Source organism: Topomyia yanbarensis, chromosome 3 (assembly GCF_030247195.1).
Source record: "Topomyia yanbarensis strain Yona2022 chromosome 3, ASM3024719v1, whole genome shotgun sequence".
Taxonomy (NCBI): Eukaryota; Metazoa; Arthropoda; class Insecta; order Diptera; family Culicidae; genus Topomyia; species Topomyia yanbarensis.
Window position 1 is genome coordinate 64,085,534 of NC_080672.1, and position 72,089 is coordinate 64,157,622.

At 38.6% G+C, this 72,089-nt stretch overlaps 4 protein-coding genes and 1 long non-coding RNA gene across 8 annotated transcripts in view; 3 read left to right on the forward strand and 2 right to left on the reverse strand.

Moving 5' to 3' along the window:
* Nucleotides 1–544: 544 nt before the first annotated feature.
* Nucleotides 545–41,562, reverse strand: LOC131688971 (sorting nexin-8-like). 2 transcript variants are annotated; one of them, XM_058973665.1, is made up of 7 exons: nucleotides 40,504–41,561; nucleotides 11,250–11,347; nucleotides 10,864–10,955; nucleotides 1,389–1,931; nucleotides 1,200–1,311; nucleotides 974–1,135; nucleotides 545–906 (listed from the first exon to the last, which is right to left on the reverse strand). In XM_058973665.1, exons 1-7 carry the CDS (start codon nucleotides 40,931–40,933, stop codon nucleotides 853–855), a joined length of 1,491 nt encoding a protein of 496 aa, XP_058829648.1. In that variant the 5' UTR covers nucleotides 40,934–41,561; the 3' UTR covers nucleotides 545–852. The 2 variants fall into 2 exon arrangements, with proteins under 2 accessions (XP_058829648.1, XP_058829647.1); XM_058973664.1 differs by having other exon boundaries at nucleotides 545–1,135; nucleotides 40,504–41,562.
* A 7,292-nt stretch (nucleotides 41,563–48,854) lies between these two features.
* Nucleotides 48,855–49,650, forward strand: LOC131692261 (ER membrane protein complex subunit 4). Its single transcript, XM_058979220.1, has 2 exons — nucleotides 48,855–49,050; nucleotides 49,108–49,650. The coding sequence occupies exons 1-2, from the start codon at nucleotides 48,995–48,997 to the stop codon at nucleotides 49,565–49,567; spliced, it is 516 nt and encodes a 171-aa protein (XP_058835203.1). The 5' UTR covers nucleotides 48,855–48,994; the 3' UTR covers nucleotides 49,568–49,650.
* On the reverse strand, nucleotides 49,574–50,388 carry LOC131692263 (short transmembrane mitochondrial protein 1). The gene is made up of 3 exons (XM_058979221.1): nucleotides 50,245–50,388; nucleotides 49,939–49,992; nucleotides 49,574–49,842 (listed from the first exon to the last, which is right to left on the reverse strand). Exons 1-3 carry the CDS (start codon nucleotides 50,257–50,259, stop codon nucleotides 49,756–49,758), a joined length of 156 nt encoding a protein of 51 aa, XP_058835204.1. The 5' UTR covers nucleotides 50,260–50,388; the 3' UTR covers nucleotides 49,574–49,755.
* A 6,765-nt stretch (nucleotides 50,389–57,153) lies between these two features.
* LOC131693777 (calcium channel flower) overlaps nucleotides 57,154–72,089 on the forward strand; it is a 25,587-nt gene continuing 10,651 nt past the window's right edge. Inside the window, exons 1-5 of one of the 3 annotated variants that reach the window (XR_009306327.1) lie at nucleotides 57,154–57,432; nucleotides 57,589–57,709; nucleotides 70,193–70,400; nucleotides 70,464–70,571; nucleotides 70,825–71,795. Coding sequence is in view for 2 of the 3 variants with exons in the window: in XM_058981900.1 (XP_058837883.1) it covers nucleotides 57,430–57,432; nucleotides 57,589–57,709; nucleotides 70,193–70,400; nucleotides 70,464–70,571; nucleotides 70,825–70,939 (555 nt within the window). In the remaining variant the exon portion in view is untranslated. The remainder of the gene's footprint in view (nucleotides 57,433–57,588; nucleotides 57,710–70,192; nucleotides 70,401–70,463; nucleotides 70,572–70,824; nucleotides 71,796–72,089) is intronic. The other 2 variants (XM_058981900.1, XM_058981899.1) reach the window with 2 other exon arrangements.
* Nucleotides 61,074–64,184, forward strand: LOC131693778 (uncharacterized). Its single transcript, XR_009306328.1, has 3 exons — nucleotides 61,074–61,947; nucleotides 62,007–62,076; nucleotides 62,159–64,184. It is a non-coding gene; the product is annotated as an uncharacterized LOC131693778 (long non-coding RNA).

The window sequence follows — 72,089 nt, forward strand, 5'->3', positions numbered from 1 at the left end:
GATTCAAACCGATACCGCGATGAATGCAAAAAGGTGCTCCTATATATACTTACCAAGTGTAATAAGAAAGAAAGACATTTCCATAATGTTATATTGTACGAACCAGCTATTAAATCATAGTTTGGAGAAATGAGAAAGGCACAATTGCACCTCTAGGTGGATTAAAACAGGTTTTTTAAAGCGATCGCCAAAAAGAAACATTTATCAATTAGATCCCGTTGAAGTGTACTAACGAGTTGAAGAGTACGACAAAAGTAAAACGATTTGAATTGTCAAGTTTCCTGTACGGTATCATCTCGTTACTACCAGGTACTCGTTCAACTCCCCTCTGTTTCAACCCTCCTCGGTCTCTCGCAGTATCTTTCAACGCAGTATAATGATACCGACTCGCTTGTTCATCAACTAGTAGCCCCGTACAATACAATCGATGATTGATGAAGCGAAACAAGATTTCCAGATGTTGCATTGAAACACATACCTACCCTTACCGAAAAGCTCGTTAAAACGTATAAGCGGGAATTCTTTCAATTGAGTAACAGGAACATACGATAACTAAATGTATTATCTTACTGTGCAATTTGCGTGTATAATATCAATATTTCCTTAACGACTAACCTTTTCATGATAGTGGCCATTACGTATTTTATTGTATAAACAAAAATAAAAATCGTTTGATCATATGGAATGTGCGTAATTACTGTAATTATTGATTTGCGTCTTAAATTGTTACTGATTTGGCATCCTGTTATATTAAAAAAAAGTGCTAAACTAGTTTCGAATAAAACTTCAAGAACTTAAAATTCTGAACCCTTCCTGATAACCTAGAAAGTCAACAACCGTAGAAGCTAGACATTAGCATAATTTGGAAGTTTCATTAGCTACTAGCTGATGCCAAATCTTCGACATCTGCAGCGAAAGAGAAATTTATGAAATATTTCCAACGATTGGCGCGAATGTATTCGATGTCGGTTACCTTGCTGTGGTACTGGGACTCCTCATTGGCATACGATATCAGGATCGATGGCAAAGACGACAGATACTTCTCGGTAAGAGACGTTTCGCTACGCACACACTGCAAAGCGAAAGCGCACCTGCGTTCCGAAAGATCCGCTTCCTCGCGATGTGCAGGGTTTGACTGGAAATAAATTAGAAGCCTTAGCTCAACTAGAACTTGGACACGTATTGTAAGTTCAATTTACCGCCGATCCTCGTTCGATGCTTCTTATTTTCATCTTATCGGCAACATGTGATTTCGAGAGAGCTTTCTGATAGTCCGCCAAGATTCCTTTCTCCACACGCTCGCACAGATCACTGTAAACGTCAATCAATTTCAATGTCAGATACTTCATACGTGCTACAAAGCTGTTTAGTCAGAAAATAAAACTTACCTATGTGCAGCGAGCACCTCCATTAGCACGTGGATCCGTTCGTTGACGGCATTCCGCTGCAGCTGGACGTACGTTTCGGAATGTCTTGCAACCTTCTGGGCACTGTGTGAAATCTCCTCAAATGTTTTCTCCTCGAATACATTTCGTACGTCAAGTCCCTGAAGTATCAAATCCACTTCGGCCATATCCCGAGCCTGCTGTTCGGCACGAGATGTCTGCTCGTCGAAAATTTTGCGTAGCCGCATCAACGATTGCAGTACCTTCCGTAAACTGTCTCGACTGGCGGCCAACGGTTTCAGGTCTTCCAGCGGCAGATCTACGTCCTCCCGCAGACGGCTGAACTCGTCCATTTGCTTCTCGTACATGACCCGCATGCGGTACTGGTAGTCCGGGGTTCGGTCACTTAGAAATGTGATCAAAATCGGAGAACTGCCGAGCACGGGATGCATCGTCAGTATTGTGAGCCATGTTTGCAGACCACCTCGGCGTGCTTCGAGTAGCGAATCCGGCAATAGTTGTTTGGGCGGGAGGCTTGGGATAATGCTGGAATGGAAGAAGTAGTGACCGTTTATTTAAAGACAAGAAAATTTCACACACTTGGATCAGTGGAAAGCCCGACGTGTCCTTATTCCAATCCATGTACCGGTCGTCTGCCTAAGCTAACGCTAACCGTATATATCTTGCTCTTACATTGATAAGTATTTGATTATAACACTTTATGATTCTACTTCACCATTTGAAGTACTCTTCAGAAATTGTTAAGTACTATATTAACAGACTGTTCAGATTCACAATGCAAATATACAAAAGTAGACAGCTTTTAGTAGTTATATAATCTTCTATCGTACATTGTAATATTTAGATCAGGGTCGTCTTGAGAACATTCGGGTCCTTGGAAACAGGAGTCTGAACAGGTAAACAGCTGTGTTTCTGCACTTGAAAACGTGATTAAACATCACCCATTTGGTTTGATGTCGCACCAGTCTATTGTACCCATAACAATACCGGTGTTCGATAGCACAAGTAGCTATAAGATAATACATATACATATATGATAGGAACCGTGCCAAACATCACAGTAAAGCCCCGATTACGGAACTTGACTATCTATTTCGACTCACATCAGAAAAGATTCTTAAGTAATAGGACACCAGATGATAATTCTATCAGAAATTCTATTAGCAAGGTAGGCGGATGCATATAGGAACGTTTACACGATTTACACGATACGGAAGGCTCCGTCAACGTCGACGTACCGATCCGCTAAGATTAGGGACCATCCATAAATGACGTAGCATTATATGGGGGAGGGGGGAGTTTTGTATTTTGTGATGATGTGTGACGACGAGGGGGTAGGGGGTCATGTCATGCTACGTAGCTTTTTTAAAGGGGAATAGGGGTTGACCTGCTGTCACGACAATCTTACCCGTTTCATCTAACTAACATCGTTTTTGATTTTTTTTTTGAATTTTTAACGGGGACAACGAGGGGGGTGAGGGTTACCGTCAAGCTACGTAATTATCAGGGGGGTATATGGAATTTTGTGACGAAATGCTACGATGGGGGAGGAAGGTGTTAAAAATCACTCAAAAAATGCTACGTCATTTATGGATCATCCCTTAGTTAAAATAATCACGTTTCGTGCAGTACTCGTTTTGTGTGAACAAGTAGGCATATGAAGGAACGGTATGCAATTTATTTAGTCGATCAGTGGACATACCATGGTGGTGACAGGTGGACTGACTAGTCTTTCTAATAGTATTCTATACTGACAATAGTGTATAAGCTTGTTGATTGTTTGAACAAATAGTCATTATTATGTTTTGCTCCGACAACAATAAGTGAACCAAAGCATTTGTAATTCATTGCGTTGCGGAACACGACCTTCTTTTTCGATAGTCTTTGCAGTTGATTTCTAGGGTACAAGATAATGACAGGGCTAGTGCTACGATCCTACTGACCACTGGGAAATTTTCCTGGCTGTGTCTCGAACATAAGACGAGTGACTTATGAGACCAGCCAGCGCGACAACAATGCGTTTTAATACATTCGTTGAACAGCACGCGCGGTTGTTGTTTGCTAGAAAAGGTGTGTGTTGGAAGGGTGGAATTAAGCTACAAATGATGTAAACCAAATGGAATTGGAATCTCATATAAGGGAGACGTTGCCTAATCTTCCCTAGCCATTCTATTGATTTTATTTTCTGATACCTAACTCATAGGGTTGCCACCCCTCCGGGTTTGACCCGGAGACTCCGGTTTTCGGGAACGATCTCCGGGCCTCCGGGTTTTACATCAATTTCTCCGGGTTTGGTGGGAAGAAGCATAATTTCAATTTTTATTCTTTACAAAATATTTAAAAAGTCTAAGTTAATTATTACTCTGGTTCAGATTTATTTTGCCCGACTAACCCTTCGTTTCAAGAAGGCGAAGATAAGTTTACCAAATATTTCCGATTTCTTTCTCAAAGAAATGAAAATGAAAAACAAATCAAATTTACTACAAATTAAGGAAAGTAATATTTCACTATATGCTGTTGCATCCCATTAAGTCACTCAAAATGGTGTTAAAAAGTTATTTTGCTGCAATTTCACCAAATCAATTCACTGTTAGTGGTGCTTATCACCAGCTGCACCAAGGTATGGTAGATTTGTTCTGATCCAACTGGCTAGGTCAACATCAAACGAGTTCTTCCGGTGTTGTTGTTACTGTTGGCTAGGGAGGTGAGTTTTGGCCCCTTTGTTGCGACCTCTGGTGATGAATAACCGACACCACATAGTGCTTCCTATGTGATGCTGCTGCCCTGCCTCCTTTGCTCATCCTTTTCCTGTTAGTTGTGGAGGAGAGCAATACTCGTTCGTCTTGTCTCCCACAGCGAGAGTAGCAGATGCTTTTGTATTCGTGGCACTTAGTCGGGGAAGTTAAATACTACACCAGATTAAATTATAGTTTTACTTTAACGTAGTAATAAAAAACAATTAAAGTGCTCTAAAATGCCGTGATCACCTTCCATACAAAAGTCGGACAAAACCTCAAAAGTGGCCCGAATTTGAAGAAAACTTCACATCAAGGTAAATTTGTGACGCTGAATTTGATGTTTATTTTTTTGTTTTTTTTTGCCTCAAAATTTTGGCACTTAGGGTGGTTCGAAAATTCAACATTTACGAATATAAAGCGCACTATTTCCGAAAATTCATTTTCAAAAAATTAGGTGAATTTTTTAACAGAATACACATTTTTTCAATTGTTGATAATGATAAGACACATCTATTAATTATATTGCGAACCCTGGGTAGTAGAGTGGGACATGGTTATATGAAAAAAATAAAATTTGGCTCCGAGTAACTTTTTGGGTCCCATTTAGCTCCCAGAACAACTCTGCAAATTTTTAACTCGATCGGTGAAACTATATTTTCGCGCCCACGGTTTAAAGTTTACATGGGATTTCGTATGGGAAAATTGTCTTTTGCAAATTAATTTTTGCAAGAGTCGCCCGTTATCTCCTAAAAATAAACAGATGTCTGATTTTTATAGGAAATTTGTCAAGAAAACAAAGTCTAGAAGACTGCAAAACGATCTGATGCTTGTGGAAAAAGTTACTAAACAAAAACCGATTGATGCCCTGAAGATTGATGAAAATTTCACTTTTCATAGCATCACTGCTTCTGACGGTTTTATTATATACAAAATTTTTAACTTTCTCTTATTATGTACAAAAGAAGCCTCAATTTATCCCTCAAAACCTTGTGAAATGGCCAAATAGTATAGATAAACGATTTAGATACGTACAGAGAATTAAAACAAAATTGCGTATAATTGGACAACCACCAGCAGTGGTGCTAGAAAAAATGAATATTTTATCAATCGCCAGAGCATCAATCGGTTTCTGCTTAATAACTATTTTCGCAAGCATCAGATCGTTTCGTGGTTTTCGAGACTTTTTTTCTTTGTTAAATTTCCTATACAAGCCACATAACGATTTATTTTTAGGAAGTAATGGGCGACTCCTGGAGGAATTATTTTGTAAAAATTAACTTTCCCATACAAAATCCCATGTAAACTTCAAACAGTGGGCGCAAAAATATAGTTTCACCGATCGAGCTAAGAATTTGCACAGTTTTTCTAGGACCCAAATGGTACCTAAAAAGTTACTCGGAGCTGGAATCTATTTTTTGTCCCACCCTACTGGGTAGTCAAAGGCTACTATGCGTCTCCTTCAGACGTATCATGAAAAATCACCTTTTTTCCTACCTCGGGGCAGAAAGGGGCAAAGCAAGATATTCATTTTCGGAAAGCGCACCAATTTTCAAGTAAGATGAACAACAAGCGATCTTTCCGAACTGTTTCAATAAAATACAGCCACTTTGAACATTATAACTTTAAATTATTGCACGAGCGAGAAGAAAGGCTTGCTTCAACTAAATCGAATGGCAGCTATAAGTCCAGCGAATAACCTTTCAAATGAAATCAGTTTCACCCCAATCGGAATCTTAACTAAAAAGATATGGTCGGTGTTAAGTCAGACCGGACTAAGTGACAAAATATTGATTTCGAGAAAAACGGGTTTAAAGTTTGAATCGCAGCATCCTCTACGTTATAATTGGAAATTATTTTTTTGCAATAATTTTTGTTTATGGTTACATATTTCAAATCTGGCAAAAGTCGAATGTAGCTGAAGAAATTCTTTATCCGGTGTTATGGTAACCTAATTTTTGATGTTTTGCGACTTAGTCCAATCTGACTTAACACCGACCATATATCCATTGGAATAACTTAGGTTTGAAAATAGTTTTCCTCAGAATTCATCATCTATTTCACCTTTGAAGTTCTGTAAAAAATCGAACTCTCGTCCTCGGGACTTAATATTTTGAGAAGACTATTCAACCTGTTATAAAAACAGAGAAAAATGTTAAATCATGAAAAATCTAAAAAAAAAATTTGAGGTTTTGTCCAGCTAGCCGATACTGTGAATCATTTTGATTTCAATTTCTGTCTAGTTCCACTGAAAATTCACCACCCCGCAGGTTAGTGAAAATCTCCGGGTCAAAGCCTCTCAAGAGTTGGCAACCCTACTAACTCAATTTTAAACATAAAGAACAACGATACGAGTACATTGAATCAACTATTTTAAAGGTAATTTTTATGAGTTTATAACCTTTCTGTTGTAAGCGTGAATGCTTCTCGTCCCATTGGCTCTGTATACAATCCCAGCCAAGGTTTCGAATTCACAATTTGGGACGAATGTTTGCAGGTAAACTTATATTTTAGAGCCATGATGTCTTCAGGGCAAATAATCATTATCGAATAGGTCTCCTTCAGAGGTAGATGGTATTAGGGAGGCTCTTATTGCTAGAGTTAATTATTTCTGAATGTGAGGAGATAGATTAATGCAGTGTTCAGCAACATTTTAGAAGAACTTATACCAAGCAACTTTGCCGAAGTCATAGGTTTTTATTTATTTTTTTAACTATTTTAATTGAGCAAGCTTCTAACAAAAACTGGGTTTTCAAACAATTTTTTATTTTTTATTTCTCGAGAACGTTGTGTTCAGCCAACTTTCAAAGCTCGTTGAGACAATTTTTTGCATAATGGACGAATTCAGTTATGCCCATTTAAAATATTTATATCTAAAATTGGGGCTAACGAAATTATTTTTTTCTTCTTGCATTTGAAAAAAAAAATAGTTTCAAACACGTTTGGAAAAAAAAAATACGAAGGTGATATTTCTGAAAAATATCTAAATCGAGTTTTAAAATTGAGATTTTTCTACGGAAAATGCCTCATGTAGAGTAAAAATTACTCAAATGGGCCACCCAAATTTCATGATGTCGCAATTTCGATGGAAGGTCCAATTTTTTGGTAGTATGGGGCATTACAAAACCAAATCCAGACGGAATCCGCAAAAAAAAACATTTTGACCGTGATACTGACATTTGAAGTTTTTAGCCCTCTTTTTTTAAAAAGTTACTACGGGTGACTTAAGGTGAAGCGATGCCAAAATCACAACAAAAGTTCGGTTATGTTCGGCTATGTTTGGGTTACGTTTATTCATCAGCTTGTGCTAACATGCCTGCATACAGTGATACAATTTCTAAGCAATCTGAGATAAGACACTCAAGTTACAAAAGGTTTTGTCTTGCGCGCCAATGCAATGTTTTGATTTTGACGATGAAATAAAAAGAAGAAGCAGAAACGACGGCAGCCATTTTAGCTGCCACCTTGTTGCTCTATTCAGCATGTCCTTAATCGACCAAAATAAAATTGTCGTGATTTTTTCGAATTCGGAAAATTTCTATTTTGTATATTTTTACTTTTCTCATATAAAAAGGTTATGCAATCACTCTGAACATGACCAACTTAATCCCGGCCAGGAGGGCTGAGTGTCATATGTGTGTGTATGTGGAAAAAAATTTCACCTCTGTTTCTCAGAGATGGATGCACCGATTTGCACATACCTAGTCTCAAATGAAAGATACAACCTTCCCCTCGGCTGCTATTGAATTTTTTATTGATTGTACAACCGGTTCCGGAATTACAGGTTGAAGAGTGCGGCCACACAGCAAATACCCTTATAAACTTGTACCACCATGATATCAAAATGATGCAAAACCTATTAAAATGGATGCAAAATTACTTGGATTTACCAGTCTAGATCAATAATGACTAACCAAAGTCACTTTGACCACATTGGCCACCTACGACGGTTCTTGATTCCTTATAAGCAGGAACTGAAAAATGCTCTAAGGGGGTGTAAATGAAAATTTCAAAATTAAGTTTGTATTTTTGATACCAAATGTCTTTAAAATGCATGAAACGTTGGGATTTGATATAAACTAGAAAAAAATTTTTTTAGCGAAGATTGATTTTTTTTAACTTTGGCACATTTTTGCCTTTGGTTATGCAATCACTCTGAACATGACCTTTTTAATCCCGGCCCCGGGCTGCCGCTAAGTCCAAGATTGGAAACACTGCTTGTGAACATACTAAACGACTTCTAACTTAGGGACCATTCACAAATTACGTAACGCTTTTAGGGGGGAGGGGTACGACAAGTTTTGACATAGGGGGGAGGGGGTGTTGGCTAGATCGTTACGTAACATGTTTTCACCGAAGAAAAAAAATTTTTCTAGGAATTTGTTACGTAACAGGGGAGGGGGGATGGAGAAATTTGTGACAACTTGTTACATAGGGGGAGGGGGAGTCAATTTTGGGCAATTTTTGCGTTACGTAACTTATGAGTGGTCCCTTACGATGTTCCGTAAGTGAAGAGGTTCTGTTTGCTGATGAGACATACTGCATTGGTCAAGTGCCGTGGTTCTAAAGAGACGAAGTCAAAACGCAATCACCTGGACTAAGTATAGGTAGGTTTGGTGCCATTCATGCATAAAGACGGTTTTAAACCAATTTTCTCCTAAGATAGTAATATATTCTGGTTGCAGTTAAAAATCGAAATAGTGAACTTGCGCCTTTGGATTTTTCTCCTATTTTCAGCGTGCGAAACCAAAGCGCTACTTGTGTAGATGATGCGCAAGTTGATTCTCTAACATGTACACAAGATGCGCTTTAGTTGCACACTCTGCAAATAGGGAAAAAACGAAAGGCGCAAGTCAATTTTTCGAATTTCCACTGCAACCAGAATAGCATTTTGCTTGCATTCACCTGCGTAACTGAAAACAATGTTCGATTTCAATATGTCTGATCAGCAAATATAAACTCTTCACTGCGGGACATCGTAAGTTAGAAGTCGTTTAGTGTGTTCACAAGTAGTGTTTCCAATTTTGGACTCAGCGTCAGCCCGGTGCATTGGTCAACTGCCGTGGTTCTGAAGAGACGAAGTCGAACCGCAAATACCTGGACTAATTATTGAGAGAGATAGGTAAGATCGAGATAGAGAAAGTTAACTGTATATAAAAGAAAAGTGAACTTTTCAAGTGCTGAAACTTCGTTCTTTAACATCACATAGTGAATTTTAAACAACAACAAAAACAATGGCAAACCGGTGCGGCGAATCTGCCTACCCTTGCTGACAGAAGAAGGGCTGAATTTAAACTATTTCCGAACGAAATATGGATTAGTTCAAACTTCTTTAAGCTTAAAGAAACTCCCGATCTCGTTCACAAAGAAATTGTGTGCCGATGAAGAATCTTATTAAAAATAATAACATTAAAGTATTGTATTATCGCTCTTAACCTCAATGGGTCATTCGCCATATTAATAATTCTAGCTCTATCTCAAAACTGATATCAGATCCTATCGAGCTCAATGTAATATAAGGAAATACATATCACAAAACTTTCTTGCAGACATATATTAACATAATGTAGAAAGAACAGCTCTTGTTAAAAAGAAGGGAAATTTTTTACAGAATTAATAACTTGTACCAATGTAAACACAGTTATAAATTAACAGTATTCGATTCAAGACAAAAAAGTCACACTCGCTACTTATAAAATTGTATTTGAATATTTATCTATTATGGTTATTCAATCTCCACACGAATCATTTTTCATTTTCGCAACACAAACCTCGAACGACTGCGAAGTACTTGTTTGGCGTAATACCCCATTGGAACCATATCTTCAATTAGTGCTGGATATGGAGAAGCAAAACATGTGATAAGCTAATCGCTCTAGAAAAGAAGGTTGTATACCGGTTGAAACCAGGTCAAGCAATAAAAATGGCTGACAAGAGCTTCATGACTGGAGAAGAATGCAGACATGAAGGTGTAAAACTGATTAGGAATGCTTTTCTAAATGCCCATCAAAACAATAAAAGTTGAACAGAGAATGCTACGAAAATCGAAAACGAACATTTCCCATCAACGCAATAAATATACAATTTATAATAAACAATAATACTTCAATCAATCAAGCAGAACAAGACGTATTTTCGATTCTTGCCGTTCAATTTAGTTTTTTTTTTCTGGCGTATAGCAATTAGTACTTCTAATAAGTATTGAAATACACTTTCTTCGAATAGAAATCAGATGAAATCATAAGTAATTGTAGTACTTCCATCGTCAAACTAATTTGCTGTAGTAGTGCAACATTGAAAAATCTGTAACATTAACTTTTTTTTAATTGTTCTTTCAAAGATTTATGTTCGAGCATTTTTTGTTTACAACCAAATTTTTACGCTGAATGATCGACGATCGTACATTTTTTCATGTATCATTGATCCCATAAGAAAAGCTTTGCGACGAATTGAGCGCCGAATAGCACTTTGAATTTTGCTGTGACGAAAAATAACCGTCAATCTCTTTTGGAAATGCAGGTATGCTCTTTACTCTATCTATGTTTATAAAAACTATCATCACCATAAATTTATGACATGGGATGATTTTTGAAATTTTCCTACCTCTTTTTAAAAGGCTCATTTTTTAACATACATTCCCGAAGGCAATGCATGTTCAGGCGAAAATTACGCTACAACCGCGTTACAACTACCCTTGCTTAACTAGTTGCCACTTAACTCACCGGTAGGGGTATTTCTCGACCAGGTAACTGAACAGTGCCACAAAGTCCTTGTAGCGTCTTCGTACAACCGTATCGTAGGCTCTCGCTTTTATCTAGAATAGACAAAGGTCATTTACTTCGAAAGTATATGTAAATAGTAATTTTATGGTGAGATATCTGTTCGCATTCGAATGCACTCGTCTATTCGTTCCGCAAGCATTGCGACCTTCTGATATACAACTATTTTTCTAATAGCTGCTTTTGCTGTGTATACTGATAGATGCGCATCGAATGAATGAAACATGATCAGATGTATGATTTAACTTGTAAATTAATTTCAACTTTTCTTACGAGACTTATACAAATTTTACCGACAAATATATGAGAAAAACTGCTTCAATATTTACCTCGTACTCCGAATGTTTCAGAAATATTCCTTTCTTTTCGGGAATGACTGTTACTACAATGATCGGCTCGCACGGGCGCCTTTCGCCCAAATCCTCACCTACGAATAAAAATGGGGAAAACAATGCTCAGTTAGACACGAACGCAAAATGACGACATCTTTTAAACCGTACGTTGTTCATACATGTTCCAATATTTGTCAATTTATATCGGCTATAAACTATGCATCGTTTCAATATCCAGAATCAGCACACGTTTCAATATCCAATTGTAAACAGTAGCCGCTAAACGAAACGCAAATTTGCTATAGATCATCGCCGAAACTGGTTCAGTTATTGAATCTCTCTTCCATCAGCAAAAGAACGTCACCATTGGCGTCTGATCAGATCAATCAGGGATGGTAATACAAACAGGGACAAAGAACAACACAAACAATGTCTATTTTACATCTTGCTTTTGAATTACTTTGCGTGAACCAAGATAACTAAACCTTTTGATTGTATCTGATCCAAGGGAAAAGGTAGTTGGGTAAATAATGGTTTGCTATTAATCTTAAAAATACCCTTTGTGTATCATTAAAGAATCAAGATTTTCTTCAAATATGGAAAAAACATGGGAACCCCGTTCAAAGCAATATGAAATAGTATAGCACACTTAGATTTACATTTAATAATCTTGTAAATTGTACATTTAAAATGACTTGATGCAATATTTTGTGGCGGTTGAAAACCCCCCTGTCATTAGATACCGGTCCGTAAATCGACGTGCGGGGGTTTAATTGGGTTTTGTTTTACTGCAAAAGCACGATGTAAAACTTTGCCACACTTGTTTCATTGCTGTTTTGTTTTTTTTCAGCCAATTGTGCTAGGAATGTGTTTGATGACTGGCAGATATATTTATACCTATAATGATATTCAGATTTGTTCAGAGTTAATTTGTTGCAGAACTCAAGGATGTAAGATAATAACAGTTATAACTCTTCAGCTGTTGATGTGAATTCTGGCAAACTTTTTGTGCTTAACCCCTTCATTCCCTTGTTGTTCATAAACAACAACGTTTTTAAATAGATATAGCAGTTGGTATATGCAAGATTCTCTCTTATGGATGGGTAATGTCCGTGACATAACCGCGGTGTTGACGTGGAACTATGCGTTGGCCTATCATATTATTCAAATTCTGCTTGTATCTCTTTCCAACGGCTAAATTTACACATTAAGTTTGATTCTTGATTGCTGATGGCTATTTTACCTGCCAACAAATAAAAATTTAACTCTTTTCAGTCTGCTTTGGCAGCAGAATGGTATGGATGTTAGGCAACACACCGCCCCGGGCAATGGTCCCGCCGAAGAGTAATTTGTTAGGCTCTTCGTCTGTTCGAATTGCCAGATGCAGTTGATGTGGGATAATCCGGGTCTTTTTGTTTCCACGGGCTGCATTTCCTGCCAGTTCCAATATTTCGGCGGCAAGATATTACATTACGGCCGCAAGCTCCGGTGTAGTAGCCCTTTCTCGGCAGACGGTATATTCGGCTGACAGGAAATTGGAGACCGGCACGAAACGAGCGGGAATGTGTGTGTTTTTAGAGAAAAAAAAACCTTGAGACTGCAGGAAAAACGTGCAAAACCCTAACGTCTTATGTCGTTTTTCATTGAAAAACACCGGAATAGTGGATTGCACTGTGTAAATTGGGGTTTGCCCACTACTCGGGTTCTTGTTTGCCTGGCGGACCCTTCTTTTCAGAGCGGCCTAGGTGCCTTGACCGGAATTTCGGGTTTTCGTAACACAACAACAAAAAACCCGTTTTAATCCACCTACGGGTGCAATTGTGCCTTTCTCATTTATCCAAACTACGATTCCATGGCTGGTTATGTTTAATATAATGGTGGAACTGTCTTTTAGATATTCAGTGCGATTTACACATACGTACAATGAATCGACAGGTACGAACTTGAGTTGCTGTGTGTCGACGCTGAAACACTTGAAACCTGCGGCGAATCCAGGAGGAGGGTTCGGGAGTTTGGACCCCGCCAAAAAATTTCAACTTGTTAAGAAATTTTAAATTAGTCTCTCAACTAAAAATCATTTCAAACCAAATTTTTCACTGGTTTTTCAGACCCACTAGGAAAGTTTATTCTAGAGGAATTAGAAAATTTTATTCGCGTGGTGGGGTACTTGCTGAAGGGCGGTTTGGGGAAGGGTGGTAAGTGATGTGGGGGGTGCCCCTCACCGTATCCCCCTAACTACGACCCTGTTAAAATACAGAAAACCTATGCAAGTCAAAATAAAAATTGGCCCTCCGGGATTAGGTTCACGATGTTCAGAGTGATTGCATAACCTTTCTATAGGAGAAAGGCAAAAATGTAAATTTGCTGTGTGTCCGCACTCTTAAACCCATAACTCCGGAATCGGAACTCGGAATTGAATGAATGAATGATGAATGAAATTCAATAGAAGCCTATGGGAACGTTGTACCTTTCATTTGAGACTAAGTTTGATGAAATCGGTTCAGCTATCTCCGAGTAACCGATGTGCTTATTTTTGGTCACATACATACATACATACATACACATACATACATACGCACACACACAGACATTGGGGAACTCTCCAACTATGTAGACTAGGTCCACCGCCAGGGACCAGTTGAGTAGTACGTGACGTAGCACCGAGTTGGGTCGTCGGGGCGCCTGGGAACCGGACGTCAAGCTACACCGGAATCGCTGAACCGACCTCGACATCCTACCGGGTAGCTCGTGAGTAGACTAGATCCACCGCCGGGGATTAGACCGAGTAGACCGCGTCGCTGAACTAGCAGTGGGTCGCTGGTGAACCGGAAGTTACGCTCCACCCGGAATCGCCGGATAGACCTCAGCACCTATGGCCCGTTGAGTAGGCTAGATCCACCGCAGGGGACTAGATCGAGTAGATCAGGACGACGCGGAGAGCTAAATGGCTCACAAAAACGAACATCGGAATCAGGAGAAATCTACCACTCGGTTGCAGGAGAATAGGCTAGATCCATTGTTGGGGACTAGACTGAGTAGTTCGCGAACAAGTGAGGGCGGGAGCTGAATGGCTCATCGGGAAAGTAGAGCGAAACGGAACGAGATGAATCAAAAGGGCTCAAGAAATTGTGGTGCTAAAACAAAAGATGAATCGGTATCGGGAGAGCCTCCTTCGCCGAGGAATTCTCCGTCGGCGTAAGCTAGATTCACCGCCGGGGACTAGACTGAGTAGACCGCGACAAAATACCACCAGTCGCAGGTCGTCGGGGCATCAGCGAACCGGACGCCCTGCTCCACCGGAATCGCCGAACTGACCTCGACATCTGGTTGGTTGGCTCGGTTTCGGGAGAACTTCTCTCGCCGGGGAATTCTCCGTCGGAGTAGGCTAGGTCCATCGTCGGGGACTAGACCGAGTAGTTCGCGAACAAGTCTGGTGCTCAACGAGTAAACGGCGCTGAATGGTGCTAACTGGCACAAGGGAGCCGAAGGGCTCGGTGAATTAGACAGTCTGAAGTTTGCCGCCCATACTGTATTCGTAGGGGAGGAGCACTAAGTCTCGACTCACAGCCAGCTTTCCGACTGCCATGCAAAATTTGCCAGTCTGTGTGAATGGTGGAGAATTGGTGGTGTGTCGAGGAGTGGGGCTGTAACCCTGCGAAAGAAACGACCTAGTAAGTAGTTGAATTAGAGTGTGTGATATACACATAAAAACCCCTCCCCGAAGTAATGCCGTATGGTAGTGCCGGGGAGGAATCAGATTCTGGGCAAGAGCAGTGGTTTTTTAGCGGGTCGGGTGATGGCAGCCCAAACCCGTTCCCTGAGACATTGGGGTTTTGTACATTTTCCCTCAGGCCTAGGGTTTTCCTGAAAAGTTTTTTACTGCTCTCTAAAAAAAGACACACACGGACATTTGCCGAATTCGACGAACTGAGTCGAATGGTATATAACCGCCCGCCCCCCCGCCCCGGGATTAGGTTGACGATGTTCAGAGTGATTGCATAACCTTTCTATAGGAGAAAGGCAAAAATGTGAATTTGCTGTGTGTCCACATTCTTAAACCTGTAACTCCGGAATCGGAACTCGGAATTTAATGAAATTCAATAGCAGCCTATGGGAACGTAGTACCTTTCATTTGAGACTAAGTTTGACGAAATCGGTTCAGCCATCTGCGAGTAACCGATGTGTTTATTTTTGGTCACATACATACACAAACATATATACGCACACACACACATAGACATTTGCCGAATTCGACGAACTGAGTCGAATGGTATATGACAGACGGCCCCTGGGCCGGGATTAGGTTGACGATGTTCAGAGTGATTGCATAACCTTTCTATAGGAGAAGGGCAAAATTTGTTTTAATCCACCTAGTGGTTCAATTGTGCCTTTCTCATTTATCCAAACCATGATTTAATGGCTGGTCATGTTCAATATAATATTGTGGAAATGTCTATTTCATTCTTATTACACTTGATGAGCACGACTGTCACGAACCTGATAAGCAACATGTCGATACTGACACACTTGAAACAAACAAAAATATAATATTTATATAGCTTAATCAGCGTGAGTTCAGTGTTGTCTTCATGTTACCTTCATGGTGGAGAAGGGACGGGATATAATTAGTAGGAGGGGAGGACGTGTCGGGAATCATCTAACTTATTTTAGTATACGGGGTGGATGAAGGGGATGCATGTGGGAGGTTGGTCTGAGAGGATGGGGGGGTGAGACAGGGGAGGGTGAGTTGAGAGGTGGAGGGGTAGATGGAGGGTTCAACACCGAACTTCATATTGTACCTTCCATTCGAGAATAGGTTAGCGAAATTTGGTTCAGTCGTCACCAAAGTGGCTTTAGATCTGAATTTGCCCGGAACCCCGGGACTTCCGGAATTATCGATAGTGGACAATACATTCCAATAATTTTTGATTCACTATCAGTAATCTAGGCATGCGAATCGAAGTAATTTGATGTTCATTTCAATAGATTTTAAACTTACTGAGGTATTACGATTGTACCGGTTTATATGAGAAATTCCTATCAGACCGCAATAACCAACCTGTAACTCCGGAACCAAAAGTCAGAACTGAATGAAATTCAATAGCAGTCAATGGGAGTATTATATTTTTGATTTGAAATCAAGTTTGTAAACATCGGTTAAGGGTTTGCTGGAAAATAGGTGTGACATTAGCCCGGGAACTTAGCGAGTTCCCAGGGGGCATCAAGATCCGTCATAGGTGACCAATGTGGACAAAACTACTTTAATTGGTCATTAATGATCAAGACCCGTAAATCCACGTAATCTTGAACGTATTTGAATATGTATTACATCATTCGGACATCATAAGGTTACCAGTGCATATGGGAATTTGCTGTATGCCCACACTCTTCAACCCGTAACTCCGGAACCGGAAGTCCGATCAACTAAAATATCAATAGCGTCTTATGGGACCGTTATACCGTTCATTTAAAACTGAGTTTGTGCAAATCGGTTCAGCCATCTGAGAAAATTGAGTGACATTATTTGACACACACACATACATACACACAGACATTTTGCGATCTCGACGAACACTCGAGCCTCCGGGCCTCGGTTGGAAAATCGATTTTTGGATTGATTGCATAGCCTTTCTTTATATGAGAAAGACAAAAGATGCAAGATTGGCAGTCCCAAAAAGTCGATTAAAAATAAAATCGAGATAGCTTAAAATCTCGACGTTTCATGCATTTTAAAGATGTTTGGCATCAAAAATACGAATTCGATTTCTGAAATTTCATAGAGTCCCCCCTTTGAAAAAAAATCTCGAGTTTCGGCTTATATGGGAATTTCATATGTGACCGGACGGTTTAGTCTATATTTCCGGAACCATAAAAGCGATCCGTACGAAATTTTATAGACATCTGGGATAATATGGCTATCATTTGGGACTAAGTTTGTGAAAATCGGCCCGACCATTTCCAGGAAACTGATGTAAGTTCGTTAATTTTAAAAGATGGCCGCTTTTCCCGCGAACTTCCGAAACCGTCTGTGGTGGTCAATGTAGTCAACGGAAGTTCGGTTGGCCGCCAGTGACCTAGAACTGCAAATGTAAGTTGATTGAGAGACATTTTAGCGAAATGCTTACCTTAGCTGCCCTTTTATGCAATTGTGACGTTAGCGCCAATAGGAATATCTTTCAGGAAACCAATTTTTGTGTTTTGTGATGTTTTCAGAAGCACGAATAATGTTTCAACTATCTGTTCTGTACAAAATGTGTACAATTCATCGTGGATAATAGCCAATTGCTTATATTTTCACTTTTTTGCAAAATCCTTGTAAATTTTAGCTAACGTCACTTCTGCAAAAAAATTTTGTTTTGCAAAAGTGACAATTCTGACGTACATATACAAACCAATAGTTCTGAGTAAAACGATTCGTGTATTATCAACCGTTTCAATTGAACTATCTGAAAATGGTTATGAATTCCTTCAAGATTCCGAAGCTATATCGTCGCTGTTGTGCTATCTTATGACAAGCGCCATTTAGCACATTTCGAGAAAAACGATTTTTAAAGTTTCAAACTTATAAATGATAGAAACACTTCATAGAAGACAATTGATGCTTCTATCTATTCTGTATTAATCTCTCAAATATTACGAAGATCGGTTGACTATGTTGCGAGTTGTTACTGAAAATGTAAACAAAAGTCGCACTCACACGTGTCATAGGTGTGTATTGATGACAAAATTTGTATGGCGTGTCATAATCGTGCATGGAAAATTTTCCATAGAAAAAAATCATCAATTCTTAACTTTTATTCATATCTTTGGCTTCATTTGGTCTATGAACAATCGGTAAGATGCATTTTGAAGGAAATGAGTCAGGGAATCTAGAAAAAATAGTTATTTAAGGTTACAGTGTTGCCAAATATGCTATATTTTCAGTTGTAAAGTTAAACTGCATCTTTTTCACAAATCGTGTGTTTTGGTTTTGAAAATGATTATGCCATTCTGTTTCTCAGACAGTTTTACATAGAAAAACATCCTATACATCAAGATAGCTTGCGCCAAACCCCAATTACAGTCATTTTAAACAAAAATCATAGAATTTCTCAGTACATTTCTCACTATATCTTAGTACCCAAGCAGAATGTCAAAATTCTGAAAACGCCACTTTGTAGAGATTTTTCAGAGAAGTAATGTTGCATATCTAACTCAGTTTACCCCAAAATGGCGTTTGTCATAAGATAGCACAACAGCGACGATATGTGGTGGTCTGGTCAGATGGTCGGATTTGGATCTATACGGATGTTCCGTGGGTTATGTCCGAGGACCATTCAGTACATTTTCATCAATTTTCCGAAGTTTAGCTGCAAGTCAGGCATTATGTGTCGTATATTTTATCCTACATTTGAACACTATGGCACTATGACACTGTGGCCTTTTTCAAGCAACGTAGAAGCAGTTTTGGGCTGGAAGACCTAGTGAATACGGAATGCGCTACCCATGTTTGTGAAACATTTATACTTGAAGATACCAGCCATGCGGTACATTAACGATGATCTATAAGCAATGCAAACATGTAAAGTCATCCAGACACACGGGGAAACTTTATAATCAATTCGGTGATTCCGGATTCCTTTTCAACGGACGAAATTTTAAGTGAATATTCCTGTCACGCGGCGCATCAAGGTACACCAGCTCGGTTTTCTACGAATAATGCTATCACATGTAAAGTCACCCGGGATGAAACATTTTTGTTAAACATTTCTTTCATGCGACATATCAAATAATATCAACCCTATAATGTGTGGACAATGCAAATTCAATGTCAAATATGTGTCGAATAACAGGTGTATTCAGGTACAAACGTTTTAAAGGTATGGGTTACTCATTATGAATCCACAACGTCTCTCAAATGGTTTCAAAATTAACTTAGAGCCTTTATGTATATAATTTTTAAATGTTCATGTTATATTACTACCAGTATGTATAATATGAAATATACTTTGAAAAATTAATGAAACTGGCTTAAAATTGCCTCGGACATTACATGACCCCATGAAATTTTCATATAAATTTAGAGCCGGATACAGTTCAACTCACGGTTTATGAAACTTGAATAAATTCCAGATCATTTGCAGGTGTTTTTGTTGGAATTGGTTTTGAAATTAATTGGTTGGGTACCAATTATGCACCAAATGATGAGATATAGAACAACAGCGCGCTGTTTTGAACAAAAGTTTTCACCAAGATACGTTCGTATATTATTGTGGTATCAAAAATCCACGTTGAAAATGGGCTAAGCACGCCGCTTTAAAGAAGCATTCTAACTTGCACAGGAGACTTCTTTATAAAAAAAAAATGGTTCCAAAAAAATTTATCGTACTAAAAAGCTAATTTGAACACCACCCTAGCCTAATTATAATACCACCCTAGCCATTTACATCATACAATGGCGCTTATCTAGCTCCCAGATTCCTTATGATACAACAGCTTAAGAATAAATTGCTTTAACTTGTTAAATTCACATTCAATACTATATTGCACCGTCACTTTGGTAAAAAATGGCGTCTGCGTCACTTTGTTTTTCTAGTTTTAAAAGGTCATTTTGCATAATTTTTTAAAGACAATTACACTGAAAGACGTGGATTTTTGTGGAGAACTCAAAAATATGAAAAAAAAATGAAATTTGACCAAAGATGCGCTTACGTCACTTTTGCATATAAGGGCAGTTTATTGCTTTCATCGCAGTATAGCTTTGAATCGGAATTTGCTTTGTGACCTCACGCCACAACACATAACTCTGGAACCAGAAGTCGGATTGAGATGAAAATTAATAACCATTTACGGGGATACAGCACCTTTCATTTGAGACTAAAAATCGGCGAAGCCATCTTTGAGAAACCGATGTGACTGCTATTCTGAATTTGGATACTTCCGCCGGGCTTTCCGGAACCGATGATGGTGACCAATGTGGCCAAAAAGACTTTGAATGGCTGTTAGTGACCTAGTACTACAAACCCAAGCAGATGTGGTCATATTTTGGAAAAATTTTCACCTTTATACATTCATTGCAGAAATTGTTAAAATCGACATTTTCTGTGTGATCGTACTCATCACCCTGTAATTCCGGAACCGGAAGTCGGATCCATTAGAAATTCAATAGCAGCCTATGGAAACGTTGCACCTTTCATTCGAGACTAAATCGGTTCAGCCATCTCTGAGAAAAGTGAGTGAGATTGTCTTCGCGTACACACACATATACACACACAGATATTTGCCGAACTCGACGAACTGAATCGAATGGTATATGTCACTCGGCCCTCCGGGCCTCCGTTGAAAGTCGGTTTTCAAAGCAATTACAATAGCTTAGAAAGGTAAAAATGTACAATGTAGTTTCATATTAGATTTTAAATGTAGTTAGTGTAAAAACACTGGATTTTAATCATTTTTTCTTTTTGAGAATGTTTTGATATTCAAGTTGCAAGGCAAACAATATTTTTCTTTCCATCTAAAACCATTTTCTCGTTTTTTCGCATTATTGATTTCATTTTTTCTTCCTATATTAATAGGATGAAGCAGTTTAAAAGATATTTTTAAGTTGTCAGTTTTATAATCAGAGCCTTTAGTTGGTCATGATATAAAATTCGAAAACTACCATAGCAAGCTCCATATTCTGTTTAATTTAATCGAAGTGCTCTATTACATTGTATGTTTCTAGTATTGAAGGCGTGTTAATCGTTCCATTCATCATTTAAACCACCCTCACATTGGTGCACTACCTCCATACGTGGCATTGATTTACCATCAGCTGTCTTAGTAAACCGCAACCCCGGGTACGCTAATAACGTTCGGTACTCAACAACATCATATACCTATAATATAATTATTTTCTAAATTAACTCGCCAATTTATTTTCCCGAGTCTGACAGTATCGCATTGAAAAGCTCGTCCAATGCCATAATTCATTATCTAGTCGCACGTGGATGCAGAGTGAAGAGGTAGCAACATTCAAGTTTCAAACCTTCGAAGCAAGTTGTAATCTTTTGAATACTATCCGTAGGGGAGATGTGCGTAAGTCAGATAGCTAAAGCTGAAAATGCAATTTTTGATTATTGTTAAATTTAATAAAAAATAGGACTGAGTGTTATAGATATTTATGCATCTTAATAGAGAGGAATCTTCAGTTGAGTTGAATAATCAAATGGAACCAGAACAAGTTAAACTCCAGACTTTATGGGGCGTTCAACATTAATTACTATTAATTTACATGAAAACATAAAAATACCATGAGAAAACAAACTGTCGCCTTTTCATTAAGCAATTTAATCGTTGAATAGACTCCCATTTACTTGCATTTAACAAGCAAACGCTAGAGTAATGAGAAACAAATTTCAAGTCAAGGCCTTTTTCCGAGGACTCTCTCACTGAGCTGGTGCAACTGGTACAGGGCTTGGCTACCAAAATGTTCAAACATAGGGATTTGAGCATATATAAATTTGGATATTGAATGTAAGCAATTGAAAAACGTTGACAGCAAATAAACAACACTAAATATTAGCTATGGAACTTGCATTTCGATTTCATCTCATCAGAATCCGACACTAACCTAGTGACAGGACTAAGCTAGTGCGGGATTGACGCTAACTCCAAAAACGGAGAGCAAATCCCTAGTCAAGCGTAACATCACGCAAGAAAAGGAGTCCATTTTAAGCTGATGAGAAACAATTGAAATCGAAACATTGGGTTTGGCTTAGTGCTAGTATCGGTTTCTGATGACACGAAATCGAGAAAGCAGGAGCAGAATAATCACAGGTTTTGTGCGTGAAGGAACGTTCCCGTTCACCAAATACTTTAATAATCCGGACAAAAAAATCAAGGAAACTTATTGCTCGGAAACATTGTCAAGCAAAACCACAATATAAAAACTCCCATTTCATCGATGTTCAAATTTGGTGGCTCGGAATGCAAGTTTCAGTCTGACTCGTTTCGACATTCACATTTATTGAGTCTGTTACTGCATCTCTGGTGTGAACAATTTAGGCCTACTTCCCCTACGAGCATACAAAGTTGCTTCTATCTATTGCTATCGCTGGATATTGAAGCGTTTTACGCATGAACCTCCGGATACCACAGCCAGGTGACTTTACAAGGCTTGTTTTTGTTATGCCGAACCACCAGCTACCGACAGATTGTTTTGCTCGTATAACGGCAGCTAATTGAAGCAATATCGGTGAAACAGGTATCTTCGTACAACGGTTGGTCACGCAAAAAGGTTACCTTGGCAACTAGAATGCTGCCGACAGAAATGAAAAGTGCAATATAAACAAGTACAGACAGACCATTAATATTATTGAATAAAGTAAGCGTAAGCGCAATGTTTTAAATGTCATCCAAAATTATCTAAGCCTTGTTGCATGTTCATTAAATCAAATCAAATGAGAGAGCCTTGTATAGATCTAATTTATTCCTAATACTATAAAGTATTCAAATTATCGTTTACGAAAAAAATTATAGAAAGAACTGCAAAGTTCCATTCAAATTTGAAGGGGATTGTAAACAAACTGTAACAAAAACAGATTTTGACTAACCTAAGATAAAGCCCATTGACAAAATACATTTTGTGAAAACATCCGGTCCATTTGTCATTGGCCATGTACGGATCAAAACAGTAAACACAAGAGAAAGCTTTTCTCCTTTGTTTCCTATTAGCAAACCCATCATAGTAAATTTTGACAGTTGTGACTCTTAAGATACTCCCGCGATGTGCAAGATTTTTGTATAAAAACATGCACGTCTCAATTTTCGAGTGAACACTGCGTGACTCACACGCTCTTTGACACTTGGAAAGAGTCGCGTGCGCGTTTGAAAGTTTGTCAGTTACAGACAAAGTAGCCGCCTTCGCTCGCTGCTGCAATGTTTGAAGTGGCTAGCTTAGGAACTAATTATTAACCTGGCGAGTGATTGTGAAAGACTGGTTGGAATCGAAGCTACCAGCGGAAACCAGTAAATGGCGGTTTAAACCAGCACCCCTGGTAAGGGTGCCGACGCGCGCTCATTAGATTACCTGAAAGATGTTCTTCAGCAATTGCAACCGGTTGCCCAAATGTAGAATGTGGTAATGAGCGTCAAGTTTTACCTATTAGGATCAGCTGTGTCACTAAGCGATTCGTACTGTATACAAAACTGGCAGATCGAATTGAATGCTTTCGGAATATTTTAGCAGCTGGTGTTTGACCAATAAGGTATTGTTAAGATAATTCAGCACGCCATTAACACATTTCTTCTTAAGACGTTAATAGTGCTAACCCACGGAATGTCTAGGTAGTGCGACAAAGTGTAAGATTGTCTGAAGGGGTCAAAAATTTGCAATACCTGAACACTTTTCAGCGTTAGGTTAGTTTATTGTAAATCCTATTTTATGTAATTGGTTCTGTAATGATTGAGACACACATTGGTTCATATTTAAATCGAATATACCAAAATAAAATCTTTCACGTTACTTCAACAATTATTATTCTATTTGTCCTATGCAGTATAGAATTCCGAGGCTAGTTGGCGGTTGGGGCAAGTTGTCAGAGTACTTTTTTCACTGCTTCTTTTAAACATATAGCGCTGTCTCTTGTGCACCTCTAGTAGGGCATTGCAATTTTTTTTGAATCTTTAACGCCCCCCCCCCCCCTCTCATATTGTGACAAATATCAAGGTCTGCTCAGATTCCCAATTTCACGTCATTTGAACAATTCTAGACTGAAATTTTTGAAATTGGTATTATGGGAAAATATGTAGGAAAAATATATTAAATGCTGTAACTTTTTAACTAGCAATTGGAAAATTACAATGTATACCTCTATTTAAAGGAAATAACCTTAGTATTTGAATGGAGATACTTTCGTTTCTAGAAAAATACGGTAAAGTGGGGTATTGGGTCATTTTGGCCACAAAATCTCCTATTTTTAATAATTTTTCTGCTCCGTGATGCAAATTATGCATATTTTGCAGCTTTTCGTTACCGGTAAAATTCAGAAACATCAAATTATATGACATATAGTCTCGATTTCGCATTTGTATCATAAAATCGCACATATTAACTCCATTTAACACCACAATTCTTATTAAATTTACTACTATTAGTGTAAATTACGCTTGGAAATCACATGAGAAAAATAGGGAAAGTAGAGGTATTGAGACATTTAATAAAAAAAGTGATTTGTAGAGTTAATGTCAAAAAATTTGATGTTTCTGAATTTCACCGGTAACGAATCTATTTTTGCTGTTTTCCTAAGAATTTTCCACGTTCAACAAGGTACATTTCGTGAGAATTGGTTTAAGAATCATACAGATATATGCACGAGAAAATGATAAAATTTAACATGAATGGCAAAAGGCCCTATAACCCCAATTTCTTGTTTTCGGACAAAGGTGAAAAAGGTTCCGTTCGATTTCTGACATTTTTTCACATCAGAAAAACTGAAAAATAAGTATGATTTGCATCACGGAGCAGAAAAATTATTAAAAATAGGGGATTTTGGGGCTAAAATGACCCAGTACCCCACTTTTCCGTATTTTTTAGAAATAGGAATTCTCCATTCAAATACTAAGGTTATTTCCTTTAAAAGAGGTATAAATTGTAATTTTCTAATTGCTACTTCAAAAGTTATCGCATTTAATATATTTTTCCTCCATATTTTCCCATAGCACCAATTTCAAAAATTTCAAGCGAAGTGGGCGGGAGTCTAGAATTGTCCAAATGATGTGAAATTTGGCATCTGAGCATACTTTGATATTAAAAAAAAATTTTTGCAGTGCCCTAACCTCTAGTAGTGTGAAATATGTTATCCAATGTGTTTATGTTGCATAACTTTTTGTTTTGTCGAAAATGTCGGCAACATTGTGTTTTCGATCGCAATTAGTAAATTTTCTTAATTTTAGGTATTTGATGTTATTTGTGATGAGTATTAATTTGTTCTACGAATGATTTTATATTTCGATGGTGCCTAAAATGAGCTTTCTGTATCCGTATTGTATCACACCTGACCATAATACTTTTTTAGAAAATTTGTGGTTGGGATAGGTTGATGGTGACGCACGCAGGGCAAGTTGGCGGTACCGGTCAAAGTGCAAAACAGTCATCAACTATTTGTGTTTTTGGAATAACCTCCAAAGCAAGAAAAAATTCCTTGTGTATCTCATCAATGTATGGCGATATTTATTTCGAACAATCACCTTAATAATTTCTAAAATTGGCTTTTGAACAAGAAGTACATGTCGAAGTCAAAGTGCCAAATAATTCCCTATGAAATACAAAGTTATATAATGAATGATAATATCATAATATGATTGTGTTCACAAATGTAATGGGGTAAAGTTTACGCTTTTTATGATTATTACACTTAATGAAAGCGTAATATTTAAGGCGTTAAATTCGGTTGAATAAACCTATCACAGTTGTAGGTTGATAGCTCAGCTTTGTCTCTTTGAATCATTCTAAGAAACCACAATGATAATGATTACAAGTAGTGCAGCGAAATACGAGTATATGTTGTAGAGTGATAGTGGAATCCAAGAACAGTCAAACATGAATAGAAATTTTGACGGGTTGGATGGGCTCATATTTTCAATTCATAAGAAGCGTCATAAACTCGAGTGTAATAACAATCGAGGCATGATGATACTCAATGCCGCCTATAAGGTACTCTCCCATGTTCTGTTTAGCGAACTGCGCCCGTTGGCTGAAACCTTCATCGGCGAATACCAAAGCGGATTTCAAGAAAGAAGATCAATGACGGCAAACGACGGACCAGATTGGTACGAGAATATCATTTGCGAACTGACCATCTTTTTGTGGATTTTAAAGCGACGTACGATTCAATGAAACAAAATGAACCGTGGGAGATAATGCTTGAACATCGCCTTTCACCAAACCGCTGATTCGTGAGACGATGGATAGAGCGTCTTTGAATAATTTAGATCGTCTAGCTTGTTGTTCAACACAGCGCTCGAAGGCTGCAAGAAAACGGAATAATTATTACAAGATCCAACATGCTTCTTCGCATCGCGGACTCCATCGACATCATTGGCGTTGGTCGCAGAGCAGTGGAAGAGCCATTTCTGCCTTTTAAAGGGACGGCTGCGAGAATCTAACTCATTATAGCAAAACAAAGTACATAATAGTTGGTAAAAAGCGAAACCGTACAAACAATGTTGTTTCCGAGGTGGAAATGGAAGTACGAAGTCATCGATAAATTCCTATCACCCTTATTTTTGTTTACGGCAAGTGCGTGAATCGTTCGAAAGCGATTCGAACAAATAGTAAGCCCATTTGATTTTCCTATCGTAAACGAGAATGCAAACCACTTTTGAACGAATCTCACCTTTGACGTAAACAAGAGTAAGGGAGTAAGTTACAAGTGATAACGATATTACTGGGAGTGGTAAAAAGACGTGTTACGGCTACGAATCGAACTTTCTATGGTTTGCGTAATAGCATAGCATAACATAGCATATGCGATTGTCCAAATCGTGGGTGGCTGTACAATGATCAGCTAATATTTAACAAGATATCCACCATAGCGTGTCGCAAGAAAAAAACATTTGGGATTAACGCTTTTACTTTATAGTGAAACAAGCATCACAGTGTACACCTGGCCACGTCCTTACAATCACCGAGGAAGGGAAGGAATGTTAGTTCAACATCTACTAGCGAAAGTGCAGGGAACCCATACTACTTTCATAGATGTTTTTGGAATAGAAGTTTGTGTTAGTAGGGCAGGTTAATTATGAGGAGCTCATTCAACAACATTTCGTAGGGAATACAGTGCAAAGTGAATGTAGCCTGCCTAGTGTATTGATATGTACGTTAGAACATACCCATAGAGAACTTACCAATTTTTCAGTTTTCTTTTCTTATCTCCTACTTACGGAAGGAATTCATTAAATTCGCCTAACCATATTTCCTATTTAGTGAAAAGACGTAGAGAAAAAAGAAAGCAATCGCGGCATCCTAATCGCCGTCGTTCCTCCGATGCATTATCCGGTAGTGGCTCTCGAAGTAAAATTTCTTGACACCATCCACTGCTTCAATTGAAGCTAGCAAGCATTCCGAAAACGGTGAAGCCATCGAACGAACCTTACACATTTACACGTATACCATACTATGAAGTCGACTCCGACATCAAATTACGTAAAGTTAACCCACTTTACAAAATGCACATGAAAGAAGCGTCGTGATTCACATAAATTTTGTTAAAAATCGGAACAATACGACGCACAGTGACGGGTCTTCAAACAAAAGTCGGACAAAACCTCAAATGTTACCTAATTTGGCTGAAAATCACAATTTAAGCTAATTTTGAGGTGCTGAGCTCATTTTTGATGTCAAAAGTTACTGTTCACCAATGTCAGCAATATCATAAAAAATGAAGAACACCCCGACCAGAAGGAAATAACACAATTATAACTCATGCTGATATTTTGTTACGAAAAATTTCCTATCAAAGTTTGTTATAAAGTAGAATCCGTTAGGTGTTAAAATAACAAAAATTCTAACAAAAAATTCTCTACTGATATCAAATTTATAACAAACGTTGATAGCAAAATAACACGATCATAACAACTTGAGATAGCTTAAATGACCCCAACATAGCTTGTATTACTTGTTGTATAATATCAACGATTTTAGCGTGCACGTCTAAAAATAGAATACGAGAAAAATAAAGCATACATTAGGGCGCTTTTTGCTTTGGAGCAAAAAGCTTCATGCAGCAAAAGCTTTTATAGCATTGCAAAATGATTGCATACCTGCTGGCTGATTGTTATTGTGAATATATTGACACGCAGATTATTATTTGTCGATATTGCCGCTTTGAACCTGGGTATTCTGAGTTTGATGGGGAAGTTTCCTGCATGAACCAACGACGTTGTTTTTGACTGATGTTTAATGTTAGCATAATATTCCACGCATCCGTCTAGGGCAAAACGATTATAAATGCAGAAGACGTTTCCAGAACGCACACATTGAACTTTGCCCAAGCCTACGTGCTGTTTGTTTTCCTGGTGTCATACGCTTTGTTTTTATTCAGTTTTACTCACTAATACAGCTGCCTATATGACGATAGACTGAATAGCTTTATAATATCTTTTCAGATTAGGAAAGAGGGGCTATTTTTAGATTCCAAATAGTGTGCTTTGGCGCTTCTCCTGTACGTTAATGTGTTTTACACGGTTTTTAAAAATATTGTTGATCCGACATGGTAACATTGAGCGGATATTTTACGTACATTATTTTACGGCGAATACGACAAATCTTATCCAGGATTCCTCGTAAATTCAAAGCCGCATATGAGTTTTGAGGTTTCATTATTTTGTCTCTTTTTGGCATTTTTGATGTGGGAAAGACTAAACAAACCAGTACAATTATCTCGCACCTAATAAATTGCTAGAAATGCAAAATCTTTCACATATATCTATCAACTGCGAATATAACAGATGTATGAGAAAATTCGAGAAATTGTTGATGTTTCTTTGATGGGACGGATTCTTGAATATTTCATGTTTTTTCTGTTGCACATTTTTTTTTCCAAATTTGATTAAATTTTAAGGAGGAAATTAACAATGTTTTTGAATTAAAGTTTTTAGATATTTCAAGGATTATCTAAAACGCATTCAAATCACTTGTCAGTTCAACCATTAAATATCAAATTTATCTTACGGGGCATGAAGAGTTATAATACTCAAGTAAACTCAAACATTTTTTATGCGGAGGATAAAATAAAAAAGTCGCGATAGTTTAAAAATTCAAAAAACGCACAACCTAGAAACCCACAAACTGGATAAGGTTTGAGTGTTCAAAAAAACCCGCATAAATTGGAGAAATCGCACTGAAAGTCTTATCAATATCCTCAAAATACGCTACGAAAATTTTGGAGATCAGAATAATATATATTTGGAGATCAGTATATATCAAATAGTTTTTGTGACCTGAAAATTCGTTTTCGCAATATGCAGTTTAGATTAGAGGAAAATTAATTATATACTCATTTGACTAAGCCATAAAAACTAAATGCTTTTTGATTTCAATTCGCGTTTCTTCATTTCATGTGGACTGTTTCATACTACCTCCTACTCGACGTAATGTGTCAGACGAGTGTCTCAGAAAATAGGCAAGTGTCATCTCTTAATCCAACTGCAACCAAGTAAGTTCATCAAACACCTCACTGACAAGTTCTCCGACCACTTGCATATAAAACATGTCTATACTCAAAACGCGGAATTTTGAAAATCCAAATAAAAAAATCAAAAACTTCGAAAATTCGCTTTAAAAAGTTGAATTTAGACGCATAAAAAGAGACTTCAGTGTATAAGCAAATAGACTGTCATTTGTGTAACCGTTAGCATTCAAAGATGATTGTGAAAGAATATATAACTTACTGTAACATCATCGTTGTATGCGTACATTAATATCATATTATTAATCCAATGATAGCACCAGAAGATATAATCGTGATATAAGTTTTCTTGCATTCCTGCTCGGTATATCATAAAGATAACACAGAGAGTAATAAATATCTACATGAGATATAAATTTGATAGCTTTCTGTTATGATGTTCTGATCGGGACTACTTTAAATCCATTGTATAACGTATTGGTTTACTGTAGATTGTCTAACTATTTTACACAAAACACCATGTGCCTCCATATCAGCAACAAAGCTTCAAAATCTCCTTAAATCTTTTTGCGCACCTAGGCGCAGAACGAGACCATTATATTCGAAAAGTAGAGGTTATTTACCATAGAATGTATGCTATGTGACCGTTCCGAAATGATTCCGAAATTTGTAGAATACATTAGTGAAAAAAGTATTTTTTATCTGACCACCTCAAACCTATTTAAACTAAAAAGTCATAGTTCCAAGCAAATTTACCAAATGTATTTCATTTCCTAACCAAGTTATTTCGTTCCTCTACACAATGAAACTAGTTGTGCTAAAATCGGACCAAAATCAAAAGACCAACATGCATTTGAAGTGAACAGAGCAATGGTGGTTTCGGAAATGAAAATCATTAAAAAGTCCGGACTTTGCTACGTTTAAACTCATGTTAAAAATCGTGTTCTTAGCCAGGGATCATAAAATTTTGAATATACATCATTCAATACATGAGAAATTCAGAAAAAATATAAAATATCAATATTTCAAAAATAAATTTTTGAGGTTTTGGCCAGCCTTCAGCCACTGTGCGACGTGGTGTTTGTTTATGTCAAGTGTATCACTCATTTTTACTGCAAGTGCAGAGCTTTCATTCCGCCTTGATAGAATGCGGGAAACACTTTCTGCTACTCGCCTGCAAATGGCGAACTAAGCACGATGTATGTGATATTTCATTGACGAATTGCGCATATGTCGAAAACTATAAACCAACTTTTCACGAGACACAATTTATCGAGTTTTGTCACCGCACAACCGAAAATCATCAAGGCACGCGTTAGTTAAGATTCGTGATTATCACACAGTCTGAGGGACAAGCAATATTCTGTCCAAAACACCGAATTTGCAATAAATATCAATTCAAAACTAAGAGCACAAAGAACAAACTGAGTTACAACAGTGTTGCCACTTCCTCTCCAACTTTCTATGGTTTGCGTAATCTGCTAAAATCCCCTAGCCTACAAACGCGCACAAATTTTGCTATACATAAATCACTAATACTCCCTGTTGCTCTTTGGGACCATGCAGTGCGGGTGTTTAAGGAAGCAGACTGTCGAGTACTCGTTGTGTTTGAAAAAAGGCTAGGAAAATACGTTGAACGAATTTCGCGGTGGAATCCTTTGAAGTAGAATACGTATAATATTGCAAATTATACATAAACAAAATGAAGCTGTATGGCATACGAAAGCAAAACGATACTGTTGACTAACAATGACTAATCCTGCACATTAAAAATTATTTTTATAGGGAATTAGCACATCGGCGAAATTCTATTTTCGGTGGCACTTTATTTACCTTGGTGGAATTGGTGTATTAACAGACAGATGAAATGACAAGCTATTCACACTGGTTAGGGACGATCCATAAATGACGTAGCATTTTTTGAGTGATTTTTAACACCCCCCTCCCCCATCGTAGCATTTCGTCACAAACCTCCAAATACCCTCCTGGTAATTACGTAGCTTGACGGTAATTCTGCCCCCCCCCCTTGTCCCCCTAAAATTAAAAAAAAACTATGTTAGTTATTCCCCTTCAAAAAAGCTACGTAGCATGACATGACCCCCCGGTCGTCACACATCATCACAAAATACAAAACTCCCCCCTCCCCCATAAAATGCCACGTCATTTATGGATGATCCCTTATCAACCGATCGGCCAGTGAAGTGTGCATTAGAGTGGTGCATTTTCACAGTTTCGGCGAAATAACAATGTTTTATTTCGATAAAAAATATATAGAAAACAAGAATGTTTTTCTTGTTGAGTTTGTAATAATCCGCTCAATTTTCAGTTTTTTTCTCCGGCAATTTTCAATTTTTTCTCCACATTTTCTTTAATTAAGCAGCCTTTATTTTGCATTTTTTTTTTGTATTTCACATCAGTATTCATCGATATGCATCATAAATGCTCGTATTGGGGGCTAGATTTTTTCAATGATGGATCTTTAATACACTCTAAAATAGTCATTTTCAACAAATCGTTTTTTTTTTCAATTTCATATTCTCGCTGTTGCATTTATAAACATAATTTAATGAAAAAGATGGGTGGGTAATGTCTAGGACATAACCGGAGTGTCGTGACTACTCGTTTGACTTGTAAGTCAAATCGAATGATTTGTTGTTGGCGTCTGCGTTGATAGGGGATGCGCTGGATTCTAGGCTCGTTGAGACATTCATTCATGAAATGAACAAATTTCATATTTTCTTGCTTTGAAATATCAATGTAAAAATCTCTCGAAACGACGATCGGAATCTTTTTCCTAGCGTACAGAAATGAACACGCTTAGCGAAAAACTATGAGCGGGTAATGTCCGGGATATAACCACGATGATCATATTCTTAAAATTCTGCTTGTATCTCTTTCAAATGGCTAAATTTTACGCATTAAGTTCGATTCACCGGGCTCAGCGAAATTTTCCTGGGGATCCCGTTCGTTAGTATATTCAGCAAAACAATTTTATTACCGAGTTCTCCGCATTGAATACAGGTCAATAATTTCATATAATGATTTCAACAAGCAGACAATGTACATATATAACAGGTGGGAGTGTTCTGAAGTGTTTTAGTGGAGGTAACAACATAAAATCGTGTATTGGACATTTTACAATGATTCTCCTTAACCCTGCAAAACCACGGGGTTGGCAGCAGAGGGTTAAGTTGTTTGGAAGAGATGACAGTTAATATATGATAACTAAAAATATAAAATTGTTCTATAAATTGCAAAGTTATTGCCGCGTTGACCTGAAAATTTGTCATTTCATTCATATAGGAACAATCATTGAAATTATGTCAATTTATGCTTTGCAAGATTTGAAATAACTTCGAAGTGTGGTCACGACACCCCTGTTATGTCATATACATTACCAACCCATCTTTTTCCATTTTTCATTCATCCTAATAAGGACGGTTTGTAGATAACTATGCTGATACAAGACGAGAATCTTTTGAAACAATTCAAACCTTGCCGACGATTGTTTTTACTGCGTACACACATATGATCATTCCCCTTTCGCAGCTCATGAGCACGCTTTGCATCAAGGCGTTCCTATTTATTGACTTTTCAATGTAGATGGAAGGCCATCCTTTTGGGCGATAAATGAAAATATTTTCATCATTCGTTTTGGTGTAGCTTTCGCTTAGTGGCAGAGTTGCCACATTCACTGATTTTCTTGGAAGGAATTGCAAAAACCTTCGGGTTTGTAGATTAGAAAAACATTTTCTTATGATTCACTGGTAAAAGTACAGAATTAACAAGCGCAAACTTAATACTAGTTAATAAATGAAACTTTCTAATTAAATTATTTTTCCATTTTGCATTCGTCCTAATAAGGACGGTTTGTAGATAACTATGTTGATACAAGACGAGAATCTTTTGAAACAATTCAAACCTTGCCGACGATTATTTTAGCTGCGTACATACATACGATCTTTCCCCTTTCGCAGCTCACACCGAATGAGCACGCTTTGCATCAAGGCGTTCCTATTTATTGACTTTCAATGCAGATGGAAGGCCATCCTTTTGTGCGATAAATGAAAATATTTTCATCATTCGTTTTGGTGTAGCTTTCGCTTAGTGGCAGAGTTGCCACATTCACTGATTTTCTTGGAAGGATTTGCAAAAACCTTCGAGTTTGTAGATTAATTTGAAAAATATTTTCTTATATAATTATTTTTAATTATACAAATTAATAAAAGGAACCTCCTAATAAAATTATTTTTCCATTATATATTCATCCTAAGGACGGTTAGTTGTATGCAAACCGTCCTTAGGATGACACAAATCCATCTACAATTAACTGCGCTAACGGAAAATAAGCACCACTAATTCTTTACAAGTATCTTGTTAGTCCTGAAAAGGCAACATTAGAGACGCGTGAGTTTACTTATCTTCTTCGGGCAGCTTTCTTGGCAGGTTTGGCGGCCTTCTTTGGCTTGTTCGCTGCAGCCTTCGATGTTTTGGTGGCATTTTTAGTGGTAGTTACTACCGCCTTTTCAGTGACTGCGTTTCTTAGCCTTTGGCTTTTTGGCCTTCTCACCGTCACCACCTCCACCAACGTTTTTCTTCTCTCCGGTGGTAGCCGATTTGATTGGTCGTCCGATGCAGATTTTCACGACCACGCACGTCTGTTATGCACTGTGTCTTACACACGTTTTGCTTTGAGAAAAGCTGCGACACCCCTATTTATAGGTTTTATCATTAATGTTAATTCTCATTTAAAGTAGTTTTTGAACTATTTAAACAAATTTTATATAGCAAACAACGTATCGGTAGCAAGCGTTGCACGTTTTCCTTCCGATTTATGAAACAAGATTGACAATCCGTTTAGTAGAAGAAAAGTTATTAAGGTTCAAAATGTACGTAACGCTTTCGCTAATATGCACTACTATCGCTTTCTCGCTCGTTCTCGTGGCGTGCATGAGCCTTTCCTTTCCGTCCGGCTTCTGATGGTATAACCAAAACTAATATGCCGGTTTTCCCCCACCAACTGGTCTCGTCAAGCACCCAATACGAATAATCATAGGAACAAACATGTAGTGGACCTATATATAAACTTTGCATTATCTATTCATTCATATAAACACTTTATTGACGGCTCTGTGCGGGATGGGCTGAAAATGTTCACTTTTCCGAGGTGTTTTCGAAAGATTTTTCAAAACACTATTTTTCCGTTGATAATGAATATCCTACATATTCCAAAATTTAATACAACATTGGTACAAATATTTTCGACAAAATGCCGAAGAAATTGATTAAATCCATTCAGTACAACAAAAGATATAAGAGTTCAAAATCTTACATCATTTTTCTTCCGAAATTTTGAAAAGGGGCCCCTATATTGAAAGGTAAATCGTTAGTCACGACAAAAGATGGGTGGGTAATGTCAGAGACATAACCGGAGTGAAGTAGAATACACTTAGGATTATTTATATGAATATATAGGTTATCAACGGGATTTTTCGGAAAAAGGAATGACTCCTAACTAATTTTTCATTAAAATAATGGTGGTCCTGAAAAGGACCGTTTTTGTTCGCTTTGGCGAATGATGCGCTGGATTCGATTCTCGTTGGATGCTGCTGACTTCTGCTCTCTATTTCCGGATTGAACTGTTGTCCATGGGTGCGATACTGACATGATTGGTGTAGCTGTAGCGTTATAAACCGTCTATGATTTCTTTCTGCATCGTATATTGAAAATGTTAAATTGCTGGAACAATTAAAGAAAGTATTGGCCTGTGATATGAAAAGTACGAAGTATATCTTCGGCTTTCTACATTGCAATTTTTGACAAACACTAGATCAATGCATGCATCTCCAAGTATAGTAGTTTGTGAAGGATCAGTAATAAGGCTTGAAGCTTGAGGCATTCATTTGTGAAATGAACAAATTTCATGTTTTCCTGCTTTGAAATGTCTAAAATCTCTCGAAACAACCATCGGGATATTTTTTCCGAGCGTAAGAAAATAAATTACGAGTAACGAAAAATTGCTTTTCTTTGAATATTGTATCTGGCGAAATGTGTATAGCAACCAGCAACGTTTTAATACCTTTTAGCATAACTTCTGTTGCACAAATATCACCGTTATTATCCACCAGAGATAAATTTGCGTCATGCTCTTCACTGATTTGTTCAATTTCATACACAATAGCCATATTAGATGCAGTGGTCCTTTGATAAATTGATTACTGCTTAAACTGGAATTTTTAAACAATATCCTCAACATGATGCCTCTGATTGTCATGTCAGTGGGTTTACGAGTTTAACGTATTTCGATCATTACCCCATTCCAATTGAAATGATTGACTGATTTTCAGGACGAGTAAATATCAACATGCTGCATTGTACAACATGTAATCCGCACCTCTGAGTTTCTATTTCTAGAACAATATATACCATAGGAAAGATTTCAATTTTTTTCTTTATCACAAATATGTGGTCGTCCTGAAAAGGTACAAGGGTTGGTTTAATGCTCGATTTAGGCCTTCTTTTCGGTGCCGCCAGATAGACGAGTATTCCCACTCCAACACATTCGGCGTAGTTTCCTATCTTCAGCAGAATATGAATTCGGCCCACAGGAAACTGAAGACCGGCACGATTCGAGTGGGACGCACTTTTTCGGAATTTGTTGACAGATATTTATATTTCATGCGAACACAAACAGAATTTTGATACGCCAACGAGAATTCGAAGCAGATAATTCCAACCCAATATGCTCACTAAAGAGAAACATCTTATGGAACAGAAAACGCAAACTAATTCCTCTAATAGATTTGTGGCCCTGAAAAGGGCCTTTTTGATATTGATCCAAAAGCAATTTAGCTTTTAATCTCCCAATCTGTACAAAGTGCGTCGTTTCAGCATATACATATGCCATCTTTTCTTTTTTTCTCATCACGAAGCCCACCTACAAAAGTTTTTTCAAGCCAAAAAAATAGGCGCTAGAGGGTTAAATTTTGTAATGCCGTATCAATAGCTTTATTTTATAAATCATAATCATGATAAAAATTATTCCCAATATAAGTTTTGTACCTTTCCCAATTCGCTTTGTGATATTTAAACACTGAGCTAATGGGATTGGAAACAGCTTCTTGGGGAAGTGAAAAAAATACTGGAAGGTGATCAGAATCAAAGTTAGCAAGTGGAATCAATTCGCTACAAATGTGACTTTGGTCTGTCAAACCCAAATCAACCCCATTCCTTACAGACGAATAATACGTAGGTCCATTCGGGAACAAAATTGAATAATAACCAGCAGATCAATCATTAAAAAGTAGTGTACCATTGGAATTGCTTTGAGCATTATTCCAGGATCGGTGTTTGGCGTTAAAATCACCGATTATAGAGGATTGCGATCGATTTCTTGTAAGTCTCCAAACTCTCGATCACCTTGGTGTCAAGAGATGGCAAGACGCGATGTTTGATTCTGCGATTAACCGCTATTGCGATTCCTCCGCCGAAACCAACAATTCGATAAATTCGATGAATAACAAAATTAAAGTTACTCTTCAATATGATATTTGGTTCAAAAAAATTTTTTTTGTGCTGTGCCCAAATCCCTGACATCTACAACACTGGGTCAGATTTTGAATTCTGCCCCCATTCTATAATATTGTGTTTAATATACCCACTTTGTTCAAATGTGGAACATAAACCGTGCTTTTTCTAACACTTTCAAATTCTTAACCTCATTACGGTTAAAATTAATTAAGTAAAGCTCTTGAATAATTCCAGAGCGTTGTGGTGCGTTGGAGCTGTTAGCTTTTCTCTTCATAAGAACAACTTGTTAAGGAGAAAAGTATTTTTTTCAATTCGTTAGATATTTAGTCCAACCTTTGACATTGCGGTAACCCTTTTCAGACAGCCTTGAATGGTCTATCTGTCTTGAAAGCATATGAATAAAATTTATATAACTTCACCGTAAGATGCAGAAGTCGTTTGTGGCCAATCAAGCCATCCGCTGTAAGTCGACATTCTCCTCTTCGGCCAATCTGAAAAGAGGCTTTCGCGTTTGGAATAAACATCGAAAACTCAGTTTATAGCAGAGTTAAAAATATTCAAATTCATTGAATGAAAATTGACCATATTCAGCCGCATTCATTTTCAATATTCAGTGACGCAGCTGAAAACGTCAAACGAACAAACCGCCCATTCATCCATGAAGATTTTCATTCGTGTCCGATTATTACACGAAGCGACCGTGCAGCAACGAATCAAACGCATCAAAGTAGGCCCTGACACAATGTAAGCGATGATGATTGTTGTTCCATATGCTTTACCGGCATTTGAAAACATATTCCTAGATAATTAGTGAAATGAATATATTGTATCAAGAGTGCTGATTCAAATGGTCATTAGTGACAAATGTAAACAAACTGAGTTATTTGCAGCACAGCATGTGAATACAACATAGCTAACGAATACCGAAAACCAGGATTCATTATACCCAGTATTTATCAAAATAATAAGCATTATATAAAAAGTCGCAAAGTTTTCATGATCATATTTTGAAATTTTGCACTTGAGACCTTTTAAAATGAAAGGACCTATGCGCGAAATATTTCAAAACCTGTGCAACTGTTCATAGGCGCCATGCAAAAACGACGCATGATTCATTTCATTCTATGTTTTTCCCACTGCACATAGGTACCTAGTAAAAACGTCCTAAGCATCAAAATAAAAGAAATTATTTTCTTCTGTTCATGCGACTTTTTTTCGAAGTTAAATTTAGAAAGTATAATCAATTAAATGATAATTAGAAAGCTTAGTTATTCTAAAGTAACATGCCATTCGTTGGTTTTAACCACTTCCAGCCAATGATTTGTTAATATAAACTAAAGTTTCCCGCAATTTTTTTCTGCAAGACTTCTGTTAAATCCAGTGCAACTATTTATCATAGTAATGAAGAACATTCGTATTCCGGTGCTCATTTTGTCGAAAACTTTGAAGAAATTCAATATTCGTCGCAAGAGCTACCTTTGCTGAAAAAAGCCGTATGTGCAGCGTCGTATGATTCTTGGGCCCGAAAAAAAGACCTATGTGTAAGGTCCTATAATTTTCAAAAGGACGCATCATTGTAAAGCGCTTAAAAACTACATTAGCACTAAACATTTCATGTTTTTAGTATTATTTACCTAAAGAGCATAGTCCTTAGACTATATTAGCATAATTGTTCCATCAAAATGCATATTTGTTCTCTAATAGGGATTTGTTTTAGGTCCATGAAACTTCAGCCTCGTTTTTCTCAGTTCGAGCTCAATGTCACTTAGGACCTTTTGAATAAGTACTCTTGGTATGATATTCAACTGAATGAATAACATGGATATTTGAATGAATATTTTTTCTATACACCGCAAGTCGCATCAGGTTTGTTTTCAGTCGTCAAAAGAGAGCTTCGATTATTTTTAACTCTGGTTCGTAGTTCAGTTCAGTAGGCTATGAAGCCGGAGTTCATCGCTGTTATCGGCGGAGGATATTGTTGTTGTTTCTTCTCATTGGCACTACGCACAATGCGAGGAAATTTACAAATTTCTTCTGCTTCACATTCGGATAAAACGTCGAATGAATTGCTGCAATCAATTAGATTTTCGGGTGGAGAAGTTACCCTTCTTAATGCTGAATTGTCCTTGAAAAACGTTTTAGTCTTCAAATAGACTGATTGAATAGAAAATGTAGATAGTGTTGAGAAAGACTGTTTCTCTTGAAAACCTCTACGTAAACCAGGAGCTATCAAGATTTGTGACAGGATCGAACGAACGGTTTGCTGTTTAAACCGGTAATACCAGTACTGAGGGGTAGAGTACTGAGACGAACTAGTACCGTACCATAATTTGACCGTCGTAAACTTTACTTCTGAAACGTTGGCGCCGGTGGTTGAGTGGTAAGCGTGACTGCCACTCATTCCACTTGGTATGGGTTCAATCCCAACCGAAGTTGTTGAGATTTTTCTGAGGTGAAAAAATCTGTGGTCACGTCTTCCTTCTGAAGAGAAAAGTAAAGCCGTTGGTCCCCGGTCCATGAGTTGATGGATCGATATCTAGTCCAGACAGTGGAGTCACCTCTCTGGTGTCGATAATGAAGACGTAGAATCCAACTTCTATACTTAGTAACAAATATTCTCTTCCATAATCTCATTCTTGGGGGATATTATTACCAGTATTAAGTTTCGTATAACATATTCCGTAGTTTTTACATTTAAAACATAGTGGAAATAGTGGGTCGAAAATATTAGTTTTTCCAAAACTTTGTCTATACCAGCAAACCAAATGTAAATGAAATTATAAGGTAAATTTGTATTCTCTTTAACTGACAATGAAACGTGTCATTTTATTCACATATTCTTCAATAATCCACATAAATTTATCAATCAACAATAGTATAAAAAGTATAATATAATTCATACCTGTATCTTATCGAAAAATACCGAATTAGAAAGAATAACCACAATCAAATGCCCCCTGCTTAACATGTCTCGGAAACCCTGGGAAGTGAATAAACCGCACGCTTAACAATTTTTTATATACTATTTACATGATCATACAGCGTCTGCCCCGATAAGATAAGGGCTCAGTTCTATTGGGGCTTTTATGGCCCTGACCCACGACAATTGCAAGTCTATGAACGTCGTTGCACACCTCAATCTTATCAGTACGGAATCGAGAAATTTCCTTTCTCTATATAGGTTAATGAATAGTTCGAAGATCTAAAAGTAACTGTGATGGAAAGCTTCTGTTTAAAGTGTTACAAACTACTTTGAATTTGATGCACACCTTTAAAGTGTTCAGACAGTTGAAATAATGTGGTATGAGTAAGCTTTGCTCATTTGAATCAAGCTTGCTAGTACAAGATAACATTGATTTCTTATTTAGCGACAATGGCCATTATCTCCAAGCTAGCTCATAGCTCTTATCAATGTGCCGATAAGCAATTAACCTCTTAGGTAAAACATAACAACCCAAAATCCCAATCAATCATTTACTGAACAAGTGAGATATAGTAGATTGAGCACCTGTGCACTTCTTAGTACTTGTGTATTTTTATTCTTTCGTGAAATCAGCAGTCTAAACACTCACCCATTGATCCCATCGACAGTGAGATGGACGACGATCCCGACGGCCCCTCGCCTGGTGACATCGCACGTAACCCTCCCACGCCATTCTCCATCGGCAATGAAGGCACGTGATCGAACGCTGTCGCCGAATTGTGATTAGTGTTTAGCGATGGTGAACGCGCAGCCAACCCAGCAGCGTCTAGTTGTATCTCTTCATCGCCACTGCATTCCGAATCCGAAGACGACAGAGGTCCATCGGTAGCTGCTGACATGAATGTATCTCCACATGACGGCGAACGGGACAGGTCAAGGCCACTGACTGGACTGAGGTTGCTATCGAAACGACTGTCGCTGATCCGGACCATATCTTCCGGATGCTGCTGGTCGTTAGTCAGTGTACTACACGAAATTGTCACCATAGCAACAGGAGATGATTCGACCATTACCGACATTATTTCGATTAGTTGATATTATTTCGTCACACGGTACAAGGAGATACACTTTTTTCAACCCCACAGACTATGATACACACAAGCATCAACACAGGAAGCGATCGATATTTTTCCGCACTTATTTTATCCCGTTCATGCCTTCAGCAGATTTTGTGGTTTCGTTCTACTTCGCTAGGCTCTACAGTGCACCACAGTAATTATTATTCAAGGCGCATTAAGGGCTTCCTGCAACTCACAATTCTACTGTGCTGTATAAACGAAGCTGCTTCCATCTCAAACCAATAACTTGTCAAGATTAAAGATTACTCTTTTCACTGATAGCCAATAAATGATAGCGTGGGTATCTAATCGTTGCATAAATTGCGATTGCGTTAGGAACAAAAGAAAAATTAAACAACTCAATGTTGGGCACAAAACTTCATCACATCACCTATAAGCAGATGTAACGATTCAAAACATTCTCACAAGATAACCGAACTAGATATCCTTTATAAATTAACAAAAATCTATCACAATACAGCCCAATCAAGAAAAAAAAACAATCGACAACACGATTATAAAGTAATACGCCTGAAGATGAAACACGCCTCACAACACGCGGTATACATACGCGAATGGTGCGATATCAGCAAGCACTCACGCTTTTTGTGATCGAGAAAATCAAATCGAAATCGAACTAAAGAGTGAGAGCGAGAGCAAGTGTGGGAGTTGAGAACCTTCACCCCTATCGCTCTGGCGCGATTTATAAGCAATCCGTGCATGATGTAAACAAACAAGGCAACTCAAGCTTCACTTTTGAAATAACCCTATGCGCAAAATATAGAAACGAAGAGTGACAGGGCTCCTTCTGATTGATTTTTGATCTCTTATAGTGTAATACTGGTTTAGCAATTTAACCGGATTCCATCGTATAAGTAACTATAGTTTAATACAGTAAGATTACGTTTTTGGCACACTTCGATTTTGACAAAAAATGGGTTCCGTTTTTGGCAACATTATTGTTGTTCATAATAAATCTTTAAAAAATGTGCCATAGATATTTTGTTTGTATCAATTGATATCCACATTTGACTTTATTTCCAAACATGGGAGTCATACGAACCCTCAAAAGCGCGAATCATTTTTTTTAAATTTTGTGAAAATTGTCTAATAGTTTCAATACATTTCTGTGATAGTCTTGAGATATTTCGCAACGTTATGCATTTAAGGGTTAACAATATTTTACACTATACGTGTTGTATTTAATGATAACAATAAGTATAGAAATGTATTATTTATGTAGAATATAATTGATAACAGTGTTACTAGTGTCTGACGGAATCAATTTTTATAGTAAGACCCAGAGTCTGTGCACTTTAAGAATCAAGTACAGAGGAATGCGCTACACTGCATGCTAAGACTAGTTCTGGAAAAAAATTTCAATAGAGCCTTAGTAACATTGCGAGCCTCTTTCTTTTTCGATTATTACGACGTCACTACTAAACTTGGCACTAAATTTTCAGTACATATCGAAAGCTGACCATAGCGCATCTCAAATCCGTATTTAGAAATACAAAACTGATGTCCTCCAAATAGTTCGTTTTAGCTTTATGATGTCTTTGGTAAATTTGTTAGTTTCTTTGGCGATATTTTCAAATGAATATTAGGGTGGTCCTCGTGGTTAGGTTGTTCAAAGTATCGACTGTTTAGATGTGTGAAGTTTACCCGTGCAATGCGCTACAGTATAATAACACAAATAAATTGAAGCAAGTTTTCAGAATAAACAAAGCTATCTATAATGGTTAATTTGTTTTTTTTAAGATTAAAGATTTGAAAAAGGATGGCTCTTGAAAAATCGGATTGCTTATATTATCTTTTGATGTGTTAATTTCTCGCAAATGCATTGTGCGAGAGATTTTTGGAACTTTCATTCCTTCTCATTTTTACCGTAGCACTGATGTTTCAATCCTTTTTGTTTGGACAGTTGCAAGTGATTTTTACAACATAAATGATTTTCTTCAAATCTAAATATCTTTAATCATTGCAATTCGATTTTCAATCTATCAATTCCATTTAAAAGATCAACGATTGGTTAGTTATGTAGAAATAATAAATTTATTTATTTTTTGAATGGCCTGTGTTTTTTTAAACAAAATTGTTCATTAATTTTCAGAAAGAAAATATTGCAGCCCCAGCCGGGAAATCAACACTACCATACATATATGATTAAAAATCTTTGAAATATTTTTGAAACTGTAAATTGAAAATCAAAACTTTAAGGTTCATTTCTGGCACGGTTCCAGTTTTGGCAACTGAAAAAAGTAAAATCGGAACGGATTCCTACTGTATTTGAATTAAAAAAAAGGGGCAAAAAGGTTGGCCTTGTATACAGATTAGAGTTCTCAAAAAAACTTTTCGGTGCGATACTGCCCCAACCGGGTTTAAAAAATATAAGTGAAAACCATAAATTTAAGCTGTGTCTTCCATTAAAATTCCACCCGGAATCACAGGCGCAAGTCACTTGAAAATATTAACGTTTTCACTGTTGCACTATTTATTACAATTAATCACAAAAGTTGCATTTGTTGTTTATTGTACTGAGTTTTATTTATTCAAGCTCTGTATATGCCAACCCTTCAAATCATCAATCGTATATCAATATAGACTCGTAAAAATGTCTACAGAGTCAAAATCGTTATAACAGTTAATTTTAGTTCGAAGAAATTAAATTGTAATCGCATATTACTAGAAACATGACTTAAATACGACCTTTGATTCCAAATCGTATTAATATTTTAATTATATCCTATTCAATCGGAGTTGGTCGTAAAATACTGACAACATATATTCACATAGCTACAAACATTCAAATCATTCGTAATCGCATTTTTGGTAACATTTGATTGTATTTTACGTCGATCAATGCCGGATGAACAACTTAATCAAGTCATTGTGGTACGTTTTAAAGTCGTTCTTATGTACGACTTCGATATAGATCACAAAGTCTTCAAAAAGTTAGATACGACCTGTCACATGTCATAACATATAAGAAAGCCGATTTCGCGAACATACTTACGTACGACTTATCTTATATGTTTGAAATGAGAGTGCTGCATATATGGTGAATGTTTACCGGATTAGCTTTTCTCTATTTGAAAATCAGATAAGATTACTAAATAATGCCACGTCAGCTATGATTTAAATAGTTCTGTGTAGTTGTCCAATCCAAATATCGCAAGTTCGAATGCTACTCTAATGTCGTTTTCGATTGAGAACCTAGAAACTAACCCAGGTTAGTTGCTTCAAACGAACGTTTTTAATGAAACTGAGTTGGGTTCTCGCCAAACAGCGGTGGTGTGAGCGAATCCGAAATATATTTCAGGTTGGAACCCAACCCGGTTTTCAGTTCAGTGGCGCATAACCTAGGTTGGAAACTGGCTTCAAACAAACGGTTTGACAGCAGTTAGGTCCGAAACTGAGTTAGTTTCTGCTTCAAGCGAAAACGACATAAGATTATGAAATATTAATGGTTAATAACTGTTCCGAGTTTTTGATCTTCTTTACCGACGAAACGCAGTTTATCATATATAACGTTCCGGAATCGTACACGAGTTATGGATATCGTATATAATGTGAGATTGTGTCGCTTATGCAATCGTAATTATATTCTCTAGAATCGCTTTAATACTAATAATTATCGCTTAACGTGTATATTATTGTCAGAAATCGCCAATTTTTATAGCTCTGTGTGTATACCATCTCCAGTTTGGTTCGCATATGCCGTTTTTGTGCATTTACAGCGACTTTTTGGTGGCATATAAACACGTAATATTCGGTTGAAGCTTCAATATACCACCCAAAAGGCTGCCTGGGTATACCACACAGATTTATAAAATTGCACAGATTCCCAGTTTTCTGTTTTAATGCACAGACTAGCACCGATTTCTCAATTTTCGACTTCACGCTCAATTTTTGCCCTGGTGGGAATAGAAATTGACTCAGGGGTGGCTCGATAGAAGTCCTTTTATTGTCAATCTAATGCATATATTCTGGCTTCGATTGCCAACTTGCCAATAACTATAGTGATAATCTACGTCTACAAACAAAAATAAAAAAAAATAAACTCACTACGATAACAAAGGTCGAATTGTAGCTAACCTTATTTAGTAACTGATTCTGTATACAACGAAAGTACATATCAATCCCTCTAATTTCATGTGATCTGTATGAATACGTTTATCAACGCTTAAAGGAAAAGTATGTTCACAGTAGGTAATGAACTCTGAACGAGTAAAAAATTGACACAAGAAAATAAAACAATATCACCATTAAAGACATACACACTCAATTCAGTTCAGTAATATCCTCACAGCTGAACAGTCAGTAAAATTTTTCAACTGATAGCTCAGCAAAATGGCGTTAATTTACTGATTTTCAGCGATATATTTACCGAGTTTATTCAAAACAAACGTCACAACTAATGAGATCTCGGTAAAAGCTTTGTTAGCTGAGTACTCGGCTGTGCAAAACTCGGTAAAAGTAGCGAAAAAAGCTGGGATTCGGTAGAACAAGATTAAGTGTGTATTTCGAACCTTTTAAATTCAGACATTAAGCCTAATCGTTCGCTATCTTCTCTACATCGTCAGGGGGCCTTTGAACATCCAAAGTGTTTCAGAAAAGGTTTGCTTATCTGTACAGGATTCTTGCAACATGAACTAAAGTAGTCAAAAGTTCGAATTCGGAATCTAAATCAAAATTTAGTTTACTCTATTAAATCCCCATTATTTTCTGCCTGACGTTTATCACATCGTTCACTCACGTTTTTGCTTTTCCCAGAAAACCATCAAGCACTAAAGTAAGCAGTATATTGAGTATATAACAGCTTTCCAATATTTATAAGCTTTATATGGACTTCACAAATGTTTACAAGCTTTACATCAGCTTTGTAAATGTTTATAAGTTTTATATAAGCGTTGCGAATGCTTATAAGCGTTACGAACATTAAGCATTAAAATAGACTGTATATGGGTATATGGAGCTATACTTTAGAGCCTAAAAACCCTGTAGTTTTAAGCAGTAAGCAATAGTCACCGATGCCGTTATAATGCCGTTGCTGGTTGGCATTTCTCTTAATCTCAACAATGAATTCCAAATCATAACAAATATGATATGGGGCACATTGTAAGCACAAGAAAAGCTTATCGACTTCGGAGATTTGTCACAAACAAATTGAAGGGACCAAATCTTTGAGCCATAAAATGATACGGAACATTGCGATAAATAATTTTTTGGTTTAGTGTAGAAAGGGAATTTGAAAAATAAAATATTCCTTAAACCATGCTTCAGTTCGTCAGTGAGTGCAATCAATTTCCAATCAAAAGAAAAATCGTTCGATTTAAGATAGACAACTATCATTCATACGACCAAATGCCCAAATGAATCAAACAGAACTGAAACAAATTAATCTCCATATCTTCCAAAGGCAAAAGTTCGAGCCTGGATCGTGCGCTGCATTGAAAAAAAATAAAACACATATGACAGAAAGAACATGAAAGATAGAAAGAGAGAAAAACCAGTGGGTTCTACCCACTACACAAAGTATTTTGACATTCCTTCACCAAAACTAGCTTTTGAGCAGCACTATACGGGGCTGTAGAACGAATTGATACCATTTCTATAGCTTGATGGTTACTTGGGTTGTCTTCTCGCCTAGAAACTCTACCACTCGACTTGTCCCCAGCGTAGCCAACCTATGAAGCTACCACATTCGATCCCCTCTTGACTTTACTATCCTACAGAACTTTTTGCGTATTAGATGATATTAGATAAATGGGCTTTCGGTGGATGCGTGTTGGACGGTCCCGCAAAGTATCCGGTAGCCTTCTAGCTTGATAGTCTCGGCTGATGCTGCAGGAAACTCCCTATATGCGCCATTTCCAGGTCAACACTTCAACATGTTTCTGTTTAGATGAAATTAACAACGCTAATAATATTGTTTACAATTTAGAAACCACAACTGTTAAATGTTAGCTTATGTCAAAAGATGATCATGTACTACCAGTAATTATTTTCGGTTTCTTTAGCGCGACAGGGCAATCTTCTGTGTTTCGAGATTATTCGATAGAAAAGAAGCTAGAATGTCGTCCTTTGTCCCACTTGAATGGTAAGAGCATATTATTTGTATCTCTTACAACAGATCGAGTATACAATAGCAAACTTTACTGTTTGATACATGTTTGTTGCCAATTAAGCGTTTAAAATAACTGTCTGGAGAGCATATTAAAAGATTAACCTACAACTAGAATATGAAAATGCTCTTTAAACAGAACAGTACCAGGAGGTCGTCTTTACTTTTACTTACTATGCACAACTGGATTTTTCTATAGCATTTTTATTAGACCGATTGTATGGAAAAGATAGTCGTCTGCACTGTAAATTAATAGGTTTTATCTGTTTTTGATAATATTTTAAGACAACAAAGATATAGTATGATTCTCGACAAGCATATGAAAAGGGCGTAAAAGCCAACTATCAAAATTATCTTAATGAACCGATTTTCTATATTCGTTGACCAAATGAACTGCGCTAAACAAACGAAGTACAAGCGAGAACACGTTTTTAAGCATAATCCAAACATGAACCGCAATGCTAGAGAAACGTGAAAAACAACCATTTCAGCCACCAAAAAAAAATTGTCGAAGTATAGAAAGTGCCTTTAAATCGCATTCACTAATTGCATTTGTTCATAGGGGCAATTAGCAGAGACGAGTAGAGTAAAGGAGGTACTTCCCATACTGATGCACACACATTTACATTAAGCTTCCTATACTTTCATATAATAGAGGTGCTGTAGCCTCTGTCGCTTCTCGTTTGTATAGGGGAAGGAAAGAGGTATCAGTCGTCTTAATATGTAGTCTTGGATTTCACCCAGCGTCTTATTCGAAAAATACCCATCTTTTGACAGCTGGGAATTGAACAAGAAACTGAGTGCTTCTGGTTCTCATTATTCGATACTTTATTTTGTAGCAAAGAGTAGCGTAGATAGCAAGTGTGAAAAACTGATTTATAACGTTTATCAATTTAATAGTTTACAATAGTTTTAAGAAAACTTTATTCTAGCCTAAATATCTGTTATCTGTCGTGTCTCTTTTGATGAATGTACAATATTTACCTTCTTCAAATGACATATGAGTAATGTTTATATACTTTGCACTATTCTCATCAATAAGGTATTATTGTCCGTACTTTTCCAAAGGAGACGCGACAACTATTTTTCGTCGCAGCAAGATTCGTAGCGCTGCGCATGATTCGTCGCAATGTATTTCTTATAGGATGAATGACGCTTTTTTTGTGTAAAAACCTTATTGTAAATAAAACATACGAAAACCTGAAACTTTAGAAGCACAGTTTCCAGTCAGTTTTATTGACAAATTCAGTTAAAGCAAACAATTCTTGAGCGTTTTTTCAAAACGTCATATCTGCAATGAGTTACTCTCTTTGTTTACTTTCTCTTCTGTTAATAATTCGGTCACTTTAACATTTATCCCTCATCTTTTTGCATAATATGCTAGTTAAAACCACCGCCTTTCGATCTGTACTGTAAAATAAGTGAAAAGTGTTATAGTGACGCCGTAAAAATCGAAAGAGAAAGTAAACAAAGAGAGTAACTCATTGCAGATATGACGTTTTGAAAAAACGCTCAAGAATTAGCCTACATTAAACTTGGGTAATACATATTTTTCGACGTTATTACCAATTGCGCCATTTCAATTCGTCGCCCCAAAATGATTGAACGACGCATTTAAAATGAAACGTACAACATTGGTTTCACACTATTCGTCTCTCCTTAATATACTCTCTATATTATCCAAACAAAAATAAATTTTGTTTTTGTACTTAAGCTCTTTTGAAAAATTCCACGGCATTTGACAGATAGCTTTTTTCACTTTAATCGTCAATTGACGGGTCGACTGGTCGCTGTGTGAATTAATATAAAATTTGTTAAAATTAATTTTAACTCGTAACTTTCAACATTTCATAGACTTTTCAACGTTTCATTACTAAGTTTGTCTTGTATCAGCTATGACCACCAAAGTCCCTGCGAAAAAGTTCAAATGGCAACTTGATTTTGCTACAAGGTGAGGAAAGTGCTTGATAACACCTAGGACACTAGATAACACAATTTCCCCGGACAGATCCCGCAGCAGCTCGGACATTGCTTCGCCCCCTGGTTTCAACACATCCGCTGGCCAAGTTCACAGTGAGGTGGCTCGCGACAATGACCAAAGCCATTTGATTCTGAAGAAATCCTGGGACATTGCGCTTGGTCCAATAAAACAGTTCCCTATGAATCTGCTGATAATGTACATGTCCGGGAATTCGATCAGCATCTTCCCCATCATGATGGTGGTAATGATGTTCATTCGGCCAATCAAGGCTGTTCTGTCGACCGGAGCCACGTTTAAAGTAATCGAGGGAGTTCAAGCAACTGGCCAAAAGTTTGTATATTTTCTAGGAAATTTGGTTAATATTGGTCTGGCGCTGTACAAATGCCACAGCATGGGGCTCCTGCCGACGCATGCCTCCGATTGGTTAGCGTTTGTGGAACCACAGGCTCGTCTGGAATACTCGGGAGGTGGAATGTCACTTTTTTAAAAATGATTTGTTGTTTTAAAGAAAACAATATATTTCTCTGATCATGACGATGAGAAATACAATTTGAGTCGAATAAAATCATACGCTTTGGTGAAGTACATTGAAAGAACGCCTTTGTATACGAATTATTCCCCGAGTGAATACTTTTTGCAAGATGTCACTCCAAACTTGCGATGACAAACATTTATTCAAGGTTTCTTATGATCATCTAAAAATTCTTTCACTTTTTCGGAAGTCTTCTCCCATAGTTTTGCTGGTTCATCAACACGAGGAACCTAAAAATAACTAATATTAAAACTTAGAAAAAGTCTACAAAAACAGATCTCAACCAACTTTACGGTATTTCGCAATCGAGATTAGATATTACTTACATCGAAGTTTTGCGTGACATATATACCAGTGTACACACCGGCCCCGAATGTTAACTGTAATAGATGGAAAAATATAAAATTTAGATGTTTCGATCACTCGTAATATCCAATATTTTTAATAAAAAAGATATAAATTGGGAATGATATGGCGTTTACTGTAGGAACGCCAATTTCGTCTAAAAATAGCCAGACTACTTGGCACACTCATTGATCTACATTATATAATTGATCCATAGTATCCCTTTTATAGATACTACAATGATGAACATTAAAAAATAATGGACTATTGCAAAATTTAAAACTTACCAGAAATTTGAGCATGTCCGAAATCCCAAACAGATCCACTTTGACAGATTTTGTTGAACTGGAACAAACGAAAAGGAAGTGTCAAAGGCCGCCTGCTCTGCCTTTGCTTTTGTTATGGAAAAGTGAAATTCTCACGATAGTGTATGTGTTTTTCTCACCTTCACTGCTCATTTGCTTTTATTTTTGTGTACAAGGGTGGTTCTATTCAAGTATTTTGTGTGAGTGGGATTTTCAGATAACTAATAGGCTCAAATTTAATTTATCGCCGTACACATCTTTATTTTGCAATACTAATATTGATAATATAGAGAACATACTTTTAGAAAAAATCTCATTTTCATTTGAGAATAAAAAAACGAAGAGTTTGCATGATTTCTATTGCCGTCACTTGTATTACAGTGATCGTGATTCGCTGGTTGGGCACCTTTTAACTGGACCGCTTTTTAGTTGGACCTTCACTAGTTGGACCATTGTCCAACTAAAAAGCATATAAACGCCAAAATCTCATGTCAAATTCACTTTGACAATGTATTTAACAATCTTTTACGCTACTAACGTCTTTTTTGGAGAGTTTTTGACATTTGTCAGTCGATCCAACTAGTGAATCAAATTCGTTAAGGCTAGTTTACAGTTTGGGAAATGGATCACGGGATTTCGCACGGGATTTGCGTCGGGATTTGATCAGGGAAAATTTCCCGCCGAGATCTCTCCAAACTGTCAAACCAAAAACTCTGCTGCTTCTTAAAAATACAAACAGTATCCAACTTGCAGTAAATCGCAAACCTTCTAAAAATACTATTTTCCCCGTCGGAAACAATTTGTGTTGAATTGTTCCCGGCCGGATTTCTGTGTGGAGAGTTTTAAAATCCCGTGATGTTTCCCGCGGTTGGGTTTACACTTCAGGAAAACTGTCATTTTTGTGTAGACTCATTTCCCGTCACGGGATTTGAAATCCCGAGCTCCATTTAAAATACACAGGGACCCAAATCCCGTGACACGTTTTCCGAACTGTAAACTAGCCTTTAGTTGGACAGAGGTTGTGGTTATAGACACTCATAGTAATAGACCAGCGAAGGTACTTTTATCGAGCCAAACGAACTGTCAAAATCCGAAGCCAAACGAGCATGACGTCATTCAATGCAAACAAGCAGAACAAGTATTGCGATTTTATTTAAAAAAAATATATTTTGTTATTCACAGTAGGCTTCACTTTTCGTGTTCGTATTGGTATTTCACAATGTTATTTAGAAATATATTTATTGTGTTCAATATAACTACACAAAAAACATTTTACTTATGCTCTTTTTCATCAACTTTGTGTTTCTGAAGAAATTGGATTTTTTTCTTAATTTCTTGTTGCTCAGTATCAAACATATCGATCATGAATCGACCAAAGGGCCGTAGTCGCAATGATATCGAATCGAGAAAAATAGCTTTGAAAATTCGGTTCAGAAAATTAAATCGTATTTTAACAGTGTTTGCATACTGCGCCTTCAAATGTATTGAAACACTTTGAAACAATACTAGTTTTCGGAAGCATAACTAAAATGTTTTATATAATAACGTTTTCGTTGATAAAATTGAAAACAGATTATTTCGCCGAGTGTTGTTATGAAATGTTGATTAGGCCATTTTTGAGTCGCCCTCTTGTTTTGACGACTCTCAATTTCGCCCTGCAGTGTCGCCAAAAAACAAAAATCAAATGTGGCTTTCGCCGTGCTCGCTGGAGGGGAAAATTTGTTATTCCCCCTGGGCGTAACAAGCACTTGGTTTTTGTTTAGGGCGAGTCTGTTTACGGACCTTGTAAACAATGGTGCTGTCAATTTCGCCTGTATACACTCCTTAGAAATGCAGAGGCGTAACCCGCCTGGCTTTTTGTTTACAGTCGAAAGTCGGATCCGCCGTTTTGTTTTTTATTGATTTTCATGAAGTGTGAAATATTTATAAATGAGTTTTTATATTTTTTATAAAGTATTTTTACTCCTCTTTCAGATATTAATCAAATCTCTGTTTGTGTACATTTGTTAGTTTCGCCCATTTGTCGGATCACGATCGATATAACTTCTCTTTTGATTCATATATTGAACCACTTGAAAACTTATTTCGACGTCAACATTTCATAAGGCATTATATACAATATGCTCATGTTGAGAAAATGGCGTCTGAAAAATTACCTCGTACTTTATATTCCCATTTATGAACAGGAGCTTGATTTAAGGACCAAACAACTCAATGCCATGTTAAATTAACCATTTTTTCCGAATAGTACACCAGATTTTATTAAAAAATTGTATTTTGAACGATTTTTGCAGATAAATTTTTTGGTCCCTTTTGAAATATCGTACTGGTTTTGTGCCCTCTCTTATAATCCCTTTTCGGCGAGACGATAGCTTATAGTGCGTGCGGGTGAGCCCTTTTGTTTACAGCAAATGATTATGTGACGTTTATTTTGATCCCTTTCTTGGTGTTGCGATGTTTTTGTTCCATTTTCAAGTATAGTCTTTTTCATTAAGAAAAGGGCCCATAAGCAAATTTTCCCGTTTTGTTGTTTGGTGTATATGAACCGTTAATTTTTGAGGGGAAGTGAAAGGGAACATAATCAAAACAAGTTATTTTGCTTATGTGCCTTTTCGATAATCTATTATTTCGCCAACAGCCAGGCTTCAGAACCGGCTTATTTAAGGTGTGTTTAAAGCTTTGTTAGTGTCTATTTGAAGTAAGTATTAACCGGAATTGTTTACGTTTTGTTTATCGGCCCATTTGAAATGTTCTCGTCGATTTTGATAAAAACAGATGATCGAATACAGTCGAGCTTGCACATTTTTGGGTGATGCCAGTTTAACATGCTTGTTTTTCTAGTTGCCAGTTTTGCGGTTTTTACATCCGCGAGTCTAATACTATGAGTGTTTATAGTTGTGGTCCAAACAGCGAATCACGACTGTAGTTATCGACTTCGTCTCATCAAAATACGACACATTTCTTTCCATCAAAATAAAAATTCGTAATGCATTTTGCGTTGCGTGAAATGTATTTTGCGTTGCGTGCAAGAGGGTGAATGTTTTGAGGTTTCTTTGAAAAATGAGTGAAGCCAACATAAGCTGGCTTTCTGGCTCGGCTAGTTGTCAAAAATGACAGCGAACGCGCTTTAAGCAACGTTCACATTGCTACGAGCCAATGTTGTTAACTCGACCTGAAACTTTTCGAATGCAAACAAACTTCATTTTGATGTGCTTAACTGGTACTCAGGTTATAAAAGCGTTCGGATTTTGTGGAGAAGAAGCGATGCAAGAGAAAGCGTGAATTCTCATATATTGTTATTAATTTCCTTTTTGGATTCCAACTTTTAAACAGTGTTATACAGTTCATGTGAACAGACCTTGAACATTTGAAACGTAGCTAACGCTATTGGCATTTGGTGGCAGCTTCAGGCAACAAACAGTTTTCACGGGGCTGGCTGCGTGTAAGATTTCAAAACTCTACAAAAAAAATCAGCCCTACATTCAACAGGTTGCAGTTGAAAACTGGAAAATCCAACCAGCGACAATCGTATTTTTCTGGTTCCAAACAATGGAATAACGTCGGAAGCAGTGTGCTGTAGTCGTACAATCATGCATTATACAGCGCACTACTTCCGACATCATGGATTAGCACTAAACAAGAGAAAAAAAAACAATTGTCGCTGGTTGGATTTTTCAGGTTTCAACTGTAATGATAATATCGAACAAAGTGGATCAGCGTAGGACGATTGTTAAATAATCTTTTCTGCGAGGGAGTGCAAAGTTGATGCAAAAATGGAAATTAAATGCATTTTTTCTAATTTGATGCAAATTTGTTATACATTCCTAGAGTGATCTGCCCCTAGGATCGATATCTAGTCCAGATAATGGAGTCAGCTCTCTGGCATCGGTAATGAATAAGTAGAATCCAACTTCTATACATACTAACAAATATCCTCCTCCCGTGATACTTGAGGATTGCGCAGTAGTATATACGGCCTCTAGCAAAAGCAAGTACACTCAGGTTTTTACGCGATTTTTTGACGTTTTTTCTACGCGGATTTTTGAATTTACGCGGTTTTTGAAATTTACTCGGATTTCATTTACGCAGATTTTGAAATTCACGCGGATTTTTGAATTTACGCGGTATTCATTAATGAGATTTCCATCAACGCGGATTCTTAAATTTACGCGGTTTTTATTTACGCGGATTTTGACATTTATGCGGCCTGTATCCCCCGCGTAAAAAACCTAAGTGTATCGAGCTAACATTAGGTTCGTTCCAGTACACGGAAGACACTCCCTGTTGCTCCGGAGCAAAAAATTCTTGCTCCTTTTCACTCCGATTTGCTACCAGAAGATGAAAAAGAAAAGAAGATAATACAGGAACGATTTTCTCCCTGTTTGCTCCGGAGTACTTCCAGTTTCTCCTGGTACTGGAACAAACCTATTTCTTCGCTTTCCTTCAGCGATCTACGTACGGGCCAGGCCGGCGCCGGTATTGATCAATAAAAACAATTTACGATTACCAAGATATGCACATTGAAAGATGTTTCGCTACTCCTAAGCATAATTATCTGATTCCCTGTGCAACTTCAGCTAGTTGTCGATAGCATATTTTTCTATCTGCCTCTTATTTCTTCTGCTATAAATTTTATGTATTAAACATATTCTATACATCTTTTCATTGAATGATTACTGAAAGTAAATGCAAGAAAACAATAGATAAAAACTACTAGCACTAGCAGTTATATTTTCACTATTTGTTTCGTTCTCGTAGAGTGCCCATTAATCTGAAAATTATGATTACTAGAAGTATATGCAAGAAAACAGTAGATAAAGAGCACAACCACTAGTAGTACCATTTTCTTTATCTGTTTCGTTCTCGTAAAGTTCCCATTAATCTGATGGCAATTATATATCATGATAGAGTCGTAGTTCGCTGGTTGGACCACATCCTCTGCCCAACTAACGAATTAGATTCGCTAGTTAGGCCGACTGACAGGCGTCAAAAACTCCCCAAAGGATTCGCTAGCGTAACCGCATCTGTCCCCATCTCTAATATCGTTTTCGATCGAGAACCTAGAAACTAACCCAGGTTAGTTGCTTCAAACAAACGTTTTTAATGAAACTGAGTTGGGTTCTCGCAAAACAGCAGTGGTGTGAGTGTACCCGAAATATATTTCAGGTTAGAACCCAACCCGGTTTTCAGTTCAGGGGCACATAACCTAGATTCGAAACTGGCTTCAAACAAACAGTTTGACAACAGTTAGGTCCGAAACTAAGTTAATTTCTGCCTCAAGCAAAAACGACATAATTATTGTCAGTTTGATTGTCAAAGTGAATTTGCCACAAGGGGCAGACCACTCTAGAAATGTATAACAAATTTGCATCAAATTAGAAAAAATGCATTTAATTTCCATTTTTGCATCAACTTTGCACTCCCTCGCAGAAAAGTTTGTTTAACAAACGACCTACGCTGATTCACTTTGTTCGACGTTTTGTTGAATGTAGGGCTAATTTTTTGTAGGGTTTTGACGTCTTACACGCAACGCAAAATATATTGCGCGCAACGCAAAATGCATTATGAATTTCTATTTTGATGGAAAGAAATGCATTTAATTTAGCTGATTTTTATTGTACAGTTCCCACCAAATCGATCTGCACAGTATGAAAGTGTGATGAATCAAAAGTGTGATAACAAGTGCAACTCTATTGACCTGACAGATTATTGCCATTGAAAAGTGTCAAAAACAAACTTCTTACTTTTACCCATTTAAACTCATTCCAGAATCGGTGTTGCATTTGATTTGGAATCCATATTGACTCCATTCAGGATTCCGAATCAAATTCCGAATGGTTTGACCGGGTACCCAGTTAAGCGCGATTCAGACGATACATCAGCTTCCGTCAACGTCAACGGAACGTCACCGTTCCGTCAGGATAAGTTAAATACTTTTCTCTTGCGTCCGTTCACACATGCCGTACGTCAAAACGTTCCGTGCCGTTGATGTTGTGTGTGAATGCCTCCATTTAACTGCATGTAACTTATCCTGACGGAACGGTGACGTTCCGTTGACGGAAGCTGATGTATCGTCTGAATCGTCCTTTAAACTCATTCCGGGACCGGTTCGGATTTCTGAATGGAGTCATTATGGATTCCAAATCAAATGCAACAACCGATTCCGACTCAGAATCGGTTGTTGCATTTGATTTGGAATCCATACTGACTCCATTCAGGATTCCGAATCAAATTCCGAATAGTTTGACCGGGTATACCCAAGATGGAAAGAAAGGTGGGAACATTTGACACTTTTGAGTGTATTAGTATTATACTTGCAAAATTAAGCATGGCGGCCGGGGCCCTTGAAGTAAACATCAACATCCAAACGAGCATCCTGATTCTTTGGCGCACGATGAAAAGTGAGAAAAGGCCGAGCTTCACTTCGGATCTATCGATTAGAACACTTATGGACACTTTTTACCTCGAAAAAAACCGATTATATTAACTATGACCGAACCGAAACAAAACTTATGGCAATAGAAGGGCCCGCTACGTCAACTGTTTGTGCTTTTCTTTCTAATTTCCTCTTGTTTTTTGGGCTTAATCAAAGAAAAATGACAAACGCACTCACACACAGTAAAAAAATGTGCACACCTGTATCCGTCTCGGGGTATACCGATATCCCTCTAAGAACGGTTGGTTTCAAAATCGTCCAATGAAGGACGTTCGTTGGACCAATTTGGACATCGTCCAAATAACCGTTCAACGAACGTCCATCGTTGGACCCGTGTTGAACGATTTTGAAACAATTTTTTGGACTTCTCAGTGGGATTAATGAATTCTATCTGGCAGCCCTGGCTGTTTGTCACAAAGCTGTCAAAGTATCAATCGATTTTTGCTGCCAACGTAACAGCGATAAAACTAAAATCTCCGTTCTGCGAGATATCATCGTCGTAGCATAATATTCGCAGAACCTGTAAACTACGAGATTGCAGTTTTTTGCCATCTGTGTAGCTGGTCATCGCTATCCGCTTTCTGCAGATTGTTTTTCTTCTTTCCGGTATATAAATGGTTTAAAGTTCGTACGCGAAAGTGAAGTGTTTTCCGGTGATTACGAGTTGATATCTTCCAACAGGCACTACTGCCAGTGTATTAGATTTAATTTTCATATCAGCGCTAGGAGAAATGGTAAGAGCCTATCGATTTCTGTTTCCACTAAATTTTCTCCGAGAGGCGGAGGGATGGGTTGGTTGTACGGCTGTTGGCTTGAAGGTGTAAATTTGCCTAACAAGGAGAATTTTACTAACATCAGTTTTTTTTTTCATTTTTCGATGCTTTTTACAGTCATTTGCCGAACGACTAGCCGGGCTGATGGTCCGTCCCGGCCAGGACAACGTACCCCGCGATGATGTCCCGTGGCATCTGAAGTACGGCGGACGCGCCGTGGGGATTGTGGGTGGATTCTGTAAGTGTTTCATCGCTTCTTATGTCACTATTTTCTTTTTTTGTTCCGGTAACGGAAAGGGTCGGTCGGTCGCGAAACATAACATGGAAATTGATTAGAACGAAATTGGGGCTTCACGAAGCACTATTTCTACCAGACGTGTAATGCCAAACGATCGGTACTCGCAAGTGTGTATATGTGGCAACGAAGAAGAAAACAGAGTGGATAATGCCGCGTTGAGATGAATTTTGGACAGTGGTAGTTTTGGGGTCAGAATTCTTTGATAAAGTGAATGATGCCGTGAAGGAGCCGGCATTTTAATCATTTTAATAAGTTACAGTTTCCTAAACGATTGTGAAAGGATTCCGACAATAATGCGGGTTTATGTACAGCGTGCGAAGCTAAACGGGTCATTGTCAAAACGAGCGATAAGAAAAATAGACGGATGCTGTACAGCTACTAGCAACTTTTGATCTTCTGCACAGAGGCAAACATAATTTCTTCTACTTATGTATTGTTGAAAAAATCATTTAATGAAGATCCGTTTTTTTATCAATTGCAGTTTGCCAAATTAAAGCTAATATAGCTCTGTCAAAAAGAAATCGACGCAGCATGTAGCAACATTTTAAGCTTTTGTATGCTTTATTATCTATTCAACTCTATCCCCACATCCATGTGGGTGGATATTGAGAAGAATGATTATGTAATGCAAACTAAATTGAGTACGAGATTGGGTCAGGTCGTTGGGAAATAATACCACGCGTCATGTCAGAATAAAGTCGGAAAAAATCGATTTTTTAAAGAGACGTAATTAAATCTTTGTCGCTACCGTGATGCAGGTTGTGCCAATAATAAAGATCTATAAAAGCATGTCGGAAATATTTGAAAATACGATAATCAACTCTCTTATTATCATTATACACACATTTTTGGCAATATTCAAAATGCTTTGTTTTAACAAATTCGAACCCTTTTTCTTATTGTGTGTTGTTTATAATGTGTTATTGTAGACCGATGCTCAGTCTAAAATGGATTTCTGTTCTTTCATGGTGATGATAAGATAAGACTATAATAACATGTATGAAATTCTCTCGCAATGAAATGTGATTCATTCAGTTTCGCGGGTTTACTCACTGAAATAAGAAAAATTGTTCAATTCACAGGAGAGGAAATTTCAAATTTGGTTCAAAGGTTTGGGATTTTAATAAGAGACATTGAGTAATGCAAATAACTGCTACTTGAACCTGAAAGGGAGTGTATGATTAAACTGGAAAATTTGACCATCTTTGGTTCGACCCAATAGTTGAGCTGCAGGAAATTAATTATCCAGTAGAAGTTTATAAATACTGTCTTTTTCCAAACAGCGCGAATTAAGATACCGTATGGCATCCGGCGGTTGAAAAATTGGAATATAACTTCTTCATAACTTGCGTGTTCCAAATTTTTGTCTGCAGCATATGCTTGTATTGGTCAGAACATAATTTATTTATGCTAAGAGTTAAGGGGCAAACGTAAAAGCGGACGCCAAGTTATTGACGGAAGGGAAAGTAAACAAAGAGAGACTCATTTGCATTTAGGCTCTTTTCACATGAGAGCGGGCCATTTGGCATAATGGACGTTAAGCATAACAGACAATTGGCATTTCTTTTAAGTTTCATTTTTGAAATTCGCGTGTTTGCTCATATTCGCAAGACAAAGCCGTAGCTTGCGGTTGGCCAGGTTTGCCATCGCCAAAGGCGCCAGCCTCAGAGGGGCGCTGAAATCATTATCACTGAAAAAGAAGAGAATGCAAAAAGGATTGCAAAACTTGCGGTTTTTGCTCGAGGAGAAACTGACTCAGGTTCTAATTCCAACTGCAATTTCAACTGACTGATCCCCCATGTGGGGGTCATCACAGTGATACTCTTCCAAAAGAGCTTAATGATTTGTCGTAGTGAGTGGCGTAGCTTTTTTTGGTTTTTCTATAAGAGTGCATAGATCGTCTTTAACAGAACGCTTCGGATTCCTAGGACCCTAGATTAAATGGGCTCTCTATTATTAGGTATACCTATTTTTCAGCATTTTCAGTGCAAGAGTCATCCTCACGATTCTCGGTACAACAGCCGAACAGGCAGACGATTCTTGTCGAAGAAGATGTAATTAAACACCAAAGTTCACCTGATACGAGTTTGAAGGTACACACAATTTTGTCCCATCCAGTGCGATTTCCATTCAAACAGCTTCGCTCAATGAAGCAAAGGGACCTTGAAACATCCAACCCCGTGCTTCTGTAGATCCACGCATCATTTCGAATCGGTGACTCTACCGTCGACCTCAACTCTGTAAGCCGGCATTCAGACGCGGTAGTCCTTCATATAAGCCTTGTCGCTACTAACGTCATTAGCTTGCTTTAGACAGACTGTCATAATTCTGAAATTATGTGGACGACCTTTCGGGATACCCATCACTGTTGAATATGTCTTCACTAGTTCTTTCAAAATCTTTACAATACTTAGCAGATTATCTTTGGTTCGTGTAACCGTTGGTTACATTCTTCATATGTGCCTCCAGCACATATCCCGAAATTCCCACATTTACTGCATTCACCCTATGGGCATTTTAAAATGAGATCTCGTATTTACCAAACCACATCCAATCCTAGGCAGCCGATAAAAACAGCCCGTCGTGAGTGACATTCGTCTGGTATACACGATCCAGATACAGGGTTGCCAAAATTAAATCTGTATTTTTATCCTAAAAATCTTTTCATCTGTGTTTACTCTTCGAAAAATCTGTGTCGATATCTGTATCGAATCAGTTGAGTCGTTTAGCCTTTTGCTGGATTATCTATCGAAGATATTAATTCCTGTTGTTTAAATCAGTCAAGCAAGGACCTGTTTACATTTTCGTAAAAAACACTACAAATCGTTCTGATATTTTACATCCAGAAACTTGAACTTTACCGATGTGCAAAATGGAAATATAATTTTCTTCTTCATTTAATGACTATTGTTGATATATAATGTTATATACATTAAGTCAACCAATGTAGCTGTCATATTTTCGGACAAAGAATTAAGACTTAACAAAGTCACAGAGCGTTTCTGGAAGTAGGCTTCAGCCAGTCGTTTGCTGGGTGCTAACCTGAGTGTACTACAAACCTTTACCTTTCAGAATGAGCGACCACTCTCGAATGTGTAGATATATTTTGATTAGGCTGTGCACGCAGACGAAGTAGACATAAATAATGACTTACTATGAGCCGTGTGAAGCAATGTTTGTAAACACGGCTCACAGTAAGTCATTTTTAAGTCGACTTCGTCAGCGTGCATAGCCTAATATAGAGGGCTAAGCTAAGAGAGACAAAGAGGAAGTATTACTGAAACTGTAAAAAATATTTCTAAAAATAGTTTTTGTAACATCATTTCTCAAAATTCTGTATATCTGTACATACACGCAAAAATCTGTATATCTGCACATACAGATTCTTGGTCTGAAAATGGCTGAAAAATCTGTATAAATACAGATTATTCTGTATTTTTGGTAACCCTGTCCAGATATATACACTCAAGCTCGTATGCATAGAACCACCTAGTTGGCGTGTTTGAATTTGATGGGTGAGCTTAGCCCATAAATTTCCCTAATTTGACATCTACATCCAGCGATGCCAGATTTACAGACATGTCTGTATTTTACAGACTTTTGATGTCTCCTACAGACGTAGCCAGAGATCTACAGACTTTTAAAATGGTAATAGTGTTTAGTAAAATTGCACTAGAATAACTATTTTCGAATACGAGTGATTCCTTTACAATAGAATTCTACTTTCAATCTATTTTTAAAGTAAAAGTTTAGCGTAATTACAATTTACACAACCATCTACAGACTTTTACAGACATTTTAGTTATTTTTCTACAGACATTTCAAAAAAACATGTGGCATCGCTGTCTACATCAGTCAATAGATGGATCCACCATGAAAAGGGTTACGAAATCGGAAACAAACCATACGTCAAACTTCGGGCTAGTTCGGAGTTTGGGTTTCCACCAACTTCACTAGTGAGCTTGGCATATTAACAAGATTACTTCTTTCCGTCGGTGTCCATCCCAGAGAATGGACGTGCGCGTCGCGTTGAACTTAAGTAATTGTAAAGTGTTGGAAATTACAGCAAAGTGTGTGAAATTGTTAAATTAGAACAGAGCAAGTTAGTTAAAAGACAAGTTAAAAAGTAGAAACACCACATTACAGCTAAACGACAAGTTAAGAACGGTAACAGTACGGTTAGTTATATTGGTCTATGTAAAATGATAATAATTCTAAATTAAATTAATTCGTTTAGAGGATAAAATTGTAAAACAAAACCTAGCAACGCTATAGGACAAGTTAAAAAGCTACACATAAAGGAAAAGGTAAATATCTTGGTTAAAATTGTTAAAAGATAGGATATATAAAATCAAGTGACGTCACAAATGTACTAATCCTGTTGTACAGGTCCGTCAAACGGGCCTTTTTTCCTACGTATGATCCGATTTCGGATCAAGGTTCTAGTCTATTTCCTTCAATAGGACCCGTACGGCTCGTAAACTACGAGGTGTTGAAGGTTCAACCTAGCCGCACCAGCCACGTGTCGCTATGTTATCACACAGATCAATGCACGGACGGAAATTTACAGACCGGAAGATAGCCCAATACAAAAAGGGACTTCTCACCGGTTGGCTGAGCCGAACGACGATCAGCAACGGCCAATGTTTCGAAGGCCTATTCTGCGGAACCATCTACACCAGCAGGTTTTGCAGAAACCAGAACTACAACCACGATGATTGTCTGCTGCAAACAGACTCCAAGCAACGCCGCTGCAAACCCCGGGGTTCTACGATAGACAACGAACGAAAATCCAGCATTAGCAAAACCGCAAGTACAAACGTGTCGTCACCAATTAGAGCCTCCAAATTATATTTTTTTGTAAAGTTTAGCTTTAGAATATACGTTTAGTTTTAAGAATTTCACACCTTCTTTTGCATACAATCCGGGTTTATAAAGAAACCAGCAGGCCTCGCTCTGGAAGGGTTAGTTGGGGAAGATCGAATCTTGTGGCTTTTGAGCAGCCCTATGGTAGGAAAACGGTTTCATTTCCCTCGTCACGTAACCCATCAATTGACAGGTGAGAGGTCTACCTGTACGGTTCTCCCACAGGTGAGTGGAATGCAAACTCTGCTGACAAACGACCCTGCTGATCCACCATCCCCTCTGCACGTAACAAAACAAGATGTCCGAGTTACATTCGAAAGAAGCTCTAATGTGGTTCAACCGAGTTCAATCAATGTTCTTGAACGGGAAGTCGGAATCGGGTCTTTTCAAGAACGTTTATTAGTTCCCGGGCCTCAACCTCGGCGCAACGTGAAAATTTAAAGAATACGAAGGCAAAGACAGAAATTACGGAAGATATAATAAATTTAAGGACAAGCCAAAAGATAGTAAAGCAAATATGTGGTTATTCCGGGGGTACGCAAGGGAAGACATTCTTAACGGTTTTTAACCGAAACTGTTTTGTTACGTCAGCAAAACTTTTTACGTGATTATCTATAAATGAGCAAACATCCGACTGCATTGTAACATTACTTTGACCCTCCCAATTCACAAAAGAACTTGGCGTAATTGAACTGAAACACCTGCTTCTCGTTGTGTCAGTGGGATGCTACATCTTACCTTTATCTGAAGTCTTCCGGGGATTCATATTCGCCGCGGCATATTCGCCAATGCCGTTCTGATCACCGCCTTAGGAGAGCGGAGCCATTTCCACGTACATACGAAATCATTGTTCGTAAGTTGAACTAAAAAGAATGACAAAGTCAACACTAAAGGGGTGTAAAAGGCCAGAAGCTCACACTACGGCGCTGTCTATGGAATACGTTGTAGTATAGTATAGATTTTACAGGTTTTATTGATGCAGCGCACTAAAAGTGTGATCCACCAGACATATGTTTCGTTTTGGTTATTATTATGATCGCCAATGAGTTTTAATTTTTCATACAGCACGTCAATAATTAAAATTACCCTTATTATCCTTCTTTATATCATGAGCTGTTCTTTCGAATTATAAACCGTTCGATCCAAACGACAGCCAACTTTATCATTTCTGGATATAGCCAAATTTTCCAAACGATGATTTATTGAATGCATTTTCATATATTGAATCAACGGTTGTTACACTGCTGCGAATCCAGTGTAATGCAAAGCCGCTGAGGATCGGTCGGATGAGGTGGCCGCCGACCCGCCGTCGGAACCGGTGGCCCCTTGCAAGCAAACCCGTGATCCACTCGTTGGCCTGGATTACTTAAACATAGAATTAGTTTAAGTCCGACGGAGCGACAGCGATTTCGGACAGCACGCGACTTGAAGCGATGTGGCCTAACCACAATAGGCATAAATGTGGGGGCGGGCCATTTGGCGTAAAGTCATTTGCCAAAATGAACATATGGCATAACGGTTATTTGGCATAATTTTGAGAATTGATCACACTTAAGGTCGTTTGGTATAATGAACAGTTGGCATAATTTATTTATTTATCTATTTATTTATTTATTTATTTGGGTTTTAATCTACTCTACTGGTCATTCGCCCATGAGATAAAAAAAATAAATATACAAGACGTAAGGATTCTTGGTGCGGGCTGGTCGTGATTAGGCGCAGTGGGTCGCGGGGGACCTCCCCACAGCTCCTGGGTGTGTGGCGGGGGTCCCGCGCTCGCTTGTTCATGCTTTGTTTATATTCGGTCGAACAGATTGGCGTCCTTCAAGAATAGGATGAGTGCTGGGTCGTTGGACAGGATAACTCGTATTGACCCGGTTATGTCGTTCTATTGCCGTAGGTCATCCAGCTCCCGGCAGTTGCAGAGCAGGTGCTCGACGGTGAGCCGGGTGTTACAGGAAGCGCATTCTGGTGGAGGTACGTTGGACACGATGTGGGCATGGGTCACACGGGTGTGCCCCACACGGAGTCGGGAAAGTATTTTCTGTTCTCTTTGGCTGCCTCGATCGGTCCAGATGTCAGTTGAGTCCTTGACCTTTTGAGTATGGCCTCGGGATCTTCTCCAGTGGTTGGTGAATCCGTGCTTTAGACTCGTGTTAAATTCCCTTAATATGTCCACTGTTGGGGTATCGGCTGAGAGACGGGTTCGGGCTCGTCTGCCGGAGAGAGCTAAACGATCGGCGTCTGTGTTGCCCCTGATACCGCTGTGGCCCGGGACCCAGCAGATTGTGACCAGTGGGTCTCGAGGAATCTCGATGGCCTGAACAAAGGGGTGCTTGGAGTTTCCGCTTTCGACGTCTCTCAAGACCGAGAGCGAGTCGGTGAATATGACCGTCGGTGTGTCGGAGGTTCTTTTGGCCATAGCCACTGCAATGGCGGTCGCATCCGCTGAGAATATTGAGCAGGAGCCGGGTAAGCGGAAGAAGAGCCCGCTCCCCAAGCCACTAATTCCCGCGCCTACTCCGTCAGCCTTGGAGCCATCGGTGAAGATTTGGTTGTGCCGTGCGTACCTTCGGTGTATTAGTTGTCGGTACTTTATCATTATACTGCTCGGGTGGTCGCCAACCTTTATTATACGAGTAACGCTGTCGTCAACATTTGGTCCGGAGTCGTACCAGGCCCGTGGTCTCACTCGGTGCAGCCGGGCGATGGGTGGGAGGGGGTTGCCGGTGAATTCATGATGTATGTTGCTTGCGATGGTAAACAGGAGGCATTCGTCGCCGGATGTCTTCCCAAGGAAACTAAGTGCACGTTTGAGAGCCACCCGGGCTACTTCCCAGAGGCAGAGTAGTACTCCGGCCTCCACACAGGCTGCTTCGGCAGGGGTACTCGGTAATAGCCCGGAAGCTAACCGCACCGCTCCGTGGTATAGGGGCCCGAGGATGTTGGAGAGTCCGTCCAGGTTTCGGCATGTCATTTCGATCCTGTAAAATATTCTACTATGTATTAGGGATCTTGCGACGTACAGTGCTGCTCGGCGGTTGTTCTTAGGGTGGTGGGAGCAGATCGTGCGGACAAGCCGCTTTCTGCTCTGGCATGTGGATCCTGGTACTGATCCTTGCGGCACTCCGTTGGTCTCGCGGAACTCGTCGGATAGTGTGCCGCCTATGCAGACCCGGAAGCGGCGGTTGGATAGATAGTTTTGAATGAACACACCGAGATTTCCCTGTATGCCCCATCGCTTTAATTCTTGTAGTACGCCCTTGCGCCAGACGATGTTGTAGGCTTTTGCCACGTCGAGAATGGCGATGTCGGCGTAGAGGTTTTGTAAAATTAAAATTGACTGTACCCAAATCGTTTCCCAAAATTGCCCCAAAACACATATGGTTCTTAGAAGGAGGTAAAAAGAGGTGCACTCACCTTAATGATGTTGGCCGTCGTCATCATGTGACCCCGGGAATTGCTTGAGAGCTGCCTATTCCAGACCACCGTCACTGGTTTATTTCTCCTAAGCAAATTAGTCATTCCTCACAAATACACAGCGCTCTTCCGCGACTAGATGGCTCGTCGACACAACATGTTCGATCCGACAAATTTCACAATGACCGCTCTGTTACCGCAAATGAATCTGCTGCTTTGCCGTTGCATTAGAAGTGGCGGTTGTTTTCCCCCCGTTTTCCACCAGCGCTGTGGTTGCTTTCCCGGGCAGTCTGAACAATTGAGGTCTGTAATGCTGTCTTCTTTTTGCAGATCCGGATCCGCTGTACAGGTTTCGATCGCCTTGTTCGGAAACTTGATCTCGTACTCGGTGGACCAAACCGGCTAACCTCAGGATTTGGTCAGCCGCACCGGACTCTGGCTGTTGCGATCGAACCGAAGTGTCGTGGTGATTGTTGCTACTACGAGTGTTGCCGACCTGGGAAGAGCCGGACTGCACGGACTTTCCTCTCGGGACCGGGCCGACGTCGCCGAGGGATGATTATTGGATGCTCCCGAATAGTTGTTGCTGTTTTTATCTTGATTTTACTGGCGAACTCGTTGGAACATAGCATCCGCACGGCAGCGTGGTTTGCTCTTATATTCACTGCCGGCGTTGACCCTTGCGGCACTATTTTATACTCACGCCTCGTGACGATGGGGATGTTTTATTTATCTCCTGCCTATGATAGTACGGATGCGAGAGTGGTGTCTTCGGTGTTAACGGTATCGTAGGTGTTCCCGGCGACTGCTGACAACTCTACGGGCCTCCTTTTAAACCGTCCGTAGGATCAGCCCCCGTTTGCCCGTACTCGCACGCTTTTGATTGAACGCTAACCTCTCTACTGATTTTTTTCCACGTTTTCTTCCTTTTTTCTACCTTTTTGACGTTTTAGCCTACGTCCGGTTTTTGTTGCCAGACAAATTTGTTTTTGTCAAGCGAGTGTTTTACTTGCACACCTTCTTCTGTCGGGTATGCCGTGCACGCTTATCATAATTACCTCAATGAACCATAATTTAATTTTATAATTTTATTCAATATGCACATTATCTTAACCATTATGTGCAAACATAACAGTTTTCAGATCTGGCTTTGTCCAATATTTCACCGAGGGAGCCTAGGTGAGCTCCAGTACCGAGTCCCTTCCGGAAGGCAAATTAGCGTTGGTCGAGAAGTTTATGGTCTTCCAGCCACGTGGTCAATCGTCGGTTAACCATCCTCTCCAGGATCTGCGATGTGCATGATAGCAGGCTGATTGGTCTGAAGTCACTAGGGGTACTTTTTGGGGGCACTTTTTGGGGATGGGGACCACATGAGCCAGTTTCCATTCCTTTGGGAAGGACCCTCCTTCCCAAATTGTGTTGAATGATTCTTGGAGGGCCATTTTACCTCCGTGGGGAGATGTCGAAGCATCGGATAGCCCACCCTGTCGGGGTCGTCGGACTTCCCTCGTGCAGTACTGAGGGCGGCGGCGAGTTCAGATCCCGCGAAGGGTTAATTGTAGATGGCTGTGAAGTCTGGCGTGAAGGTAGTAGGTGCGGCTTGGAGTTTTCTTATTCGTTGGGCGAATGCTGCTGGTAGGGCTTCGTCGGCGGATAACGATTTGAAATGGCATCCTATCCTGTCCGCGATTTCTCCAGGGTCTGTGATGGTGATATCATTGACTACTAGGGAGTAGCCGTTTTGTCGGCGTTTTCCGCTGAGCGCGTTGACCCGTCTACGTAGTTGGGGAGTCCGGATGAATTTCGTCCACGAAGTTGTTGCAGCTTGTTTCCTTCGCCGCTTGGATTGTTTTCCTTGCGGCGTTCCTGAACGTCCTAAAGCGCTTTTGGGTCACGGAGCGGGTGATTGGGTGTTGTTTTTTGTAGGGTGCGGAGTGCTTTCCGGCGCGCTTTGATGGCGTCGGCAACTTCCGGATTCCACCAGTGTACCACACCGAGTGCACCGCTGGTTCGGGGGATACTTTCTGCAGCTGCGTTGACAATTATTTCCGAGAGTTCAGTCGGCGTGTACGTGCGATCTCGGTCAAGTTGGGATTGTATAGATGCATCCTTGGCGTCCCAATCGGCGTTGTCGTACAGCCAGCGTCTGCACCTGGTGGTTTTTGGTGGGGGGTGGTTGGTGTGTAGTTCGATGGGGAAGTGGTCGCTCCCAGCCGTGTCGTTGACCATGTACCAGCCACATATTCCTGCGATGGAGCTAGAAGCAAAGGTGATGTCGATGGCAGAGGCGGTGTTATTGCGGATGAACGTAGGGCTGCCGTCATTAAGTATCACGGCATCGACTTTTTGATGAGTTGGACGATCTCGTTGCCTCGGTGGCAGCACTTGTCCGACTGGTGGGCATTGAAGTCTCCCAGGATGACGAATGGGCAGGGATCAGGCTGATTAGTTGATTTTTTATATTGGTGACCCCCTGTACGAGGTAGATGCATACGACGGAGCAGCTGATATGGGTCGACATTCTCCTGGCGACCGCGATCAGTTCAATGTTGAGCGAGATGAGTGGGAGCTCTAGTGATATGGAAGAGCCCACTTTATTCTATACTCTGAACCGTATTCGAAATATTAAATATTAGACTGACGGTCCGCGCGCCATCATTCTAGAACACACGCAAATATGCGAAAGGCACACAGTTATAAAATAGAATACACGCGAAGTTACATACATGTTAGCATACGCGATCGAACACGTTAACGTACAAATGCTCGAGCCCTTCGCGATGATACACGCGATCGCGAAGTCTCTACGCCCGCACATATCTGAACCGTCCCATGAATATCACATTCAGAATAACGGCCCGCTGCAATTGGCCTAAAGCAGTGTTTTAGTGGGCGCCATTGCCTGTCTCGTCTGCAATTGTAGTGTGTGATTCTGACGGGGAGCCCTTCCGAGAACATAGCTCTACAGCTCCTGTAGGACAATTCTCGAAAAAAAAGTCAAGTCAACATACAATCGAAATATATAATGAAAGGATACACTCTAAAAAATACAATTAATAACTTTATAACTACATATACCTATGCCAAACGACCATTATACTAAATTACTGTTTTCCGTAACATACAATTATGTATACGAAAAGACCTTCAGAAGTAGCACGGTCCAAAATTATGCCGAATTAACTGACTTCTCCCACAGTCTTAAATTATGTGTTTCCCTGTAGTTGAAAAATGGCAGATAACCTCCAGTATGATCACTTCTTAAAATTATGCCAAACGCCCGTTATGTCAAATGATCCTCACTATACGCAAAAATAGAAATTATGCCAATGTCTGGGCTGCGTACTAAAAATTGAGCATCGGATTCTCGGTTCGCGCGATCATTCAGGAACACACGCGAGTATACGACTGGTTACAAAATCGAATTTATATTCGCGAGGTCGCATACGTGCTGGCACAGCCGACAAACACGTGAACGTACAAACGCTTGAGTCCGTCACGATCATCCACGCATGCCTACACCCGCGATCTCGCAAACTTGATAATACCACGGAATATAGTAAACTTTTTACCACTTATAAATTGGCATAACTTAATCACAAAATACATATATTTTAAATTAAATCCTACGGAGAAACATATTATATTTATTTCTGAAGTAGTGCTGTTCAATGCACGTTTTCATCGCATTCTGCAGCGCAATTATCCGTGAGGACATCAATTCATTAGCCCTACCCCAACCCATATGCTGATCCTCTCCCATGGCGTTTTTGTGATCTGCATGGACCCCTCCTATCATCGGCCTTGAACTGACTTGCGCTCTCATCGCCCACCAAACGCCGAAAAATGAACTCCATTTTTGCACAATTGCTACTGAAACTTACACAATGCATATTGTTTACACATTTAATTAATTTCGCCCAAATTATTAATAAAAAAACACCCAAGGAAAAAAAAAAAGGTTGCAGCAACATGAAAGTGATGCGATTTGATTCAGTACACCCTTTAATTTATATATTTTCCGATTTGCAGAATTCCCAAACGTTGATTCTAATTAATTGAATTTTGAAAAAAATCAATATTTCAGTAGTATTCTTAAAACCTCGCAATAATCGACAATTCTTCATTTCATTTCAGTCGCCGTCCTGTTCGGACTATACAACTGCATCGGTATTCTGCTCGGCGATGTCGGGTGTCTTGTCGGAGGCATCCTGGAAATACTGGCTGGTTTCGTGGTACTGGCCATAGAGGCACCGTTTTGCTTCATTTTCATCGATTATGTTCAGCAGGTGGCAGAAAAAGCTGATCAGCGGCCGTACTGGAATCGAGCCGCTCTTTACTGCATGTAAAACAAAAAGTTTATGTACATTTACCATGATCATGTAAATACAAATCCGTTTATTTGTAGTATTGCTCTTCCACCGGTCATCCTGTGCTTGGGGTTGGGAAGTTTATTCGGCTGCGGTCTCATCTTCGTCACCGGAATGATCTACGGTATGATGGCGCTCGGCAAGAAGTAAGTTTTTTTGTTTTTCTCTGGTTTAATCTACCAATAATGACTAATGGTTGTGCTCTAACCATGTTATAATGAGAGTGTTTGTGATTCGTATGAAACTGACGTTGGGCTGCTAACAATGTTCACGAACCACTTCAATCATCTTCTAACAATCTAATTTTTACTCTCACTTCACGCTAACATACACATTAATTGTTCATCACAATTTCACAAAATGTGCCTTCCGGACTCATCCGCGCTTATCGCCATGCAGGGGTACTCGCGAGGACATGGCAGCAATGGCATCACCAAATGCAATGTCGCCGGTACAAGGTGTAATCACAACCGATCAGCAAGCTGTACTGACAACCTTGATGGAGGATCCCGATGTATGGCGTCCAACATAAATCAGTCGCTAGACTAACCCAATACTAACCATTAGAAGCATCGCTTTGCGATATTGCTCGAAATTTCGATTCTCACGACAAACCAAAACTACTCAAACACTACAACTACATTACCTTTCGCTCTAGTCCTACCCACACTCACCGAACTTTGTGACAACAACTTGGAACGTAAAAAAAACGAGAGCGCAAAAAAAACACAACCAAACACGTAACAATGTAGGATTCAACTAAACCACCTAGTCACGCACGAAAAGAACAGGTTTTTGAACCACAATCATGCACAATGATTGTGATATGAGGACGTAACACACGGGTGGACACGAACGATACGAAACCACACACAATGTGCCGCCGGGTAGTGGGAGACTTAATCGGAACGACTAACTCGACGGCACGAGCATACAAATTGAGACACACTAGAATACATCTCCTTACTCTTGTTAAGCCAATAATTAAAGTGAAAGAAAAATACCAAAACCATGCAAACATTGAAAATAAATTTGGTAACGTAAATTAACTGTAAAGATAGTATAATTAGTAAGAAATTGAGACGATTGCGAGAAGGCGCAGTATGAGATGTGCTAGCGCACAAATCAGTAATATTAATGTTGTTGCGTGCCGTTAAGTTGAATACAAAAGGATAACCCTATAGAAAATACACTCACTATACTTCTCAGACATACATATAAGAAAATGACATAACCAGATTGACTGAACACTCTCACACTCAAATCCATACCACATACACTCTCATAAGCTACAAAGACTCGGAACATAATTAGCAATGAGAATTTAGCAAGACAAGTTTTACTCGAACTGCCTGTTAGGACTAAAACATGTAGGTGTATCGTCGTTTTAAAGCTTTTTGAATGTAGTGTGTCGGAAGTAGTTTAGCGTTTTTTAAAGCATGTTTTTTGGTTTTTTTATTGATTCACGCTTTATTTGTTCACCCAACCGAATCGAAGTTAACATTAACCTGATGCGGTTGCTGTTCTAGCAACATGGCTTTTCGTACGTTTCGACGGAAAAGATTTACCTAATATAGCATGGATGATCACATTCATCATAAAGATTGTATAACATTCCCCCGAAAACCATTCCTCCTAAGAAAAAATGCCGAAGCTTTTCCCCC

Coding starts and splice junctions, on each gene's coding strand:
- LOC131692263 (XM_058979221.1), bottom strand. Junction 49,843..49,938: donor ATGTCACGCAAAACTTCGAT/GTAAGTAATATC, acceptor AGTTATTTTTAG/GTTCCTCGTGTTGATGAACC.
- LOC131688971 (XM_058973664.1), bottom strand. CDS start 40,933: ATGTCGGTAATGGTCGAATCATCTCCTGTTGCTATGGTGACAATTTCG. Junction 11,348..40,503: donor ACTGTCGATGGGATCAATGG/GTGAGTGTTTAG, acceptor TTTTATTCGTAG/GTGAGGATTTGGGCGAAAGG. Junction 1,136..1,199: donor GCATCGAACGAGGATCGGCG/GTAAATTGAACT, acceptor ATTTATTTCCAG/TCAAACCCTGCACATCGCGA.
- LOC131692261 (XM_058979220.1), top strand. CDS start 48,995: ATGACCACCAAAGTCCCTGCGAAAAAGTTCAAATGGCAACTTGATTTT. Junction 49,051..49,107: donor CAACTTGATTTTGCTACAAG/GTGAGGAAAGTG, acceptor TTCCCCGGACAG/ATCCCGCAGCAGCTCGGACA.